The sequence below is a fragment of the Staurois parvus genome, unplaced genomic scaffold (assembly GCF_062004578.1).
Source record: "Staurois parvus isolate SC_StPar_1 unplaced genomic scaffold, SC_StPar_1.0 ptg000347l, whole genome shotgun sequence".
In the NCBI taxonomy this organism is placed as follows: Eukaryota; Metazoa; Chordata; class Amphibia; order Anura; family Ranidae; genus Staurois; species Staurois parvus.
The window spans coordinates 7,383,828-7,444,104 of record NW_028318143.1 but is presented as its reverse complement, the minus strand read 5'-3'; the positions used below and the strand labels follow the sequence as shown (position 1 = coordinate 7,444,104).

Genomic DNA, 60,277 nt, shown 5'->3' with positions numbered 1-60,277 from the left:
AAAATTCACCATATCTCTTACTAAATATTGAACTGTCTACTTTCCAAAAAGGGATTATTTTGGGGGTATTTGTGCTGTCCTGGCATTTTAAGGCCTCATCAGGACTGATTCATTTTCAAATACATACAGTATATATACCTAGTTTGTAGACTCTATAATTTTGGCACATAAAAAATAATATACACACATGATTTGAGGGTTTTTTTTCCAAAATATATTTTTATTTAAAAAAGTCAAAACGATATAGAAATACATTACTATAGTGAATAACAGCAAATCCTTTATTTCAAGTAGAGTCTCTGTACCGGAACACATGGTAATGAAATATTCACAAAGAATCAATGATCAGATTTTAGTTATTTTTACCAAAGAAATGTAGCAGAATACATCTTATTTCACAAAGGATTTTTTGCATTTTTCAAAGAATTACAAGTTAACAATGAACAGAGAGTTAGGGCACGATAAAGAAGTAATAATTTAGGGTGAGGTGTACAATATAGAAGAATCAGCTTTATCATAGCACAGAACACTAGCAAAAATGAACTGCGCAGGGTAACAATGTAGCGGTAGTATGAATCATGTAACATCACGTGCAGTGCATTGGCCTACAGAGGAGGTTGCTCTGTGCTGGCTGTGATGGATGTTTCAAGGAATGGTGGAAGGGGAGAATCCAGTGGCACTCTTAGAAGTTCCACAAAATAACATGCAAAAAAGAGAAAGGAAAGATGTATAGAGAAGGCATAGAGAGAAGCAAGAGATGGTGAGATAAGTGGAGGAAAGCATGCCCAGGAGAGTCGAAAAGAAGGAGACAAGAGTGGGAGAAGGCAAGGGGAGAGTCCCCTGTGGTCCAGCCAGGAGTCTCGCTCTCCATATGGCTGGGGGTATTCAGAGTGCAGGGTGCAGTCTAGGGTCACCTGAGCAATATATGCAATTCAAAGATCCCAAATTTTTAGGAACTTGGCATGTGTCATCCAGAAAGGATGTGAGCTTCTCATGTCAGAATACATTTTGGCCTAAATTTATGAAGAAAGATTATTTATTTGCAAAATTTTACAACAGAAACTAAGGCTTTTTAAAATATAATTTTTGGTCTTTTTTCTTTATGTAGCAAAAAATAAAAAGCAGTAGTGATTAAATACCATCAAAAGAAAGCTCTGTCTCAAAAAAAAAAAGAGAAAAAGTGTGACAGCACTGAAAATTGAAAAATGGCCTGGGCAGGAAGGGGGTGAAAGTGCCTGGCCTTGAAGTGGTTAACTGTATGCAGCCTCAGCTCAATTTTGTTCAAGGAGTGGGACAGGAATTTCTCACCCCACTGCTGAAACCCAGGGCTGTATACTGTATACAGCTGAGGCTACACACAGTTAATATAGAGTGTCCAGCAAGCGTAGCTGTTAGCACAGTAACTAGTAAACAAAGTTTTAAATAACAGAACACAAGATACACCCACCCCATTACATACACAACATAAAAAAAAAAAAACACAGTAAAGGTTGTGAGAAAACTTTAAGCCGTGGCCCCTTAATGGGGTTAAATTATGAAGTAAATTTTAACCTTTATTATCAAACAGAACCACTGTTAATTATTAGACCAACATGCTTAGTCACCAAGACTCAAGCAGCAATATCTAACTCCAACCCAATAGCAGTTTACCAACCAATGCCCTCCCACAAAGTGGGCGACATTACCCCATAAAGACTGACCATGGCAGGGAAAAAACTGAGTAAAGGGAAGTCTGGGCAGTGTTAGTTGGTTAAAGGTTTCAAAGGGAAGGCTGAAAATAATCCAGAAGTGAGTCCAGATGACAGACCTGAAGTAGCTTCTGACACTTCCCAGTTACGGGGGGAATACACTGGTGAAAGTTTACATGCTGTGAATAAATGTCTAAGTGTCCGGTTAACTGAGACACTTAGTAATACACATAGAGGTAAGGAACTCCCTGTTCTCTGCTGTTTCTAGATGTATACAGCCATTCTTGCCCCACATAAATGTAATTTGAATTTCTAAAGGTCCTTGCCATCTATACAGATTAAGAGGGATATGAAATTACAGGTTATTTTTGGAAGAAGTCTAATTTTGAGTTAATTCCACTCTACCCACTCAGGCCAGGTTATAGGAAGACCACCTACCCATCTTCTCAGATCGCTTTTTGAATAAGGGAGAATAATTGGCCCAGTAGACTTCAGTTTTTGTCAGTGTGAATATAAAAGATGTTTATTTTTTAATTTTGTACTTTTTAACAACCTCAGCAATGAAACAATCACCATGCAGCACTACCCCCTTAAGATCTGCTGAGTATTTTTGGGTTCCCTGTCTGTTCTGAGCCTGCTTTGGAAACATACCACCATAAAACCTTGATCAAGGGAATCCGCTGGCCTCGTAACACAAAGTAATTACACAGTTAAAAGTAAACCAATATTTTGATTGTATTGAGAACAAGGAAATGGTGCAAACACAAAAGAAATAACAGTAGAAGAAGAAAAAGAATACAACTCTTCTGCACACTTGTCGGGGCCCTAGTTGGTACACATTAAGGTCAAGGTTCTTTTTGTTTGAGAGCAAGGTTTATTGAGGAAGTAGTAGTGGAAAAATTTCTCCTCTGACTGATGGCAACGTTAGAGAAAGGGTCCTTTAGTGGAAGTGGGTGAAGGCAAGGATCAGTAGAGATAAAGAAGGGTTAGGAATGGACTCCAATAGAATTTGTATTCCAGTAGATGGGGAACGGACTTGATTAGACAAGCACCTTTATGGCTATAATATGTTAGAGAGGAGGCATTAACAGTGCTGCTATCCTCCAAGACAAATGTACGGTAGAAGCAGTCCTGCATTCAGTGCAATGGGAGGGGTACAGAAACTGTAGGCCTTAATACTGAATTGGGCTAAGAGGTCTGTGTTGCGGGTGGTAAACTGTGATGTAAAGTGTGCTGCACTGATATAACTGAGAAAAGAACAGGATATCTAGCAGCTGATGACAGTTTGGGTCTTGGAACCCTCTCACCAAGTCTGCAATCTGGATGGAGTGAAAAATGGTCTCTTGGTTGAGTGGGACTCCTGGTCCCTCTGAGAACAGAACGATACCAGGCATGATTTCACAATTTGTAGGCCTACAGAGTCAACTCTCATGCTTGTAAGCAGTGCCAGCTATCTGTAATGCTTACGTCTGGCTCTCCAATAAAACCAGATCCAGTCTGGGTCCACCGAGCCCTGCACCAATGTCCAGCACATGTCCTTCTCACATAGTCTCTCTCCTACATTTAGGAAGTTCGTGGGCTTTAAGTTATAAAGGTTCCCACCCTCTTTGCCAGCTCCTCTGAAAAATGTAGTCTGCCTTGAGTATGTCCATGAATAACAGTCCTGTCTTCGGCATACAAGTTTAACAATACCTTGCTAAATTCAAGTCTGTGATAGCTAAACTGCTAAACACAGCCATCTTGTGGTTAATCAACTTCCTGCAAACAGTAACAATGCAGTGTGTTACAACCATGTTAAAATATTGCTTGAGTATTTTGCATTTTAACACACATTATGCAGGTTAGAAAGGAACAGTTTCATTGCCAAGAATGATACAAATATTTAACCACTTCCAGACCAGACACTTTTACCCCCTTCCTGACCAGGGCAATTTTCAGCTTTCAGCGCTATCACACTTTGAATGACAATTGCACAGTCATGCAACACTGTACCCAAATGAATTTTTTACCATTTTTTTGAGACAGATAAAGCTTTATTTTGGTGGTATTTATTCACCACTGGGATTTTTATTTTTTTGCTATGTAAATGAAAAAGTCCAAACATTTTTAAAAAAAGTGTTTTTTTATAAAATTTTGCAAATAAATAATATTTCATCATAACTCTTTGCCAAAATGTATTCCGTTATCTTTTTAGTAAAAAAAAAAAATCCAAATTAGTTTATAACCACAAATCATAATTTTTAAACATTTTTTTTTACATTTTTATTTTTTTTTTAATATTATTATTTTATTTTTTATTTTTTTTTTTTACATACTGTCACCCTAGCAGTACAGTGTCACCATGGTGACACTCTACTACTTGTGGGGGGTGATGAAGATTTTTTTTTTTTTTTACACTGATTGCTTTTACACCCATATAGGATGCAAAAGCAATCATTTCTCTTTCTCTCTGTCTGCATTCTTGCACTCATTGAGAAGTACTGAGTGAGCTGTGATTGGTCACAGCTTGTCACATGGTACAAGGCTGTTGTGAATAGCCTTGTACCATGTGACCTCTGTGATCATTCACAGATTTCACACGTAGTAAGCAATGATGTTACAAGTGACATCTTGCTTACTACTTTGCATGTGATCACTGATTGGCCAATCAGTGATCACATGATCGGAACCTCGTACAGAGGTCCCGTCCGACGATCGGTGTTTCACTGTGTCCGGAGGACACAGCAGGCACCGGATCGCGGTGCTGCACGCTCCCAGGGAGTGCGCACAAGCAGGGTGCGGGGAGGCCGTTTATAAACGGCCACCCGACCCTGCACTGCCACCGTCCTGCCGTTTATATGCAACGGCCGGTCGGGAAGTGGTTTTAAAGCAATGGATAAGTTCATTTAAATTGGCTAGTAATTGTGTTGGTGCAGCCATAACAGATTTGCTCAGATGCTCATCTAGGTCTATGTTTTTGGTGGTCATGGCTCATAGAGCACTGTGGCTGAAATCTTGGTTAGCAGACCCTCTGTCAAAAAGTAAACGGTGCATGATAACATGGGTCCTTTTTTTTGGCAGTAAACTGGATTCTGTGATCTTCCAAATGACAGAAGGAAATCAACACTGGTTTAACCATACTGTGGAAATACATTCTCTGGGCCTTTTCTAAATAAGAAGCAATCAAATAAGCATTTTGGGAAATCAGGATCTTATTGTCCTTGCTAGGAAATTCATAAGGAATGGAAAGGATAGCAATCTTCCTTTCTGAAGCTCACACATTTCAAAACAGCAGTTCTTTGAAGCTCTTATAAACCTTTATTGACAGTTTTCCTGCTCAATCTTGTAGCGTAGGAGGCAAACTTTGATACACTTTCTCTGGTATCACATTCTAAGCCTACATGTTTGCTCTATGGCCCTCACAAAATCCAGATTTGGATCATTATGTTCAATCATATCTGTTCCAGGGAGCCATTCTCCAAGTATTGCAAGGTTAGAAGGATAAAGAATTCTACTCCACAATTTTTCTAAAAGAAGTCAGTGGATTACCTGCCTGTCTTGGTTCTAAAAGGCATCAAGTACATTCAGGTTTCCTCTTTTCAGATAGAATCTCCTCATTCAATAATTCAGTTGGTAAATGCTAAAGTTCGGATGCTAGCAGTAGATTTATTGGAGGCATACTGTACCTTTAAATGCCTATACACTCAGCCTTTCACCAATTTCTGAGATTCTCAGAGGCAGACCACTATTATCAGTTTGTAGCCTTACTGTCCAGTGTAACAAACAGAACTAAGGATCTTTTTCAAAATTCTTTCACCATTGGTGGCACTTACTGTGTTTATCAGCAAGGTCTTAAGATTCTTTGTAATTTTCAATACTCTGACAACATTCTTTTGATATCTCATTTTTGAGACACATTGTTGATCCACAGAAAGACACTACTCTGATCTTTTTATTCTGGCACATTAAATTGAATAAACCTCCCAGAAAAAGATATTTCAACACAGTATAGAATTGAATGGAGCTACCTTTGGAAAAAATCAAAACCATTGAAGCAAAAAAATGTGATTTATAGCAGACATCTGACAGCATCTTAGTTACTAAATTAAAAGACACTTTGTCCACCACTATACTATTAGTGAAATGGGCTCACTGGAAAAATAGAGGTTTTCTGAGACAGTGAAGGTGGTGAAGTGTTCTGCAAAAAATCACAGTAGCATCTCAGATGAAGCAATCTTTGTGGTGGAATATGGCATGTTCAAATCTCCAGAACTATCATCAGTAACATTGTGGCTATTGGATCTTGATTATTTCACACCCATCAAGAAATTGTCCTGGCAATCTTGCAAAGTATGTCTCTGGAACTCTGGAAGCACATTCACTAGATGTAGGGAATGTTCTCCATTATTAGGCTGAAAAGTCTTTACATTTCAGGAAGTCAGTTTGTTTTTTTGGTTTTGTACCTGTCTCATCTATTTTACAGCTAGCTAGTTAGGATGCCAAAGTGGGGAAGGGGTTAAACTCTACTCCGTTCTGTATCGGGCATTCTTGAGCCCAAAGAACAATGTAGCCTACAGCAACTCACAGAACACCCCCACAGGGAACCTTATCTGGAATCAGGACTCTGCCTCTGAAGGACTCTTACCTGTTACGGTATGAACTGGACAACCATGTATAGTTAATTAGGAATGCTGCTGTATAGATTGTTAATCTCCAGGAAGGGCAGGAGGGCTGTTAACCGTTTTATGCCTGGTCTGAAGTTATTCAAAGGGGTCCAAGAAGATACATCTATGTATCCAGAAGAGCAGCCCTGTAAGTACACATGGGGATGAAGGGGAAGGAATGGAAAACCACTACAAGGGATTAACTGAGAAAAGGAGTTGGCGGGAAGTGTATAGCTGCTAAGGGGAACCATGAGCTGGTGTGAATGTAATAGCAGCCATACAGCAGAGAGTGGTACCAGGCATGGGTGGCGGGATCTCTGGTAGCAAGGGGTCAGTGCTCTGACTCCTTCCCTAGCGGTCAGTGCCCGAAAAGCAATTGGAACCAAACTTGTGGCACGGAGACCCGATGGACTTTGATGCAGGTACATGAAAGATGGAGGAGTTGGTGCACCCGCAAGGTCCACGCTTAGTACATGGTGGGACTCCATCCTGACACTGGGAGTGAGGTTACAGAGGAAAGCTTGACTGGTGGAGCAGGACAAAGGCTCAGCGGTGTCCCCCTCTAAATGTTAAAATGTGTGAGACAAGGCCTGCAGCAACATGGGACAGAGTGTTTCATGGTATAAATCCTCAAGTTTGTTACACAGCTGCATGAGCTGTACTCATGAAGCACCGCCTTAATGTTGAGTTCACATGAACACGGCCCTGCCTGGTCCCGGGTATTAGTGAGCGTGTACATGAGAAAGGTACCCTCACTTGTTGGGCGAGTTGGCCCCGCCCACAAGTTCATTCGTACTAACAGCAAGAGCAAGAAAAGGACAAGCTCCATAACTATCTTCTCATGGCTGGTGAAGATGATCCAGAAGGCATACGACCTAAGAGGTTTGTGGGTTCCAAATGCCATCATTGCACACTTTAAACAGCTATGGAATTGTCTTTGGCAGTATCTAGAGGGGTTTCTTTAGAAGAGATATACAAGGCAGTCACATGGCTGTTTAAAGGTGAACAAAGCCATTTATATGAAGATTTAAATCTGACAATGCTGACTGACCACTGTACTCACTTCAGAGATCAAAACTATCCTTGGATTTGGTAACAACCACAAATCCATTCATACAGGTAAGGCCCCTTTCTCATGAGGTAGACTCTGCAAGGATCAGCATGTTTGATCAGCATGGAATCTGGCTTTCTTCTATGGACGGTTGGATGTAAAGGGACTGCCTGTCCATTTACACCCTACTGCCATCCAATCTGCTAGACAAAGGGGGAACGAATCCCCATCTGTCTGTTTGTAGCAGATCAGGTTGGGTTGGATGTAGGCAGGTGTAAACGGGCATATGTCCATTTACACCTGCTGCGCCACATAGGAGAATGGGGGGGTCTGATCGGGTCCACCTGAAAAACAAACAGGCAGGCCGGATTGGACAACTAGTGTGAAGAGGGTCTTAAAGAATAAATTCACCTTTGGGAACATGTTACATGTTCCATCCATTTTGAGGGTGATGTAACATGTTTCCACGGCTTCAGCCACTGTCAGCTGTCCTCTTTCCAAGAAAAAAGGGATCAGTTCACATCAGTTTTCATCAGTATACATCAGTTTTCATCAGTATACATCAGTTTTCATCAGTTTTCATCAGTATACATCCGTTTACCATCCGTTTACCATCTTTTTTTTGTTTTTTTGGGGGTTTTTTTAGAGAAGAAACATAAGGGTTTCTTCTGTTCAAAAAAATGAATGTGAACATTAACAGATGTAAACAGATGATCATCTGTTTACATCCGCTAGTCCATAGAAATACATGGGTGTCCATTTTTCATCCGTAAATAGACAGATGAAAAACAGACATACGGAATACCCGTGTGAAAGGAGCCTTAGAAGGCTCTAAGGGTCCTTTCACATGGAGTGGAGCTGTTTAGTGGATCCGCTTGTGCAGCGGGGGATCTCTCCGCTGATCTCCACTGAGAAATCGGATGACAGCTCTGTGTCCGATCATGCTGGGTCTTTTCCCTGTCCTTGGATTAACTCTGTGTTTAGGATTTTTTTTTTGTGTTTTTGCTATAGATATGTCTTTCTGTAATCTATGTAAAACAAGGGAAAATTAAAAAGTATTTTCACTTGCTTTGATTTTTTTTTTTTTCATACCGTAACTGCAACGATTACCTATAAAAAAAAATTACAAATAATTAATTTAAATTAATTTGGCTATCGCTTTCCTGACAAATCATTTATTTGGGGCGATAAACGCCATAGTTGTCTCTCTCTCTCTTCTGTAACTCGCATACCTGTTGCACTCTAGACTGTGTCTGTGAATGATTGTTGGGAAGTCACACTTTCCTGCAGGACCTGTCCTCCTACTCTGTACATTGTCCTATCAATTGCATTTGTGAAGACGTGCCTTCTCCTGACCCTAGACTACATATGTGACGTAAAATACAGCATAGAGATCAGTGTGGTGTGCACAGCGCTGAGTACACTTCCAGCATGGTGTCCTCTATATTTGGATTGTCCTCTCTGAGTTTCTCAGATATTTTCCATTGGGTTGCCTGGCTGTGCGTCCTCTATCTCCTATATACAGCTTATTCATTGCATCTGAGGAGGAAGCAGCTGCTGAAAAATTTCCGTTCTTTTCCAGGTCCTGAGACGCACTGGCTGTATGGGAATACTCATGTGGTAAGGCACTTGTATTTCAATCAATCAATCACGTTAAATGAATCCTAGCACCAAATTCCACAAAGTATAAACCGTAAATTAGAATTGTTTAAAAAAAACAGGATGCTTAAGGTGTTCCAAAAGAAGCAATATCCATGTATTAAAATCTGATTATTTATTTATTTATTTATTATGTAACAGTATAGAAAACTTCATAAAGCAGCTTTATCAAGTATAAAATATATTTATATATTATATATCAATACAAAAAATATCTTGCATGGAAACTTTTCCTATATGGCTCTCCCATTACCAAGTACTGCTAGATATTTTTAACAAAATGTACATACAATTTTCTAGCATTATCCAGCATACTGATATGTGGTAGAAGTAGTGTTGCCGACCTCCTGCAGTGATTTTAATGCTCCATGCACACTAGTGTTTTTTTTAACTCCTAGAAGCTATTATGATCATTTTTTTCCTGCTCCTAGAAGCCAGTAGTGTTATCCTGTGTGTCCATGCACACTATTCTATGCTAGACGCGTGTTTCAAGCTACAGTGCTTGGAGCAGAAAAACATCTGTTTTGGAGAGCGTTTTCCCAGCAGAAAAAAACGCAGAGTGCTCCTAAACACTACTAAAATGCTTCTAACAGAGCATTTCAAAAACTGCAGATCTACTGGGATTTTTTCACACAACCATCTCTAGGGAAATCGAGACTCATCAAACCAGGCAATGCTTTTCCAATCTTCTGTTGTTCAAGTTTGTTGACCCTGTGCAAATTGTAGCCTCCGTTTCCTGTTCTTAGCTGACAGGAGTGGAACCTGGTGTGCTGTTCTGCTGCTGTAGCCCATCTGCTTCAAGGTTCGACATGTTGTGCATTCAGAGATGGTATTCTGCATACCTTGGTTGTAATGAGTGGTTATTTGAGTTACTGTTGCTTTTCTATCATCTTGAACCAGTCTGCCCATTCTCCTCTGATGTCCGACATCAGCAAGGCATTTCTGTCCACACAACTGCCGCTCACTGGATATTTTTTCTTTTTTTTCGGACCATTCTCTGTAAACCCTAGAGACAGTTGTGCATGAAAATCCCAGTAGATGAGCAGTTTTTTAAATACTCACACCAGCCCGTATGGCACTAACAACCATGCCACGTTCAAAGTCACTTAAATTCCTTTTCTTCCCCATTCTGATACTCAGTTTGAACTTCAGAAAGTTGTCTAGATACCTAAATGCATTGAGTTGCTGCCATGTGATTAGCTGATTAGCAATTTGTGTTACCAAGCAGTTGAACAGGTATACCTAATAAAGTGGCCGGGGAGTGTTTATAAAACATTATGAAAGGGCTGTGGTTGTGGGGGTCTGTGGCAGGGGACTTATCAGAATGTGGAAGCCCCTTTTAACAAGGGGGCCCTAGATCCCATTCCCCCCTCCCATGTGAATGAACTTGGAGGAGATTTGGACACTGTGAGGTTGATTTACTAAAACTAGACTTTATACCACTAAGGAAGTATTTGAAGAGGATCAACAACAGGCTAATATTAGAATAAATAGTGCTGTGCTAGAACTAACAGCTAATTCACTGCACATAGAAAATATATGAAGGACAACAACAATGAAGTGAAATAAATAAACACCCGACTGAACCCTACTCTATCCATGGATGATAACCAATCAGGGCATCAATAAATACCTTATCCTAAGGAAGAATAAAAGGTGTATAGTGACACACAAATGATAGTAACACAAAACAAATGTGTATAGTAAATACCCCACTGACACCCTGACATAGAGCAGAAAAACTACAAATAGAACACTAAACGTGGCAAAATAATGATAATACACCATAAAAGGTAAATGGTAATATAAGTACCAAAATAAATAGTGACTATAAAGTGAAATTGGCAACAAAAAAGTTAATAGAAAGTGATAGTCTGTAAACACGTTGAATCTACAATGTGTAATTTCGTGAATCTTCTCCTTTGGTGTACTGTGATATCCACCACCACCAGGCATACATGCTCACTTCCAAAAGTTGACACACATCACATAGGTCAAACAAGGCAACACTCCAAATCCTCTTCCCTCTGTGTGTCCTGACCACTGGAAGCTCCACATCACCGGAACCAGCAGGATATCATGTATAGGTACATAATAAGAGAAAGAGGCTCCTCACAGTGCAATAAAGTGAATTTATTTACAATTTAAAAAGCAAAGAGTGCATTCACATAAAGTATAAGGGCTATTCACCATCAAACAGCATGGATGAAGGTAAACAAAGATGGCAGCAATCGTCACCGTACTGGAAATTTCGTCCGACGCATTGGGGTTTATTTACTAAAGCTGGAGAATACAAAATCAGGCTCACTTCTGCAAAGTAACCAATCAGCTTCTAACCTCATCTTGTTCAATTAGGCTTTGGCAATAAAACATGGAAGCTGATTGGTTTCCATGCAGAAGTGAGCCTGATTTTGCACTCTCCAGCTTTAGTAAATAAACCCCATTGTGTCACGCATCACGTGATTCATCAGGGATCAAGGGGTTGATTTACTAAAACTGGATGGTGCAAAATCTGATGCAGCTCTGCATAGGAACCAATCAACGTCCAGTCTTTTTTGTGAAAGCTTAATGGAATAAGCTGAAGTCAGAAGCTGAATGGCTACCATGCACAGCTGCACCAGATTTTGCACTCTCCAGTTCTAGTATCATCCCCTTTATATCAGTTAATTGCAACTATAAATTCAATACTTTAGAGCCCTAATACTGTCATTGCCAAGTCTATGGGACTCCATTATAGTGAAACTGGGCTGCAGAAGGAATTTAGCGCAAACGTATGGCATATTTGATCTTAGGTTTGGTGTGTGAGTGGTCCGACGGTCCAAACATGGGGGGGGGTAGTGTTGGTGACAATGTTGCCATTGGTGGTGTGTTTGTGTAATCAAATTGACAAGCTGATTGTAAATATCCATATTGTTTCCATCCATTTCATATGAATATTCATATTGTGCAGGTGCTACCTCTCAAAGAGTAATTCAGGCACACATGAATGCTGTTAAACCCGTATGTACACAATATTAGCCTACACCTGATCCTCTTTAAATACTCCCTTTGTGGTATAAAGTCTATACGTGATTTCTTAGGTTACAGGATGGTGCTCAATAATTGTAAGCAAGACTGTTGTTCTTAAACTGTAGGAGATTCCCGGGTCTGTTTACTTTTATAACAATTAGTGATCTGAAATGGTGTAAACTATATATTTAAAGGTGAACATTTTCTTTACTTATGAATAAAGTGGGGAAGGTTTAGACCTTCTGTCATTGCAGTTTGTGTCCCCATTGGGGAGATTCATCCCTCTTTATATGCCAGTGACCATAGTCACTGAAGCCAAAAGTGATAGAAAATCCAAAAATGTTGAGTTGTCATCAGAACAAGAGCTGAGGACATATAGGGATACCTTTTCCTGAAACAGTTCTCTTTGGAGGGAATTCTGTTCACATTGGAGAAATTTCTTCTCATTTCCTTTTGAGTCTCTTGGAGAGGAAGTGAAGGGAAATCTCTCCTTCCCCTCAATTTCTGTCACCAGGAAGGGGAAATCTGCCTAGCAAGGACATTGACACAATAAAACCTGACAGAGCATCAAACCTTTCCCAACATTTTTGCCAAAGTTTCACTTTAGGATACAAAAAGAAGTTGTCTAATGACTGACTTCTTTAGAACAGGGATAGCCATGCATGGATTCAAAAATTGGCCGGTCCCTGCTGGACCAGCCAAATCTTGATCCATCTATGGTCAACTTTAGAGGTGCAAAAAGAAGTGAAGGAAGGAAGAAATCTCCCAAAGTGAGGGCTATTCCTGTATTAGACAGTTGTCTCCAGAAAGGTCATTCCAATTGGAAGATTTCTGTTATATATCTCTCTTGTTCTTGGGAAAACTCCACAATTTTGGGTTCCCAATTGAAAGAGGTGAATCTCCCAAAATGGGGACACAACAATAAAAATTTGCCAGAGGATATAGTCCTTCCCCTCATTAAACTTTAGGTTAACATGATCTATGGATAGAGTGATTCTCGCTAGTCAGCTTCCCCAGGAGTGGTGGTCGAAGGTCGACTCTTCGGTCAATTAACGACTGGGTGTGCAAGTAGAAAAACAGAACTTGTAAAGTCCAGATATAATTTTCTTCAGACTCTTATATCATACAAAAGACTCATGTCCTAAAAATCCAACACATTTCTGGGATCCAAAGGGTCCCCTTTATCGGGGCTTGTTTCTGTTGAACAAAGTAAGTAAAGGACTGATAAAATTAAAGGAATCCTTCATGTGACAGTACCGGGCCAATCACCCAATATGAGTACTATCACATGGGAAATATCTATTGTCTGATGTAAGTTATGACTTCAAAATTTGTAACTTACAGACAAAAAAAATTCTACTGCTTCAAGAAGAGCAGCAGGAAGGTGGGAAGAAAAGGTGATTATGTGTTGCCTTGGATGGATGAGAGAGTGCAATAGGAAGTCTAAATAAGGATAAATGTTGGGCACAGCAATACCTGCAGGGTATGGGTGGGTGCATTGAAATGTAAATGTTGCACACCCAGAGTATAAACTGAGGCATACTGCTGACACCAGAAAGGTGATCATGTTGCACATTTGGATAGTGGGTTAATATACAGATAGGAAAAATAGACCAGGAATGACAAAACCTACATAAATAACCTTTAGCTTTCATTCTATTAATGTAGCATGACTATGCAAGTGACAAAACTGGTGTTATAGCATGTAATCTCTGATGTGCAATCTAATGACATACTATTAAAGGGGTGTCACCTGTAACCCAAATTTCACAATTTGGTTAAATCAACAGCAGAGACCTCATGAACAAACGTAACTAAAATAAATACAGCTTGTAATGTATAACTTATATTTTACTTTACATTTCCAAATCTGAAATGACAAAATTACAGCTGCACACTCACTGGTTACTATGCAACAACATGGACTGTCCCTATTTCAGAAATCACTAAAAGAAAGACTCTAGGTAACATTTCTTAAAGCAGAACTAAACTCATCCTAACAACTTTTTTTATCCATCGCCCTTCCCTCCTTTAGAAAAGCTAATAATGTTTTTCTATTTTTTTACTTTTTTAGCAGCACTTCTGGGTTTCTGGCCTAGGCCAGGTCCTGCTACTTCCTGAGATACTGTAGTTGTGACGTAGTGTGCTACTAAACTGCCATTGTGAGGTATATGTGTGCATGCTCAGCAGATTTGTGTGTTTATGCGCAGAGACAGCTTTGGGTGGTATCGTGGCTGTCTTGACAGAAGTTGGCGGTGTTGTGCAATGCATAGAAATGCCCCCCATGCATGCATATATGCACCACCAGTCTCTACCAGGTCCCAGATACCTGGAAGACACCAATGTCACATATGTGTATGCACCATAGCTTTAAAAAGATGGTACAGAAGTGGGGGAGCCAATTCGTTCTGGGATCTAGTTCCGCTTTAAAGCGGAGTTCCAGTCATTTTTTTTAAAGCACCTCTGTGACAGTCGTAGCTTATGCCATGCAAATTGGCATAAGCTGCATATGTAATCGTTTGTCGTCTTTGTTCTTTGAAAGATACTCACTGACCCAGGGGCGGACTAACCATTTGGAAACTCGGGCGCTCAGTAGGGGGCCCCATGAGATGCCCCTGGTACCTTTTTCATAGGCTTTTTTGAGTTTGGGCAAGGACACAGGGGCCCCATGATCCCCTATTGCCCGAGGCGCCATGAGTTGTCAGTCCGCCCCTGCACTGACCCCTTACACCCCGGTCACATCAGGTGCGACTTGGCATGCGATTTGCATGCCATGCGTTTTGCAAATCGTATGTCAAGTCGCACCCTATTGTCTGCAATTAGAGAGGTCAAATCGGTATGGTTCCGACTTGGTTGGAGCAGCACCGATTTTTTATTATTATTTCTAAAGTAGTACATGCACTACTTTTGGTGCTATTTGCACAGACATCTGTATCAGATGTCTTGCAAGTCGCACCTGAAATTGGCATCTCACCCGTCTTAGAAATCGTGCGACTTCACTGTAAGTCGCACAATTTCAAAGTCGGGCTTGATGTGACCGGGAGCTTACCATCCTGTATTCTTCCATCTTGACTGTGGGCACCTGAAGCCCGGCCTCTGGGATATGGTGCAGCTGGATACTCAGGATGCACCTCCCAATCACGTGCCTGTGCACCGTGAAGAAAGCGCAGCATAATCGTTGCAGAGTGGAGAATGCCCATTGACTTCTAGTATTGATGACTCATATATTCCAGGAACCAACAGGTGGGAGGATGTGATGTACTTCGCCACAGAGAGGTACATTGGAAGTGCAGTGCTTCAGGCAGCCTAAAGTTATGAAAACTTTTGTGGGGGAAAAAAAAAAGTGCCAAACATTGATGGGACAGCAGGAAGCAATACATGGGGCCAAACTTTAAAAATCAGGTGGAACTCCACTTTAAGCTTATACAGTATGAAGACCCCAGGAAAATAAGAATTTGCAGTATAATATAAACTATCAAAAGCATCAAAGATTTAACAAACGCCTCCAAAGCAGTTAACCACATGTTTGATTTAAAAAAAAGCAAAAAACTATTATCCTGGAGGCAAGCGTCATATATTTATTTATTTATTATATATGGCTAATATATAATTTTTTGGCCCATCTCTTTTATTTTTTAATAACTACCAACTGCTGCTTAAACCTAATGCCAACCATTTTTCTTTCTTTTTTCTTTTCTATGGGGTGGGGAGAGATAAACAGTCTGTCAGGTTTTCATTTGTCTGTGACCCGCTTGGGAGTTTTTTCCTCACTTCCTATCCTAAGACAAGTAAAGAGACTGCAGTCACCACTGGGATGGGAAGGCACTGGAAGCAATCCAGCAATCTGCACTGTGCAGCCTTTGCAAAAAAAGATGTTGCTGGGGTTTTTTTTCTTTTTTTTACTGCACATGTTCCATTCATACCTGTACATGGGCCTTGGTAGAAGGCCACCATGATTGCCACTCACCCATAGTCATGAATAGGTCCATGGAGCATGTGGTCAGTAAGGAGAGGACTTGGTAGGGCTTTTCACTGGGCACTGTGCCGGGCTGCCCAGTGAATATCGCTAAAAACTGTTTTAGCATTTTACATTGTGGTTTTCATATTTAGGCTTTATTCATTTATTATATCTAGTACCACAAAAATTACTTTATCTTTTAATACAGTAAATATGAAATATTACATATTTATATTCCTATTTACCACATGCAGTCACTAGGTGGTGAGCTACCAAAAAAAGCACCCACTTTCTAGGTCTGTTTCTTCAGATTTGGATAGTAGGGGAGATCAGATTAAAAATCAGATGAATGGTTCCAAAAAGAGGGACACATATTTTCACACTCACTTCATCCTAATAAAGACAAGACCATCAGTCATACACAGGCTGCTAATGTACAGGCAGGTAATGCTGGGCTCTCTTGGTGTGTAGATTCAGAGTTATTCATACACCCTGCATAAACACAGACTGTATACAAATAACTAAACAAATATATAAAACATTTTTTAAATATGTAAACGAAAAAAAAATAGTAAAATTGATAATCATACTTTTTCCTTTTAAATGCTTTTAATATGCTTTGTGGCATAAATGGCTTCTATTGTAACCTAACTATACTAATCCTGTACATAACATATCAAAACATAATAGAACTCCCAGTAACTCAATAACTTGCAATACAAGTTCCAGTTCCAGAGGTCTTGTTCAGCTAATACGTTTAGCGGGCTCGGTGCCATGTGACAGTGAAGTCAATAGACTGGTTGTCATGAAACTCTTATCAGTTTATGGGTAGAAACAAAGTCAGTAGGTTAAAACTGAACCCAGATTTTGCTTTGAGATCTCATCTACTGGATGAAAGGTGCATGTAAATAATGCTGGACAGTTTGTAATTGAATTAGGAAGCTCTGCTAACATTAAATCCGTATTAAACCCAAAAACAAAAAGTTAATATGTTGCATCTTACCTATCCTTAGATGTGGTGGCTGCTACCTATCCTTAGATGTGGTGGCTGCTACCTATCCTTAGATGTGGTGGCTGCTACCTATCCTTAGATGTGGTGGCTGCTACCTATCCTTAGATGTGGTGGCTGCTACCTATCCTTAGATGTGGTGGCTGCTACCTATCCTTTGATGTGGTGGCTGCATTAGTTCACTTTTTTAGCCTTTTTTCCTTTATAACACCTGGTGCCCTGGCCAGTAACACACTTCCTGGCTTAGGATGTCTCCACTCTGGATGGAGGAGCAACAGAGACACCTTTTGGATAGCAGCATTGTCAATCTGGAGAGAGGGTTGTGTTGGATGCACTAGCAGATTTATTTGAACTTAACTAACAAAGTGTAAATTCCCCTTTTCACAAAAGTGAAAAGCTGAACTAAAACCCTAAGCTCCCCTCTGCCCCTCTGGTCCCTGCTGTACTTACCCCCATCAATAAATAACTGTCACTGCCCACGCTTCATTTTGAGTCTCTAGGACAGAAAGGATGGGGAAATCTCTCCAATGGACAAAGACAGCAAGAAATAACCTGACAAGGTTTTTAACCCTTCCAAATGAAAAAAAAAAGTTTTGACCATACACACATTTTAAAGGATAAACACGTTTAGTACAGTTATCCTTTAAATGTTCCTATTCAACCCCAACACCATCCCTGAGCCTTGGGACCATGTAAGAGATCCAACTTTCCTTGACCATCTCCATTTTCCTATGGGGTTGCATCCAGACCACAGATATCTTGCTCACTAGAATGCAAAATTCTGCAGCATTTTGGACCAGCAAAGGAGAAACTTTATAGATAAAATGTGTAGCCCTCTTTTGGGGGGAGGGGTTATGACAAATGACCCTCCCCAAACAGGATATTGTGCTAAACCTGTAGGTAAATAAGAGAACCAGAGAGGGTTTTTCTAATAAAGTTGGCAATGCCTCCACCCAGGACAGGACCTCTGTGAGAAGAGGGGATTCCCTTCCTGGGAAATTAACCAGTAATCTAAACAAAGTAATTGGGAGAAGAGGAACTACTGCTTATAACATTAACTATAGGTATATAGATTCACACCAGTATGGAAATAATACAAACTTAATATAAGAAGAGATTAACAACAGTACATACATCCAATGTACAAACAAGTATTATCAGCAAAGAGCCTAATAGGAATCCTGGTGGAATTGTGCACATATATCCAGGTATAAGATACCTCCAAATGAATGTTGCAAGAACGTTCAATTGCAGGTGCCCCTGGGGATGATCACAATGGATTATCTGTGTTTGAATTGGAGACAGGATCAGCAGTGATGGGGAGCTCCTCCAGCTGTTGTCCAACCAGTTTGGAATGCATCTTCTCACCAACAGAAACCATGGCGTGGCACTGGAGCTCAGTTAGCCTTTACCAGGCACTTTAGAGTCAGCCTACTCTGCACTTTAATCCTTCCCTAGTAGATTATATTCTGACCTTCAACTTGACCTCTAACTACCAGAAGTGGCCATCAGATGCCTAACTTGGCTCTAGCCCATTCTGGTTATCGAGTCCTAAGCTAAAACTAGCAATAGAATCCCAGACCATAAATGACAGAGTTAACAAAAAATACCAGAAAGTTCTCTAAAAGACAAAATTACCCAGCTCCTGTTAAGTTTGGTTTGCCCCTCTGGGTGTACTTTCATTATAGTCAGCTAAACCATGCAATTCAGTCCCGGTTTCCTGAACTACATACTCTGGAGACTGATCCAAATGAGGACCTGCTCTCATAGGAGTCCCTTTCTAAGCCACTTTTGGCACTCTACTCAGCTCTGCACAGGGTGGGGTCTCCCAAGATGGATAAACTCTGGGAACAATGGAGGACAGATTTCCCGGCCCTGGACAGGAAGTCCTGGGAGGAGAGCCTTGAAGATAGATCTAAGCTGGTTATCTCCTTGAGGGACAAGTTAATTCACACCAAGTTCCTGCATAGGGTGTACTATACGCCTCAGAGGTAGCACAGAATTTACCCACAGAGATTCCCAGACTGCACCAGGTGTCGTACATCTGTAGGTACCGTCTTTCACTTGTTTTGGTCCTGTCCTAGGGTGGCACAGTTCTGGATGGAGGTGTTTGACCTTCTCAATACTCGGCTACAACTGTCCTTACCATGATCACCTCATTTAGCTGTCCTGGGGATACAGGATGATGAACAAAGACCCAGGTATACAAAGCTGCTGGTTTTATATTTATTGTTTTATGTCAAGATGGAAATACTTTTGCTGAACTTTCCCCTCAACTGGCATCATGGCAATCTGAGATTAATGCATTAATGCTGCCCATGAATAAACTGAATTATATTATTAATTATATTAATAGGAATTGTCCTAAGCAATATGATAGCATCTGGCCATGGGTGGCACAATGAGCATTTTTCTTTTTTCTTCATAGTGCCTTTATGTGTTGTGCTATTGTTGCCTGATTTTGTCTGGTTACCATCCTACTATACTCAAGGAACCAATTTGGAGGTTATTGCTCTATACTCAAGTATGCTTGACACTTGTATTTTTTGGCCCTATATGTCTTGACATGCTGCTGCTTTGTTTTGAATTGAATCTGCCGTAGTTGTACTATTATGTTCAATAAAGAGCAAATCTGGTTGTTAAAAAAAAAAAAAAAAAAAAAAGCTGTAATTAAACTCTATTGCAATAAATAGGTTCACCTATTAATGTACTGGAAGGTGAAACTGTATACATACAGTAGCACAAACCTAGCTATCTGGAACTGTGCATGTGAGATAAAAACAATAGGTCAGAGACTCGTCTGTCACTAGGATTGAAGTAATGAAGCTCCTGTATGTGAACATGTGGTGTCAGATACTCTTCATATTTTAATTCAGAGGAAAGCCAAAGGAATAACCCCAGATAAATATAGGAGAAAAACATGCTAAACAAATCAATAACATAACATTTCACCTACCTCCTCACCATCAAAATACAAAAATGTTCCACAATATATAGCCCTCTGTCTCCAGCCACAGAACCCCTGAATCTGGCAAAGGAACATTTACATTGCTGAAGTTCAAAATGTGCATTCTGTTGAACAAAGATGGTACCTAGTACACTGGAAGTGGATGCTCTTATTTATTTCAGCTCTACCCTGGGCAACAATGCTGACTGCCCTACAGTAAAATCACTGCAGCATTGTTAGCCTGTGCATCTATCAGGACTGCATGATTGTGTACATCAAGGAGGTGGGTTATCAGCACTGTAACAGCAGATAACCATTCTTCTGGATGCTAGCCAGTGCAGGACATGCCCAGCTCCACCCAGGTGCTGTAATTAACACCATAGCTATCAATCACAGAGATACTACATGAATGTATGGGATTAAAGAGTTTGCAGGCCTAGCAAGGAAGATTTTTGACAAGCACCCCAGTAATTTATTCAACTATAGGGAAGAATATAAGACTGTGAAGAGGTGAGGAATGCAGTTATATTTAAATAATTCAAAGCAGACAATCCATGTTTATCTTCTTATCTTGAGCAGGAATCCGAAAAATAAAATCTCTTGGATGACTATCATGCTTTATTTACTCCACTGACATGCATTTTTTGTTTGACTACAGTTAAAACAAGATGGCACTGATCTGGACATTTTGGCTGGTTATGGGAGAAAATTTGAATATGCATTTCCCATGTGGTTTGGAAGATACTTGGCTTCTCTCAATATCTATCATCCAGACTATGCAAGGACAATTTTGTCAAGACAAGGTAAGAAGGTTGTTTGTTTGTTTGTTTTGTTAAAGAATTTCAAATGATAAAATGATACCATGTTCTGCTAAAGATCTGAATAGGGTAATGTTTTACCTAATGAAAGTGTTCTTGAAAATGCTATCGCCAATGACTTTAATAGTTTACTGGTCCAGAGCGAGTATGCAGCAAGAGAAGTTGGAACTCTACATTTGCATAATTGTTTCTGAGCAGTGACTCGGAAAGTGTTGAAAGCATTAGCTCGAAATGATGGGCAGACCTCAGAGGTCAACAATGACAGTCTAGTTACCTTTGTCACCACAGGTTACCTTTAGAGGGAATCCACAAGGCTGCCATTGATGAATTTCTATGAAGATTCAGAGTTTTATTTTTATTGCCAAAAGTGCTTTATTCATCAGACATCAATACAAATAGTAAATTAAAATCTAAAATTGTTGTCACCAGAGTGGGGGGGGGATTTCACAATGGGGACAATTATTGCAAACACAACTGTCAAAGGTGAGATCAACCCTTACCATCTTCCTTCTTGTTGGGTCTCTGACAGGATATGAATAGAGAAATTTTCAGGTAAATTCACAGGTATTAGTAAGAACCTGACAAAGGGTCCTATCGCTTCCCCTTTTCTCCCTTTCTTCTCCTCTTTCAATTAGCTACAAACTAGGGTTCCCAGCTTGCTTCATGGCTTCCAGCCTTATAATGACACAAATCAGATAAGCAGTCCTCCTTGTGGCCTTTGTGAGCCTTCAGGAACAAGGGGTTATCATCCCAGTTCCTATATCAGAAAGGAGTCAAGGATTTTATTACAACCATTGCACAGTTCCAAGGCCAAGACCAAAATGAGGCATCTGTTTCATCTTGGAACTCAAGGCCCTTAATGTAATAATTTAACTCCAAAGTCCTGTATGGAATTCTACAGATCTGTTGTAGCCTTCCCTCATCAAGGATACTTTCTACCTCTTTAGACATCATGAATGTGTATTTGCATGTGTCTAGTTTTAACAGCACATCAGCTATTTCTTCAATTTAATGTAGGTTCTCAGCATTTTCAGTTTGTGGGCCTATCTTTGTCTGTTATCTGCCCCCCCATGTTTTCACCAGGATTCTAGCCTTTGTGCTTGCCTTGATATGCTCTAAGGGTATCCCCACTGTGGGATATCTGGACAATCAGCACAGATCCTGACCAACAAATTCAGACCTTGAGCAGGTTAAATTGGATCCTTAAACTCCAGAAGTCTGCACTGAATCTGATTCATCTCTTAGAGTATTTGGGCTTAATCTTGGACACAGCTTAAACCAGAGTTTTTCTTCCACAAAGAAAAGTGCATACTCTTGGCAATACTAGGATCAGTAGGAACGGTCTATACATCTGGAAGTGTTCGAGAACCTGTGTCACAGGTAGGCGATGTTGAGTTTGGACCTTCTGGCCTTCAGATTCAACAACAAACTGGACAGAAACTGGCAGTGATCATATGGCAGAATGCTCTGGTGACTGTGTGGTTAAGTACACCTTGTTTTAGTATTTCCTCCCCGAAAGCTTCTTCTTTGTCTTGGGGGGGATTCTGGTGATACGCATCTCTTTGGAGTGGCCCAGGTGGATATGGTTCTCTGACCTGATGTTTATCCTAACCTGACCTGCCTCCTCACAAGCTCTCTGTAGGCTCTTCCAGATTGACCAGGTATTCTGTTCCAAGGACCATTTTATCATTCTGCTTCATGACCACTGGCTTTAACAGCTTGGATGATGAAGCCCAAGTCTCAATGGACAGGGGCCTCTCTGGCTCAGCAATCCCCACAAGTTCTACCTTGGCAAATTGAAAGCTTACTTTGTTGGTGCAAGGAAAGAAACTTTCATTCCAGAAAATACTCTGTGGGATGAATCCTGGACCTTTTTCCAATCAGGCCTGAATCGGCAATTGGCCCTGAGTACTATCAAGGGTCACATCAACTGTTTCTCAGGTTTGGAAGGCTGCCACCTGGTCTTCTGGTAACTCATTCTCTAAGTTTTACCAGGTGGATCTTCAGGCTTCATCTAATGTCAACTTTGGGCATAAAGTTCTATAGGAAGTTATTTGAGCTGCTTGTTGTCCCCCATTTTTTTTAAGGTTGGGCTTGTTGGTGTTTTATTTAGACTGTTGCCCTCCTTTCAGTTGTACTGCTTTTGAACATCCCAAATTTCTGTGAATCCTATGTCTCTCAATAAATGAGAAAAAAAACAGGATTTACATATTCATGACCAAAATACTTTTCTTGCAGCTTGTTGAGGGACACAGTTCCCATCCATCTGTGTTGATGACCGTTTTAAAAAATTGAGGCGTACTAAGAGAGCAAGGGATTATATTAGGCTGGTTAATATTTTTTTGTTTGCCAGCACCCAAATCCTCCTGTAGGCAGCAGTATAAATCGAATGTCTTTAAATCCCATGTCCCTCAAATAACTCTAAGAAAAGGATTTTGCAGGGAGTGCCAAAAATGTGTTAATTTTCACATTGTGATAGTATACTTTCTACTCATTCACTACAATCCTTGTACCTTGACATTCTGAAATACAAATAAAGTTATATTAATAGAAATGACTTGCAACTCTTTTTATCATAGACCTGGAAAGGCAAAAAATATACAAATTCAGTTTCTATTAGCCTTATTTTAGGATTTAACATCTTGTACCGCAAATGGGGTGCCTGAAAATTGTCAGTGCTCTGTAAGACATGTAAACAGGACTATCATGCTCTTCTTTTATTTTTTTTTTCCTTACAGATCCAAAGGATAATTTTGCCTATCACTTCCTCACCCCATGGATTGGTAGGTAACAACTTTCTTATCATTGATTAACATTAGTTTTGCATTTGCATACCTATAGTTATCATTTTGCTCTTCCTATCACTTCCCCATCTGTAGACTCTTGTTCACAGCATATTGGCAGGTGACACTTAAATGAGTCCTCCTATCCAAAATTGATCTTTTGTTTTGGAATATGTACCCCCATCACCCCAAATTCTTATATTTCTCAAAGTCATTCTTTTTGTATAACTTTTATGTTGCATGCAACTATACAGTATGAGATTCAATGGCATAAAAGGAGGCATTCTGAATAAATCAAATCTAATATATTCCTCCATCCAAGCTATTCAGCACGGATTGATGAATCTCCTGCTATGGCTCTTAGAATACCAGAACAGCAGCTATATCTTATTAAATGCAATTGCTATTTGGCCCAAAAAATGTCATCTCTTTCAACTTTTCAATGGAAGGCTGTCAGGTGGGAGGATGGTTCCACCCATGAAGCAACGTTTGGCTGGTTCTTCAGGAACTGGCTGGAATTCATTAAGTGTCCAGCTTTAGAGTTAAATTGGGCCAGGTTTCCAGTAGAAGAGCCTGTACGGTTACAAGCCTTGATGCCCTAAGTGCTAGGACCATCTCTTTTACATGCAAACCACCAAAAACTATATCTAGTTTTTCCTATCCCAACCTATCTTCAAATGTTGTGACAGTGTCTTAATAAGCCAGAGAAAACTATATTTATTTTTACTTATCATGGGACAGAAATGTGCTGTACAAAAAATATCTCTCCTTTTGCCACTATGCCTAAAGGTAAATTTGGCTCTGCAAATAATGCATCAAGGAGATTTTGACAGTCGTTCTGAGATATCTCTAAAAATCTAGTGGGTTATTCATTTGAATGGAGTCTGAAATGTCAGTTTGATGTGTTCTAACCATCTACATGTAAATCTAGTTAGTATGCCTCATTTTCTATGATTTTTCTACTGTGCTTTTCTTATGCAGGAAAAGGATTATTAGTATTATCTGGTGCAAAGTGGCACCAGCACCGCAAGCTGCTGACCCCGGGTTTCCATTATGATGTGTTGAAGCCATATGTGAGACTGATGTCAGACTGCGCTAATGTGATGCTGGTAAGGAGGAATCAGTGCTGCAATACAGATGTTCCTTGTAAAGCAAGAGCAAGTCAGGAGCTGTCCAGTTTTCACAACTGGTGAAACTGACATCTAATAATCAATCACATGTTAACTTGCATTGCTGCCCCCTCCTTCTGGAAATGCTAGTGCCCTGGCTGTCATGCTGATCTAATAGTTTCAATACTTTGAGTTGCTGATCCAGAGCAATTAAGCAGCAAGTTAAAGCTGAACTTCAGGCAGATATAAAAAAACACAAATTAATGCAACTCTGTAATCATCATTAAAGCTGTGGCATTTATTTATATATATATATATATATATATGTATGAAATATATATATATATATATATATGTATGAAATATATATATATATATATATATGTATGAAATATATATATATATATATATATATATATATATATATATATATATATATGTGAAATGTAGATATCTGAATTTGACTTGGCATTGATATCTTCTGATCCCTGTACAGCAGAGGTGTCAGGGCTCCCAGGTGTGACCAGAGGTGTGTGACTCTGGGAAATGCAGGCTTCAGATATGTGATAAACAATATAATTTATTAACACTAACAATACAAACATAAACGCAGTGCAATACTAAACATAATACAGTGCAAACAAACCAAACCAACCACCCACAGATAACAGTACATACAAGCAAGCGTCGTCAGGCAGGCCGGGTCAATATCAATTGGGCAGGTAGGTACAGGGGGAGCAAGCAGAGATTGGTAGGGGTCACAGGCCAGGTTCAGCAGGTAGCAAGCAGCGTAGTACAGAGGGTCAGGCAGAGGGATGGTCAGGGTCACAAGCCAGGGATCAGAACAGGTAGCAAGCAGCGTAGTACAGAGGGTCAGGCAGAGGGATGGTCAGGGTCACAAGCCAGGGATCAGAACAGGTAGCAAGCAGCGTAGTACAGAGGGTCAGGCAGAGGATCAGACAGGAACAGAGAGCAGGAACAGGATACAGTGCCCAAGAGAAACACAACACCAAGGCAGAGTCTGCAAGTCTGGCCATCCCTTAAATACCCCAGCATAATCAGTTCCAGGTGTTAGCTGGCTGCAAAGTTGAGTCTCTGATTGCTGGGAGCACCCGCTGGCCAGCCCTGGTACTGCAGATCAAAAGGCAGGTGAGTCCCACCATTGCTGGCTAGTCCATTCCTGACAGTACCCCCCCCTCAAGGAGCGGCCTCAGGACGCTCCAAACAGTCCTAGCTGGGCAAAATGTTCCACGGCCCGGGTCTGGTAACTGGCGGGATATCAAAGACTGGCACACCGGGCAGGACTCCGGGCAGCGGCACACCGGGCAGGACTCCGGGCAGCGGCACACCGGGCAGGGGCACACCGTGCAGAGGCACATTGGGCAAAGGCACACCGGGCAGAGGCACATCGGGTAGGACTCCGGGCAGAGGCACATCGGGCAGGACTCCGGACAGAGGCACATCGGGCAGGACTCCGGGCAGAGGCACATCGGGCCGGACTCCGGGCAGAGGCACATCGGATTACCAGGCGAAGCAGCAGGCAGCGGGCCACCAGGCGGAGCAGCAGGCACCGGGCCCCCGGGCGGAGCAGCAGGCACCGGGCCCCCGGGCGGGGCGACAGGCATCGGGCCCCCGGGCGGGGCGACAGGCATCAGGTCCCCGGGCGGGGCGGGCGCCGGGCCCCCAGGCAGAGCGGCAGGCGCCCAGGAGGGGCGACAGGCGTCGGGCCCCCAGGAGGGGCGACAGGCGTCGGGCCCCCAGGCGGGGCGACAGGCGTCGGGCCCCCAGGCGGGGCGACAGGCGTCGGGCCCCCAGGCGGGGCGACAGGCATCGGGCCCCCAGGCGGGGCGACAGGCATCGGGCCCCCTGGCGGGGCGACAGGCATCAGGCCCCCAGGCGGGGCGACAGGCATCGGGCCGCCAGGCGGAGCGACAGGTCTCGGGCCCTCAGGCGGAGCGGCGGGCGCCGGACCCCCAGATGGAGCGACAGGTCTCGGGCCCTCAGGCGGAGCGGCGGGCGCCAGACCCCCAGGTGGAGCGACAGGTCTCGGGCCCCCAGGCGGAGCGACAGGTCTCGGGCCCTCAGGCGGAGCGGCGGGCGCCGGACCCCCAGGTGGAGCGACAGGTCTCGGGCCCCCAGGCGAAGCGGCGGGCACCGAGTCACCAGGCACGACAGTGGGCTCCGAGTCAACTGGCATGACCGCTGGCACTGGGTCAGACATTGGATCGTCTGGCTGGACAGCGGGCATCGGGTCACCAGGCATCAGGTCATTTGGCTCGACAGCGGGCACCGCGTCATCTGGCAAGGCAGTGGGCTCCGAGTCAACTGGTATGACCGCGAGCACTGGGTCAGACATTGGATCGTCTGACTGGACAGCGGGCATCGGGTCACCAGGCATCAAGTCATTTGGCTCGACAGCGGGCACCGCGTCATCTGGCAAGGCAGTGGGCTCCGAGTCAACAGGCACGACAGTGGGCTCTGAGTCAATTGGCACGACAGCGGGCACCGGGTCATCAGGTATTGGATCGTCTGGCTCGACAGCGGGCATCGGGTCGCCAGGTATGACAGCGGGCACTGGGTCACCAGGCATCAGGTCATTTGGCTCGCCAGCGGGCACCGCGTCATCTGGCAAGGCAGTGGGCACCGAGTCACCAGGTACGACAGCGGGCTCTGAGTCAATTGGCACGACAGCGGGCACCGGGTCATCAGGTACCGGATTGTCTGGCTCGACCGCGGGTATCGGGTCACCAGGTATGACAGCGGGCACCAGGTCATCAGGTACCGGATTGTCTGGCTCGGCAGCGGGCATCAGGTCACCAGGCCTAATAGGATCGTCAGGCTGGATAAGTTCATCATGCTGGGTAGAGGCATCAGGCTGAATGCAGGCATCAGGCTGAGTAGAGGCCTCAGGCTGAGTAGAGGCCTCAGGCTGAGTACAGGCTTCAGGCTGAGTACAGGCTTCAGGCTGAGTACAGGCTTCAGGCTGAGTAGAGGCTTCAGGCTGAGTACAGGCATCAGGCCGAGTAGAGGCTTCAGGCCGAGTAGAGGCATCAGGCTGAACCACGGAAGGCAGGTTCACGGGTTTGGATACTGGCAGGATGGTACTGGTTGGAAAGAATTTTCGCATTTTTCTGGTTTTAACTACTGGAGCACTGCAAGTAAACGCAGGTCTGCAAATGAATGGAGCAGCTGGAGACAGAGAAGAGCTGGAGGATGGAACAGAGGAAGGAACAGTCGCTACAGAGGGCTTTTTTACAGGGTTAAAGGCAGGATAGGTGCAGCGAGTGGGAACAGGGTACTGACATGTGGTAGATAGCAGGGCAGGTGGAGCTGTTGGGAATGCAGGAATAGAGCTTTGAGGAAATAGATTAGAAGCAGGACTGGGTCTTTGTAAGCTGACTGAGGCTGGGTGCAACAAGTCTGTCCATGTCTGCAGTATGAGTTGAACAAAGCTGAGCTTACACAAAGCCTGTCTGGTCAATGACTGCACTGCGTTTATACAATCTCTTAGTGTCTGTGGTGAACATGTGGAATAACGCTCCATAAAGTAACCCACATCATCCTCTAATAACCACACCAGGGACTCTACCTGGTCTGCACTAAATGGTGGCAAAAATTCATCCCTGCATTCGGGGGAACCAGATGAAACCAACTCAGCACAAACCTCAATCAATGGCTGCACCTCAGAGAACTCTGTGCCCTGATCTACTAGAACATGAGCGAGCCGTATACATTCTAGCAGTTCATCCCGGGTATACTCCTTCAGAGTTTGATAAGCATACTCCCTGTCATCAAACACTAGCAGATATAAATACGCAACCTCATCCAGATCCATCCTTCCCATCAACAAACCAAGATGGCTCCCCTGTGCAGCAACTTCTGGTCAGGATTGGCCTTGGTGTAATGTCAGGGCTCCCAGGTGTGACCAGAGGTGTGTGACTGACGCAGGGAAACGCAGACTTCAGATATGTGATAAACAATATAATTTATTAACACTAACAATACAAACATAACGCAGTGCAATACTAAACATAATACAGTGCAAACAAACCAAACCAACCACCCACAGATAACAGTACATACAAGCAAGCGTCGTCAGGCAGGCCGGGTCAATATCAATTGGGCAGGTAGGTACAGGGGGAGCAAGCGGAGATTGGTCGGGGTCACAGGCCAGGTTCAGCAGGTAGCAAGCAGCGTAGTACAGAGGGTCAGGCAGAGGGATGGTCAGGGTCACAAGCCAGGGATCAGAACAGGTAGCAAGCAGCGTAGTACAGAGGGTCAGGCAGAGGATCAGACAGGAACAGAGAGCAGGAACAGGATACAGGGCCCAAGAGAAACACAACACCAAGGCAGAGTCTGCAAGTCTGGCCATCCCTTAAATACCCCAGCATAATCAGTTCCAGGTGTTAGCTGGCTGCAAAGTTGAGTCTCTGATTGCTGGGAGCACCCGCTGGCCAGCCCTGGTACTGCAGATCAAAAGGCAGGTGAGTCCCACCATTGCTGGCTAGTCCATTCCTGACAAGAGGTCAGATTGCGGGAGGGCTAAACAGCACAAGGAGCAAGTAAATGTTCCTGCAGTGCTTATGCGCTAATTAGAAGCATGCTTATAAGAGGATAGATCAGAGTAGCAGAGAGATGAGCTCATCAGCCTGCTGCTTCTCCTTTCACTGTCCAGAATGGGGTTAGAACAAGACCGATGGTGGGTCCTGTATTTCTTATGAATGGTTTACTTGAACCCTTTTTCTGTCACAGTCATATATTCATGTGCTCTCCCGCTATGTTTCCTAGGTTCTGTGCGCCCATTGGCGAACTACAAAAATATGTGTAAGAGGGGAAAAGTCCCCCCCTAAAAAAAGAGGTTACTGTTAAGAACTAAATTGGCATACACCCTAGTAAAATTAATTCATTTAAAGGGGGGGGAGAAAAAAGGGGGGGGGGGACTAGCCTTCCCCCCCCCTCCCCCCCCCCCTTTTTTCTGCCCCTCCCCTTTTTTTTACCGCTAATTGATTTTTATGGTTATACCCCATGTATCACATATCATTCATGGCCATGCGTTGAGTTACTATGTGTTTATCATTTATTATTTCTGTTGTTTCACCTGTTGTTTGATTTCACATTTTTTAATTTGTTTTAATTATCATTTATTTGTTTTAATGTCTATTATGTATAATATTGTACCCTATGGACACATATATATACACACACGTAAGAAATTTAACGTACTAGATCTCATCTTATTCCTCTTCTATGTATACAATTTGTTTCTATATAATGTCCTTTTTTATACATATATACTATATATATTTTTTTTTATAATATATATTTTTTAGAATAAAATTATTTTTTCAGCTTAATTTATTTTTCTTTTCTATTATCATCATCATTTTTTTATATTTCCTCCTTATTTTTCCATCACCATGCCATTACTCAATTCTCTGAGATGTGTGTCTATATATGCCCACCGATTCCACACGCACAATGAAATTCAGTATATGTATATGTAAGTTCTGTACTCTGCTTAAACACTGCATCATATATTTGTTTCCACATTCATCCTCCCCCCGTGCTCCTCATGTTCCTCATATTACAGCATTCCACAATTAGTAATAGTACTGTTTACATACATCACTCTGTATTGTCCCAATATGAACTCCCAGAACGCCAGAACATGGGTACGTGACCTTACCCATACTGGCTGGAGAGGCCAGGCACACCTGCCTAGAGATCCGATTCCTTCCTGCACCGCGACTCCTTGGACATCCATCTGCCCTCCTCGCTCCTCCCTTGGGACCCGTTAAGGAGCACCCGCTATCACGGTAGCCTTGGCCCCTGGAACCTCAGCCATCCGCTCCAGTGATCCCGCCCAGATGACGTCCTCTTATTCACTATTTGATGTTTGATATACACCTACCTCTTGTGAGTTTTTATACTTGTGTGCAATAAACTATGACCTTCTTACTACACTTAGTCTGGCGCACCTCTCTCTCCTCTATTTTAACGTATAAAACATCACTTCCAGGTCCTGGTGTCACTGTCCCCAGCCAGTATTGCTGGGGAAGACGGTAATAATATGCAATCTGCATTCTGTTTATTTGGAGGACAAGTGAGACATCAAGAGTCTTTTAGACCCCTGATGTTTCATTAAAGAGAACCTGGCACCAAAAGTGCATCACATAAGGGAATTTTTATCCCTTATGTGATGGGGGAAAAAAGTTTTCGTGAGTAAAAAGATTTTAAGTAGTGTAAAAAATTTCATTTACACCCAAGCCTATGCATGAAAACATTGATTGCACTACACATGTTACATGAGTGAGAACAAAAATTCTAGGCCCATTATCACTGTTAAAGAGGAGCTCTACCAAAAAGGGGAAGTTCCGCTGTAAGCCTTTGTCCCCTGCTCCCCATTAGGGATTGGCACCTTTGGGAAGCGGGTACCCGATTGCCGTTGTGATCGGAAGTGGAGGTTGTCCTCCCCCCCCCCCTCCCCGTAGTCTTCTGGTTGAGACAGGTGACAGGTCCCAGAAGACTACGGGGCCATTCACAAAGTGCAGCTTTTCTCGCACATGCCCAGTGGGCACCCGGCTATGAAGCCACAAGCTGTCACAGCCGAGTGCCCACACTGAAGATGCCGGCGCCAAGGAGAGAAGATGGCCGGTGAAACCAGCGGTGGTGAGGACACCGCTGGACCGAGGGACAGGTAAGTGGCTGTATTTTAAAAGTCAGCAGCTACAGTTTTTGTAGGTGCTGACTTTTTTTTTTTTTTCAGGTGGAACTCCGCTTTAACTCTAAAATGATGACCTGTAGGGGCTTTTAAAGTGTTGCCAATGGAAAATATAGGTTGCTGAAGTTTGTTGCCATTTCATGGGTTCACACAATTTGTATCTTTTTAATCAGCACAACCTCATCTTTTATGTTTTACCAAATTAATGGGTAATTTATTGCATGTGTATGCTCTACAATTACCTTTAGTGTATTTTTTACTATCACTACTTTTATTCTCTAGCGTGTCTGCTTTCAGAAAATATTTAATGTTTTGATGATTTTATATAATCTTCAGGCCTAAAATGATTTTTAAACGCGTATCCAAAAAAGCACAAACACAGCCAAAGTAGAACTCCTGCATATTTTATAATTTTATTTTTTCCCTGTCTGAGATTTTACTTTGCCCTTACTGAGGAGATTTCCCTTCACATGCTGTCAGAATAGAACAAAACAATAGTAGAGTGGAAAAGGAATAGAATTGAAAATATTTTTAGTGCTGTCTGTACCCTCGGTTCCATTGACAACAGGGAAAGAAAGTAGGAGAAAATCTCATCAGTGTGGTCAAAGGCAGTCCTAAAAACTGGACAGAAGTTTTTTCTATTTATACCACCTATAATCCAATCATTACTTACACCTATGGTACTTAAATATACAATTAACATAAATTAATTTATAAATGTGAATAAAAAATTATATGTGATTATAACAAATATTAATAAAAAATTAATGAAAAATTGGAATGTCAATTATATGTGAATAAAATTAATAAAAAATTAATAAAACATTAATAAAAATGGGAATGTCAATTATTTTCTTTGAATTTGAGATGGTGTTGTTATTCAATTTAGTTAATGTGATGAGTCTGTGTTCGCAGCTTGAACCTCTCCCTCCTGTCTCCTCTCCTCTCTCCTCAGCACAGCCTTCTCAATTGTGCTTTCTTCACTGGCTGCTTTGTTTATTCCTCCATATACGGAACATGCAGAGAAGGGAAAAGAAACATAGTGTCTTATCCGGGATATAAGAGATTTATTGCTCTTTGATCTCCCACTCACATTGTGTAAATGTAAAAAGCGCTTTGCATACAATGTATCCAGATCGTGCTTTAGACAGCCTGGCTGGTGTGTTTGCTTTCAGTAAATATACTCGCCTTTCCTCTGTGGATGCGTGATAACGTCACCGCCCCTCCCCTACGCGTTACGCTACAGGGACTCCTAGCTTCCTCTGGGGGATGTGGATTTGCATTCCATCATTCACAGAGGCTATTTATATCCTGCCGGCTCCATTTTTGCTGTGATTTATTAACTATTCGTTACTTCTCCATTACTTTGGAGTCCAGACTATATCTCAATATTATTCATTGTATATATACAAAGTACGCATCATCATCCTTCGGCTGTATACTTAATGCTTACATCCACACCCCTCACAATCTGGATTACAATCTTATATCTGATCTAGAGATGAGCGAATCGAACTTGGCGAAGTGGAATTCGTTTCGAATATTAGGAAAAATTCGATTCGCACCGAATCCGAATTTTAGCAAACTTCGGGTGCACGAATCTAATTTTCCCCGATCAGCCAGCAAAAAGTGTCACTGCAGAGAGCTCCGCTATTTCTGACAGTTCTCTGACAGTTCTGACAGTTCATTTACAGCGGTTGAAACATTGTATCTATTTGTTTCCATTTAGGATACAGATGTTTTTATTCGGAAATAAATAGATACAATGTTTCAACCGCTGTAAATGTGAAGGAACTGTCAGAGAACTGTCAGAAATAGCGGAGCTCTCTGCAGATACACTTTTTGCTGTACTGGAATTCTTCTTCTTTTCATTCTTCTTCTTTTCATTCTTCTTTTCATTCTTCTTCTTTTCATTCTTCTTCTTCTTCTTTTCATTCTTCTTTTCATTCCTCTTCTTCTTCTTTTCATTCTTCTTCTTCTTCTTCTTCTTCTTCTTCTTTTCATTCTTTTCATTCTTCTTTTCATTCTTTTCATTCTTCTTCTCATTCTTCTTTTCATTCTTCTTCTCATTCTTCTTTTCATTCTTCTTCTTTTCATTCTTCTTCTTCTTTTCATTCTTCTTTTCATTCTTCTTCTTCTTCTTTTCATTCTTCTTCTTCTTCTTTTCATTCTTCTTTTCATTCTTCTTCTTTTCATTCTTCTTCTTCTTCTTTTCATTCTTCTTCTTTTCATTCTTCTTTTCATTCTTCTTCTTCTTTTCATTCTTCTTCTTCTTCTTTTCATTCTTCTTCTTTTCATTTTTCTTTTCATTCTTCTTCTTTTCATTCTTCTTCTTCTTCTTTTCATTCTTCTTTTCATTCTTCTCATTCTTCTTTTCATTCTTCTTCTTCTTCTTCTTTTCATTCTTCTTCTTTTCATTCTTCTTTTCATTCTTCTTCTTCTTCTTTTCATTCTTCTTTTCATTCTTCTTCTTTTCATTCTTCTTATTCTTCTTCTTTTCATTCTTCTTTTCATTCTTTTCATTCTTCTCATTCTTCTTTTCATTCTTCTTTTCATTCTTCTTCTCATTCTTCTTCTTCTTCTTTTCATTCTTCTTCTTTTCATTCTTCTTCTTCTTCTTTTCATTCTTCTTTTCATTCTTCTTCTTCTTCTTTTCATTCTTCTTCTTCTTCTTTTCATTCTTCTTTTCATTCTTCTTCTTCTTCTTTTCATTCTTCTTCTTCTTCTTTTCATTCTTCTTCTTCTTCTTTTTATTCTTCTTCTTCTTCTTTTCATTCTTCTTTTCATTCTTCTTCTTCTTCTTTTCATTCTTCTTCTTCTTCTTTTCATTCTTCTTTTCATTCTTCTTCTTCTTCTTCTTCTTCTTCGTCGTGCCCCGTGACTGCCCAAATGAGTGAAGTGTGCGGTGATTCTAAGATCGACGGCACTCATCTGCATGTCATACTGACTGACAGTATTATTTCTCTTCCCCAGCAGACTCCAAGGGCATTTAAATTAAAGGTACAGTGTTCTGCACTAATATAAAGGCTCTCTGAAGCCTAGAAACCCTTTTAATAAGTTAAATTCGCATCGAATCGAATTTCTCCCGCAAATTCGGCGAATCAGCCGAATCGAATTTTTGAATAATTCGCTCATCTCTAATCTGATCATCTTTCCACAATGTTTTTTAATATCTAAAATTTAACTTAAATTTATTATTTACCATACTTTATTATTTCAAACTTTTAATTCTTAAAAATATAAATATACCCTACACTCAATTTAAATTTAATATGAAATGAATTTAAATAAATAAAATTACATATATCTGTATAAAAAATCAATAATAATGGAGAGTATAAAATTTATTGAAAATTTACTTATAATTCAAAATAAACAAAATTAAAATAGAAAAATAAAATAAAAAATAAAAAATAATAAAAAATAAAAAATAATAAAAATAAATATTTTAATGAAATAATGCAAAAAAAAAAAAATTAATTAAAATAAAAATAAAAATAAATAAATTTATATTTATTTTTATTTTTATTTTAATTTTTTTTTTTTTTGCATTATTTCATTAAAATATTTATTTTTATTATTTTTTATTTTTTATTATTTTTTATTTTATTTTTCTATTTTAATTTTGTTTATTTTGAATTATAAGTAAATTTTCAATAAATTTTATACTCTCCATTATTATTGATTTTTTATACAGATATATGTAATTTTATTTATTTAAATTCATTTCATATTAAATTTAAATTGAGTGTAGGGTATATTTATATTTTTAAGAATTAAAAGTTTGAATTAATAAAGTATGGTAAATAATAAATTTAAGTTAAATTTTAGATATTAAAAAACATTGTGGAAAGATGATCAGATATAAGATTGTAATCCAGATTGTGAGGGGTGTGGATGTAAGCATTAAGTATACAGCCGAAGGATGATGATGCGTACTTTGTATATATACAATGAATAATATTGAGATATAGTCTGGACTCCAAAGTAATGGAGAAGTAACGAATAGTTAATAAATCACAGCAAAAATGGAGCCGGCAGGATATAAATAGCCTCTGTGAATGATGGAATGCAAATCCACATCCCCCAGAGGAAGCTAGGAGTCCCTGTAGCGTAACGCGTAGGGGAGGGGCGGTGACGTTATCACGCATCCACAGAGGAAAGGCGAGTATATTTACTGAAAGCAAACACACCAGCCAGGCTGTCTGAAGCACAATCTGGATACATTGTATGCAAAGCGCTATTTACATTTACACAATGTGAGTGGGAGATCAAAGAGCAATAAATCTCTTATATCCCGGATAAGACACTATGTTTCTTTTCCCTTCTCTGCATGTTCCGTATATGGAGGAATAAACAAAGCAGCCAGTGAAGAAAGCACAATTGAGAAGGCTGTGCTGAGGAGAGAGGAGAGGAGACAGGAGGGAGAGGTTCAAGCTGCGAACACAGACTCATCACATTAACTAAATTGAATAACAACACCATCTCAAATTCAAAGAAAATAATTGACATTCCCATTTTTATTAATGTTTTATTAATTTTTTATTAATTTTATTCACATATAATTGACATTCCAATTTTTCATTAATTTTTTATTAATATTTGTTATAATCACATATAATTTTTTATTCACATTTATAAATTAATTTATGTTAATTGTATATTTAAGTACCATAGGTGTAAGTAATGATTGGATTATAGGTGGTATATTAAGAAATTCACACAATCAAAAAAGGTCAATCACAAAAGGTTGATAATATTGGAGCGCGGTACAGTATAAGAATCCATAGTTTATATTTATACACCTAGAGAGGGTGTAATTAGTGCCTAGCGATCTAATATTTAATAAATATTCACTTAAGCACACAATTAACACTAATAATAGAGTAAGTTAACTCCTGGTGGCTCACAAAAAACTATTCTATTAGAAGTTTTTTCTATTTGTTTCTACTCTATCCATAACAAACAAAAATATTGAACTTTGCTAGGACAAATGGGAGCATCTTGTCTCAGAGAAGGAGTCTGTAGAGCTGTTCCATCATGTCAGCCTCATGACGTTGGACACCATCATGAAATGTGCCTTCAGTTACCAAAGCAACTGCCAGAATGACAGGTCAGTATCTTCTGAACATCACTAAAACATTTTAACTTTCTTGACTTGTTGCTATTAGGGCAGACGGTGGCTGAAAGGGATTACTGCATGTCATAGACTGATCCCGCATTTGTCCCCTTACAGTGAGAGTGAATACATCAAGGCTGTCTATGAGCTGTCCTATCTGGTGAATTATCGATTCCGCTGTTTTCCATACCATAGTGATCTCATCTTCAACCTGAGCCCCCATGGATACCGCTTCCGGAGGGCACTTAGAACAGCTCATAAACACACAGGTAAGTGTCAACACTATGAATGCTACAGGACAGCTGTAAAAAAAAATGAGGACTGACATCAATGACCTGCTTAAGAAAATGGCATTAGTCTGCCTCTGGCCTCAGTACAGTATTCAGTATTGGTCACTGATCTGGAATAAGTATGCAGAACTCACCATCTGAGTACTGGTTACTGACTTAGAAAAATCCTGCAGTTAGATTAACAACATGACAGCAAAGCAACATCACTCCAGAAGGATGTAGGGCAACAGTGGAATTCCATGGCTGGGTCATCTTTGGACATTGCCTTGGATAGATTTCTTTGACATAATTGGGTATAGGGTCTGCCTCCTCCCACATCTACACAAAAATTACTTTACAGAATGATCATGCCACTATCATATTTTCCAAGCACCATCTTCTCCTAGACTTCTGTAGGTACATTTACAGTTAAGAACTCATAGACAAATTTTACAAATTTTATGATTCCCGATTAGTAAAGTGGATAAGATGTCATTTGGGGTTAGCCAAAGGTACAGTAAGGAACCCTTCTGATTTATCCAATAGGTAAATTGAATAACACAGATTTATTTTCTCTCTACGATTGCATCGGAAAGTCTGTGCGATATATTAGGCAGCATGTAAACATGTTGTCCCTGAAGCTGTGTTGAAAGCAGAAAAAACAGGCAAGCATAAGGATTTGAGCTTCTTTTACAAGGGCCAGACAACTGGGTTTGAGTATCTCCAAAACTGCAGCTCTTCTAGGACATTCCCAGTCTGCAGAGGTCAGAACCAACCAAAAGTGGTCAAAGGAAGGAAAACCAACAAGCCGGGCCGGATATAGTCTCTCTGATTTGGAGTAAAAAAATTAAAGGGGCATAATATCAATGTATTTTTTCCTCTCATAGTTCCCTATATCTCTGTGTGTCTGCAATGGTCCAGGGGGTTGCCACTGAAATCTGGGGGGGGGGGGGGCAAAGCCCACTTCAGTACCTCCCTATATCCGGCCCTTCCTGAAAACTAGGGACAGTGTCATGGGTGGGCAAGACTCGATGCACATGTGGAGCAAAGGATAGCCTGTGTAGTTTGATCCAACTGAAGAGCTACAGTATCTCAAATTGCTACAAAATGTAATGCAGGTTCTGATTAAAAGGTGTCAGAACACACAATGCATTGCAGTTTGAAGTGTAAGGCGTTGTATAGCCAAATGCCAGTCAGGATGTCCATGATGACCCATGTCCACAGTCAAAAAACTTACAATGAGCACATGAGCATCAGAACTGGACCATGGAGCAATAGAAGCCCTAGCCTGATGAATTCAAGAATGGCTTGAGGATCACAACAATGAGATTGAGGTGTTGACTTGGCTTCCAAATTCTCCAGATCTCAATCCAATTGAGCACCTGTGGGGTGTGCTGGAAAAACAAGTCCTATCCATGGAGGCCCCACCTTGAAAAGCACAGAACTTAAATGATCTGCTGCTGATGGCTTGGTGCCAGATACCACAGCATACCTTCTGAGGTCTAGTGGAGTCAATGCCTTGACAGGTTATGGTGGGTGGCCATAATGTTTTGGGTGATTGATATACAGTATATATACTATATACACTCACCAGCTTCTTTATTAGGTACACCTGTTCAATTGCTCAATGCATTTAGGCATCTAGATGTGGTGAAGATGACTTACTGAAGTTCAAACTTGAACATCAAAATGGGAAGAAAGGGGATTTAGGTGACTTTGAATGTGTCATGGTTGTTGGTGCCAGACAGGCTGGTCTGAGTATTTCAAAAACTGCTGATCTGCTGGGATTTTCAAGCACAACCATCTCTAGGGTTTACATAGAATGGTCCGAAAAAGAGAAAATCTCCAGTGAGCAGCAGTTGTGTGGACAAAAACACCTTGTTGATGTCAGACATCAGAGGAGAATAGGCAGACTGGTTTGAGATGATAGAAAGGCAACAGTACCTCAAATAACCACTTGTACCAACCAAGGTATGCAGAATGCAATCTCTAAATGCACATGTCGAGCCTTGAAGCAGATGGGCTACAGCGGCAGAAGACAACATTGGGTGCCACTCCTGTCACCTACGAACAGGAAACGGAGGTTATAATTCGCACCTGTTCACCAAACTTGGACAATAGAAGATTGGAAAAACGCTGCCTGGTCTGATGAGTCTCCATTTCAGCTGTGACATTCAGATGGTAGTGTTAGAATTTGGCGTAAACAACATGAAAACATGGATCAATCCTGCCTTGTATCAATGATTCAGGCTGGTGGTGGTGTAATGGTGTGGAGGATATTTTTTTTTTGGCACACTTTGGGCCTCTAAGTACCAAGGCTGCATCGTTTAAACGCCACAGCCTACATGAGTATTGTTGCGCTGCTGTCCATGCCCATCCCTTTATGTCTACAATGTACCCATCTTCTGATTGCTCCTTCCAGCAGGATAATGCACCATGTTACAATGCTCAAATCATCTCAAACTGGTTTCTTGAACATGACTGTTCACTGTACTCCATTGGCTTCCATAAGTCACCAGATCTAAATCCAATAGGGCACCTTTGGGATGTGGTGGAACAGGAGATCCACATCATGGATGTGCAGCTGACAGATCTTTGAGGGCAGAGACATAGAAGCTGCTACTGCTTACTTGTAAAAGATGCAGGCTTCAAGGGCTGAAGCTTGAGTAAAGAACCGTTTTACCCAAATACAGGCATGAGCTTGAGTTCATTAATCAACTTGCGTTCATAAATTGTAGCTCCACTTAAACTTCTACACTAATAATTCCCTCTCAATGCAACTTTTTGTTTTTCCAAAGGGTATGATATATTCAAATTTTAAGAATTCTGTAAATTGACTGTAACAACATATACATTATAACATCATGATGTTACATTAATTAAAAAAAGTCTAACATATTTTTAAAATACAGATAATGTGATCAAGCGGCGGAAAGAATCTCTTAAACAGGACACTGAGCTGGAGAAGGTCAAGCAGAAGAGACATCTGGACTTTCTTGACATTCTTCTGTATGCCAAGGTACCAAATCTAATTGAAAAGGGCCATGTAACATAAATGAATGTAGCTCTACCCTTGTAGGAGCCGCTTGAAAGATGCCCTGAGTTCTTTTCCCAGTAGTTGCCCTGCAGCCAGGCACACAGTCACAGTCACTCTTTGGATCAATGTACAGTCCCGTGGTATTCTTTTTTTGGGGGATTTATTTTTGTGTAACTTGGATAGGGATGGGGAATTGAGTGGGATACTCCAAAGCTATGTACAAATAGGGAGATACTTTCTCTTCTGTAGATGTGTAAAATTTACTTGTGAGCCACTGAAGGATACATATATATGTGTATATATAAACAATATAATATGTCGCAGGCTTCCTTGCTCTTCTTCACGTGATGTGCGTCAACAAAATAACAACAAATAGATTGGGCGCTGCGCTCTATTATTTGTTTAAAATTATAATATATCAAACATATATTGATCTATCTAACTTTTCACCATGAATGTGCATGAATGCACCTTGTGCCAATAATTTTATAAAATAAATGAATCTAGATATAATTACAAATAAAAAAGGTGAAATAATCCAGTAATGACCTTTAGCTGTATATAAAAGGTCCCATGTGCACTGAGATAATATCAAATTCCATATAAGTTCAACAAATGATTGGATTCAGTATACTCTCCTCTGTAACAGCCTGTGCTGTATAGCTGAAATGGTATACAATAGGAGCTGCACTGTGAGTCACTGTAATTAAGGAGATCTCTCCTTCCTCAACTCACTCCTTAGTCCAGTTCTCCTCGTCTGGATCATAAGGGAAAGAAGATACATAGGGGTTTATTTACTAAAGCTGGAGAGTCCAAAATCAGACTCCCTTCTGCATAGAAACCAATCAGCTTCCAGGTTTCATTGCCAAAGCTTCATTGAACAAGCTGAGGTTAGAAGCTGATTGGTTTCTATGCAGAAGGGAGTATGATTTTGGACTCTCCAGCTTTAGTAAATAAACCCCACAGTGTCTTATCCGGGGTAAAGGACTTTATTGTGCGCTAGTAATGCACTCACATGTTGTTAAAACAAGATACTCTTGTCATATATATACAACCGCAGATAGCGGTGGGATCAGCCTTGTCGCTGTGCCTTCGCACACTGTCAATACTCGCCGTGTCTGGGTACGGATGCGTGGTGACATCACAGAAGGGCACCTAGAGAACAATTGATTGTGTTGTGCCCTTGCAGAACGTGTGCAGAAAAACTGCCGTCTTTGCACCATGGTTTGAACGAGCCCTAAGGATTTTTTTAAATACAGCTGATTACTTGTTTTATCACAGTACATTGATTTGGAGAATTTGCCATTCACGCAGAGTGGGGATTTAATAACTTCCCCCTACAGATCACCCCAGAACCCCTCAACCTGCATAGGAGAGAATCCCTGAGTAATCCACAGTGCTTCTTTTCATCTCCCTTAAAGGGACCACAACCCAAACCCATCAAGGACATATCCCTGGCATCCTGTACAATATTTAAAATTTTAGAAGATTGCCAAAGTTTAGTTTTTTTTTTTCCCAAGAAAACATTTCCTGAGAGAAATGTGGGCTGCCATTGTTGACTTGTTATTCGGCAGACACCAGTTTCCTGGTTATATTGCTGACCCCCTTGATTCAAACCTTTTGAGTAACAGCCAGACTTGGAACAAGTTTGCAGAGAAGGGCACCGGATGTTGCTGATCTGTATTTTTGTTCTGGGGACAATGTTTCAGTATATACAGTAGCTCACAGAAGTGAGTACACCCCTCACATTTTTTAAATATTTTATTCTATCTTTTCATGTGACCACACTGAAGAAATGACACTTTGCTACAATGTGACGTAGTGAGTGTACAGCTTGTATAACAGTATAAATTTGCTGTCCCCTCAAAATAACTCAACACACAGCCATTAAGGTGTAAACCTCTGGCAACAAAAGTGAGTACAACCCTAAGTGAAAATTTCCAAATTGGGCCCAAAGTGTCAATATTTAGTCTGTCCACCATTATTTTCCAGCACTGCCTTAACCCTCTTGGGCATGGAGTTCACCAGAGCTTCACAGGTTGCCACTGGAGTCTTCTTCCACTCCTCCATGATGACATCATGGAACTGGTGAATGTTAGAGACCTTGCGCTCTTCCACCTTCCATTTGAGGATGCCACACAGATCTTCAATAGGGTTTAGGTCTGGAGACATGCTTGGCCAGTCCATCACCTTTACCCTCAGCTTCGTTAGCAAGGCAGTGGTCATCTTGGAGGTGTGTTTGGGGTCGTTATTATGTTGGAATACTGCCCTGCAGCCTAGTCTCCAAAGGGAGGGGATGATGCTCTGCTTCAGTATTTCACAGTACATGTTGGCATTCATGGTTCCCTCAATGAACCGTAGCTCCTCAGTGCCGGCAGCACTCATGCAGCTCCAGACCATGACACTCTCACCACCATGCTTGACTGTAGGCAAGACACACTTGTCTTTGTACTCCTCACCTGGTTGCCACCACACACGCTTGACACCATCTGAACCAAATCAGTTTATTTTGGTCTCATCAGACCACAGGCCATGGTTCCAGTAATCCATGTCCTTAGTCTGCTTGTCTTCAGCAAACTGTTTGCAGGCTTTCTTGAGCATCATCTTTAGAAGAGGCTTCCTTCTGGGATGACAGCCATGCAGACCAATTTGATGCACTGTACGGCGTATGGTCTGAGCACTGACAGGCTGACCCCCCCACCAGTTCAATCTCTACAGCAATGATGGCAGCACTCATATGTCTATTTCCCAAAGACAACCTCTGGATATGATGGTGAGCACATGCACTCAACTTCTTTGGTCGAATATGGCGAGGCCGGTTCTGAGTGGAACCTGTCCTGTTAAACCGCTGTATGGTCTTGGCCACCGTGCTGCAGCTCAGTTTCAGGGTCTTGGCAATCTTCTTATAGCCTAGGCCATCTTTATGTAGAGCAACAATTTTTTTTTTCAGATCCTCAGAGTTCTTTGCCATGAGGTGCCATGTTGAACTTCCAGTGACCAGTATGAGAGAGTGAGAGCGATAACACCAAATTTAACACATCTGCTCCACATTCACACCTGAGACCTTGTAACACTAACAAGTCACATGACACCGGGGAGGGAAAATGGCTAATTGGGCCCAATTTGGACATTTTCACTTAGGGGTGTACTCACTTTTGTTGCCAGCAGTTTAAACATTAATGGCTGCGTGTTGAGTTATTTTGAGGGGGCACAAAATTTACAAGGTGTACACTCACTACGTCACATCGTAGCAAAGTGTCATTTCTTCAGTGTTGTCACATGAAAAGATAAAATATTTACAAAAATGTGAGAGGTGTACTCACTCATGAATGCTGTTGTGAATGCAGCTTCTCCTGAACACTCTGCATTTACTCCTTAGTGTCGGCTGTCTATCGCCCCCTGCAGGCTGGAGGAGGAAGAAAGCCTAATCCCCCCTCTAGCAAATGTTGGTAGCTGCTCCTTGTGACATTGTAGCAAAGTGTAATTTCTTCAGTGTTGTCACATGAAAAGATAAAATATTTACAAAAATGTGAGGGGTGTACTCACTTCTGTGAGATACTGTATGGAAGCCGGAGGTCAATATACCTGCAAGGTAGCATTTTCAGAAAAAGATAAACAGGGGCAGCAAGGCATCCTCTTTCTTCCGGGAATAGCCGCAATCCAATCAATCTAATATCTGTCCCCGTGCTCCCAAAAACCACCCTCCCTTTTTCATGTGCACTCTGGAATGCCCGCTCTGTCTGTAATAAGCTCACCTCCGTCCATGACCTTTTTGTCTCCCCCTCCCTTAACCTACTAGCAATTACAGAAACCCGGCTTCAAGCAGCAGATTATGCCTCCCCCGCAGCACTTTCCTATGGAGCCTCATCTGGACCCACTCACCCAGACCCAGTGGTCGGAAAGGTAGTGGGGTTGGTTTGCTTCTATCGCCACTGAACACCTTCCAAGTCCTCCCTAACCCTCCCTCTCTATCCTTCTCTTCTTTCGAGACTCACTGCATCTGGCTGTTCTCTCCAATTTCTCTGAGAATTACAGCGATCTATCGGCCTCCTGGTCCCGTGTCCCGCTTTCTTGATGACTTCTCCGTCTGGCTACCCTACTTTCTCTCCTCTGAACTAACCACTATCATCCTTGGAGACTTTAACATCCCTACTAATGTCAATACCCCGGCTACATCCCAACTCTTAACCTCATCTTTTGCACTAGAACAGTGTATACAGTCCTCCACTCATTCTAATGGGAATACTTTAGACCAGGGGCAGACTGACCATTTGGAAACTCGGGCACTGCCCGAGGGCCCGGCATCAGTAGGGGGCCCCATGAGATGCCCCTGGTACCTTTTTCATAGGCTTTTTTTGAGTTTGAGCAAGGACACAGGGGCCCCATGATCCCCTATTGCCCGGGGGCCCCATGAGTTGTCAGTCCGCCCCTGCTTTAGACCTTATCTTCTCTCATCTTTGTACTCCCTACAACCTCAAAAACACCCCCTTTCCTCTCTCTGTTCACAATCTTATCACCTTCACACTCTCCTTGTCCTCAGCGGCAGAAACCTCCGGAATTTGAACCATGCTACCTTCTACTCTGCAACTGACCAATTCTATGACAGAATCTCTCCCCTGTCCTGCCCTGACCTGGTCACTGCTATCTACAATAGTTCGCTTTCATCCGCATTGGACTCGCTTGCTCCCCTAACAACACAAAGCATCAGGCCCCAACCGTTATAACCTTGGCAGACTGACCACACCAGAAATCTTAAATGACATAGTCATGCACTGGAGCGATTGTGGTGTAGAACCAAATCCCACCAATCATTCACCCGTTACAAATCTGCTTTCTCAACGTACACTTCCTCCCTTCATGCTCCCAAACAAGCCTACTTTGTCACTCTTCTTAATACCTTCTCTTCCAGTCCTCGTCATCTCTTCTCTACTTTTAACTCTCTACTTTTTCCACCCAGCACCTCACTCACTGCTCACGAGATTGCAAATCACTTCAAAAACAAGATTGACGCAATTCGTAGGGACATCGCCACTGCACAGACATCCACCCCACTTAGCATTCCTTATACAAAACCTTCCTCAACACTTTCCTCTTTTGACCTCACTACTACCAAAGAGGTCACCAAGGTTTTCTCAGAAGCCCGCCCCACTACCTGCCCCCTGGATCCTGTCCCCTCACAACTACTACGGTCACCCTCCTCTTCCATCCTTTGCTCCCTCACTCACTTCTTCAATCTTTCCCTCTCTATTGGTGCCTTCCCCTCCCCTCTAAAGCATGCGCACATCACTCCCATACTTAAAAAGCCCTCCCTGGACCCCACCAACCTGAACAACTTAAGACCCATCTCCCTGCTGCCATTTACCTCTAAACTCCTAGAACGCTTAGTCTACAATCGCCTGAGCTCCCACCTCACAGACAACAACCTTCTTGACCCTTTACAGTCTGGCTTTCGCTCTCTGCACTCCACGGAAACTGCCCTACTAAAACTCACAAACAATCTACTAACTGCTAAAACCAATGGCCACTACTCTGTACTCTTACTACTCGACCTCTCTGTGGCTTTTGATACAGTTGACCATCCCCTCCTCCTCAAACAACTCCACTCTCTTGGCCTCAGAGACTCTGCTCTCTCCTGGTTCTCCTCCTACCTATCGCAGCGCTCCTTCAGTGTTACCTATAACGCTGCCACCTCCTCTTCACTCCCTCTCTCCGTAGGGGTCCCTCAAGGTTCTGTCCTTGGACCCCTTCTCTTCTCCAGCTACACTTCCTCCCTTGGTCAACTGATAAACTCCCATGGCTTCAAGTACCATCTCTATGCTGATGACACACAAATCTATCTTTCTACCCCTCACCTCACCCCTTCAGTCTCCACTCACATTACTAACCTACTAAGTGACATATCGCCATGGATGTCACTCCACTTCCTCAAGCTCAATCTTTCCAAATCGGAGCTCTTAGTATTCCCCCCAGCCCGTGCCCCCTCTGCTGACTTCTCCATCAAGATCGATAACACAATCATCAGTCCCTCCCCTCATGCCAGGATACTAGGTGTAATCCTAGATTCGCATCTGTCCTTTCAGCCCCAGATCCAATCACTGACAAAATCGTGTAGACTTCACCTCCGCAACATCTCCAAGATACGACCGTTCCTAACCACGGAAACCACTAAGCAACTTATTCACTCCCTTGTTATATCTCGCCTTGACTACTGTAACTCCCTCCTCATTGGCCTACCTCATCGCAGGCTATCCCCTATCCTGCCCTCAGCTAATACTGGAATCCTCTACTCTTCCAACCACTCCATCCCCCACAGTTACTACCTTTTGAACCACTAACCCCTCCCTCCTAGATTGTAAGCTCCAAGGAGTAGGGCTCTCCTATCCCTCTTGTATTGAACTGTATTGTTGCTGTATTGTCTCCCGCTATAATGTAAAGCGCTGAGCAAACTGTTGGCGAGATATAAATCCTGTATAATAATAATAATTGCATCAGGTGTCCCCATCACATCAGTTGTAACCCCCCCTCCTCCCACTCATGGATCCTCTTGTGAATGCAGCTTCTCCTGAACACTCTGCATTTACTCCTTAGTTTCGGCTGTCTATTGCCCCCTGCAGGCTGGAGGGGGAAGAAAGCCTAATCCTTCCTGCAGAAAATGTTAGTAGCTGCTCCTTGTGACAGGAGTGAAATTGTGATCACTCCGGTCACTGAGGAGCAGCACCAGCAGTGCGCCCCCCCATCGACACAGCACTCGGGGTAGGTTGGTGGAGGTTCCACTCACAAAATGCAAGTGGAAATTTTGAGCCCTAGGGCTTTTGACATGTCCTGATTTTAATGTGATATGTTATTTATTTATTTCAAGTATTTATATAGCGCTGTCAATTTACGCAGCGCTTTACATATATATTGTACATTCACATCAGTCCCTAACCCTCAAGGAGTGTACAATCTAAGGTCCCTAACTTACATTTATACATACACATACTAGGTCCAATTTGGACAGGAATCAAATTCACCTACCAGCATGTCTTTGGACTGTGGGAGGAAACCGGAGTACCCGGAGGAAACCCACACAAGCACAGGGAGAACATGCAAACTCCATGCAGGAGGTGCCATGGTCAGGAACCAAACCCATGACCCATTTACTGCAAGGCAGACATGCTCACCATTAAGCCACTGTGCCACCCATATGTTGGAAGGTTTGCTAATATGTTATTTTTTTTAAACTATCAGGATGAAAATGGTCAGGTTCTGTCAGATGAGGACTTGCGTGCAGAGGTGGACACATTCATGTTTGAGGGACATGATACAACAGCGAGTGGGGTCTCCTGGACACTATACTGTATGGCTATATACCCTGAACACCAGGACAAATGTCGGGAAGAGATCAGAGCGCTTCTGGGAGGTCGGAACACCTTGGAATGGTAAGAACATGTTATCTCAATGTCTGGGATACACCTTATAATTAGTGAAGGCCAAACGCCCCCCTGTTCAGTTCGCAGTGGAACATTTGAACTTACTAAAAGTTTGACTGCAAACTTCGAACAAGGACAATTTACTGAGAGGTATCTTACCAAGTAAGTGCACCGAGTGCTGCATTAGTTATATTATTAAGTTATGTGGTATTTTAGTAGCAAAACATTCTTTAATGTTTCAGCTGTCAGCAGGGTTCCCTGCACAGATGAATGTCAAAAGAATTGTCGGCATTGCTTGTTAATTAAAAACTTTTTTTCAAAAACGGCATGGGGTCCCCCCTCCTTCGGGTCTTTGGTTTTTGGATATCTTTTTATTTCCTTTTCCATCTTTTTAAAGTTCCGTTACCTTGTTACACAGGTCTTTTGACAGTTCTTTTCTGCTCAGTATCTAGCCTGGTCAGTGCATCCACGTGAGAGCTAACAAACTCACTATTTTATACACAAACACTAATTGCAATTTAAAAAGCCACAGATGTGGGGAATTAACCTTTAATTGCCATTTTAACTTGTGTGTGTCACCTTGTGCATCTGTACCATGGCCAAACATTCCAGGGTATGTAAACTTTTCATCGGGGCCATTTGGGTGATTTCTGTTATAATTATGATTTCAAAAGGAGCCAAATAACTATGTGATAATACATTTCATATGATCACCAATACCTAAATAAAAGACAGCTGTTTGACACGATCAGCCATATTTTTAATATCAATGCCCAAATGTCACAATTTCTACCAGGGTATCCAAATGTTTGAGCACAACTGTATCTCTTGTGGAAAAGAACTTCCCAGAGAAATTCCCACTCTTGTGTTTTTTGACTCACCACAGGGAATGCAGCAGAAAGAATGTGATTGTGTTCCTTTTGTGATGGGAGACTTACAACTAGTATTTCATAAGGAGTCCATGCACAATATTAATATCAGCTTTAGATGGACTGTGCTACTGTGCCTCTAGTAATATAAATTGTCAGTCAATAGGATTACCAGGATTCCCTTCCTGGGAAATTAACCACTAAACTAATCAAAGTAATTGGGAGCAAAAGAACTACTCCAACCAGCATATAGCATTAGCCATACCCATGTCAGTATGGAAATAATCCAAGCTTTAAAGTGTTACTAAACCCACAACAGTAAAATCAGTCTCTATATGCAGTAAAACATGCTTGTTATACTCACTGTGGAACCTATGAGGTTAATCCTCTGCATTGTGTATAAAGGCTGTTTGATCCTGTCTTCTCTGATCCATCCCCTCTTCTGCTGTCCCTAATCCATCTCCTGATAGAACAGAGCCTTGGGGGCAAGTTGCACATAGTCACTATGGTGTGTATAGCGAGAGAGTTTTTTTGTTTTTCTTGGGAGAGTGCATGTGTCCAGACAGAGGGTTAGGAGTCCTGAAGCCTCATTGGACAGTCAGAGGAGAATGAAAACTCCTCCTACAACCTTTAACCAGTTCTCTGCTGGACACTGATAGAAGTCACAAGACTGCTCTAACTGCTGATGAGAAAAGGTATTTAGCAGTTTATATTTACTAAAATAATTGCATTTCCATGTTCTGTGTACTGTGGGAGAGCAGATATAGTGAATGCAGGGTCCGGGGAGACCGGATATAGTGAATGCAGGGTCCAGGGAGACCGGATATAGTGAATGCAGGGTCCTGGGTTTAGTAACACTTTAAGAAAAGATAAGATTAAGTACATACATCCAATGTACAAACGGGTATCATCAGCAAGGGGGGCAATGAGTTCAGGTGGACTTGTGCACATATACCCAAACATGTATAGTTATAATTAGAGATACCGCCTTCCTGTGCTTCAGTCCCTCTCTAGTAGTTTCTAATCTGGCATGCAACCAGGCTTCTAACTGCTAGAAGTGGCCGTTGGATGCCCAACTTGGCTAAAACTAGCTATAGAATTCCAGACCAGAAGAGACAGGGCTAACTAAAATGACAGGAGCTGCACAAATTGCAATAAACAGGTTCACCTACACTGGATGGTGACCACAACACACATACAGTAGCACAGACCTAGCTATCTGGCACTGTACATGTGAGATAAAAACAATAGGACCGAGATAAGTCAAAAAGCTATGGGCAACTGCATCTACTAGAACTTAGAATAGTTGTCTAATAGTCTCTGCTTCTGGTATGGGTGAAAATATAGTAGCAGTGGCAGCTCCTGTGGTCATGTGGCTCAGTTCTCCATCTCCATTTCCTCCTTCTGTGGTTTCTGACCCAGACACACATAGACAGGACATAATGTACATAAATAATCTCTGTGAACAGTAAGCAGAAGAGCCACCTACATACCTTACAGGGCAGCAGATCCCTACATACAATTGTGAAGATCAGTTCTAAGGAACTCCAAATTGGATTAAGAAACACAATACAACATTTTTTGTTTGGAAATTTGCAAACCCAAGCAGTGATATTTTTGAAAACCTTTTTTTTTCTTTACCTTCCTCCATCCCAGGTCACAGTTAGTGTAAACCTTCCATTGTACTTCAAATTACTTTTTACATTACCTTTTAAGGCTTTCAGCAGGAACCTATAGTCATTATTAGCACTTAGAAAGAACACTGAAACCCAAAAATTTGTTCGTATCATTTCAGTAAATTGGCATCTTTGACACAGTCTAGGCACAGGTAATTAAATCCACCAGCAGAGGCTTTATGGCACGTTGTAAAATAGTTTAGGTGGCAGTTATTATTCCATTTATTTTGCTGTTGCTATTACTGTTCATTTTGGAATATCTTTTTCTGTAAATACTTTGCTTGTACCATGCTTCCTTCAATTTCATTAAACTATATTTTAAAATCTTTCAGCTTTATCTCTAATGCACTTTACTGGAACTAATAGAATTCTTGTTTTTTGAACAATTATTGTATTTTTAAACTCTGTTAACCCTGTCTGGAGTGGCAGTCAGTGTTGAAAACCTGTCTTAAAGGGCAACATTTTTACAGTTGATACTGTGAGCATGTGCTTTATGGTCTGATCTAGGGGAGTGCTGGGGTGGGCTATGCCCCCCTCCTCAAAGCTTCCAACCCATGAGTCACAATCCCCCTCCACACCTGACGCTGTGCTCAATCGTCCCTTACATCCTCTATCCTTCAAGTGGTGACCCCTGTCCTCGCTCCTGTGATTGGTGAACTCTGCCCTCTCTCCTTCCAGGGTGACCCATACCCTCTCTCCTTCCAGCGGTGACCCCTGTCCTCTACGTGCTGCAATATTTACTAATACGTGCATCAGTACTCATAGTTTTTGCTTAGCCCCCCCTGTAAAGTCTCACAAATGTCTGTTTCTGCTAGTAAAGTGCACCTACTGCAGCTTACTTTGATGTTGGGGCAATGATGCTGCACTTCTCTCATGTTGCAGGGGGTGGGGGTATAAGCATTTCCTGTAGCTTGTCAGTCAGCACCTTACCACACCTAGTCCTGCCAGCTGGTTTGACAGCATTGCCTCTCTTGCTGATACCCTTCCACTGTGACCTGCAGGACCTGGAAGGAGGGAGATGTGAGACATAGATGAAGGAAGGTTTGGATCGGTTAGTGAAGGTAAATCAAGTTTTCTGTTTGTTTTTTTTCTTACTTTGAGGCTTGTGGATCACATAATAACTAGACTTAGTAATTGTTTAGACTATCCCAAAGGAGCCTTTAGTTTGTAAATGGGTACGGCATCATCAAACAGTTCCAAAATGCTTGGGCTATAAACAACAAAAACACAGCTCTGGGTTCCCTCCAATCACAACCCCCAGGCATTTTTTGCTTCTTCTGGGTTTTTTACTTTATAGTTATATTACCTAATTCTTCAGGCCAGTCCCGTGACATGCAGGGTCCCCTAAGACAGCCCATACATTATTCATTTTTTTTTTTCATTCCACCAGTGGGTTGAATAGAAAAAACGTCCCGATTCCCCCATCCGGACATTTCAATGTGGATGGGGGCATCCTTCCCATTGAAATATTGTATTCCAACAGTGGGGAGACTTCCCCACCTGCAGAATACACTGACCAGTGCAGCTGGCACTGATCAAGCGGGAATAAACCAAACAGAGTTTGTCCATATAAGGAACGAAATTCAGACAGTCCCTGCTGAGCCAAATTTTGATCCATGTATGGCCAGCTTTGTGGATCTTCTCCAGTGAAGGGCAATCCTCAATAATTCAGGGTTTTCATGTCAGTGCTGCTCTCAGCATCACATTATATGAATGACGTGGTGATGCCTTCTCAGTGGATGGGTCCACAAAGGCTTGCACTTATGAGATGACTTTACTCTTTTGGATGTCATTTGGATGTCATTCAACCCGGAATACTGAGCACAAGTTGCAATAAGAGATTACTGCAGGGAACAACACTGGCCTTTTTTTTTTTTTAAACCCCAAGACATTTTTTTTAATGCTCAGATCTTGGCTTTCATTATATTTCACTTTTGTGTGTGATTAGGGAGGATCTGGGTAAGATGCCATACACCACCATGTGTATTAAGGAGAGCATGCGCCTGTATCCACCAGTGCCAGGAGTAGCCCGTCAGCTAACCTCATCCGTTACCTTCCCTGATGGACGGAGCCTGCCTAAAGGTCAGTCATCACAAAAGCTTCATATATTGAGATTGTACGTTTTTGTATATTTTAAACTTAGTATTTAATTTTTTATTTTAAACTTTACTGAAACTGTGCTTACAGTTTAACATTGCCATTTGCAGTATGTGACGGGAGTGACTTTTGGGGGTGGGGGGACCTCTGTATCATCTCCCCAAATCATTATGTTTAACCCACCCTGTGCCTGTTTAAGGGGTACAGGGTGTGTATGTGAATGTCTGAGTCTTGTGTATAGTGTGTGTTCCTTTGTCTAGGCCACCGGTACACAGTATTTCTCTGAATACGTAATTATGGTCTCGGCACATGTACAGGTTTTTTACCCATGGTGCATTTTAAAAATGTGCTTGGCACAAAGTTATGATGTCATCATGCCAGTGAACACACCAAATTGTTCTAGTGTTATTTGACACTATGTTATACTCCGCTGACACTCCTGGCTTTGTGTACCTGTTCCTCCCACCTTGCGCTGTAGTTCCTCCTATCACTACAGGACATATGAGTTGTAATAGTAAAAAGACACAGAATGATGGGAATTTAAATACCCCTCCAATGGTCAAATATGCACATGATACACTTGTCAAAAAAGTTTTACAAAACTTTATTCCAATCATTTAAATCCTAGTTTCCATTTAAGACATTTATTCATTCTGTCGCTTGTCTCCCACTTACAATGACAGAGGGACTGTAGCACTGTGGTCCTTTAGAGATCTAACAATGTAGGCCAACGTGTTTTGCGGGTTGCCTCATTTCCTCAGGACCTTAGATCTCAAAAATATTGATACATGGAGCAACACAGCAGACATTTCAACACTCAGGTCATTGGAAAGCTAAGCATAGTTTGGGGTTATTTCACTTTAGACCCTTTAGTGACAGGATTACTTTAAATATAAGCCAAGTTGCATTTTGTGTGAACATGGCTCATAAAATCTTGGACACTTACCTAAGATGTACAGATAATGTATCATGGTTCTTTTTTTATCTGGCAGATTCTATTGTTTTTATGAGTATATATATCATGAACAGATGCCCCAGTATCTGGGATGATCCAGAGGTAAGCTTGTTCTTTTTGAAACATTACTGTGTATAATATTAATTTATTTATTTCAGGTACTTATACAGCGCCGTCAATTTACGCAGCACTTTACATATATATTGTACATTCACATCAGTCCCTAACCCTCAAGGGGCATACAGTCTAAGGTCCCTAACTTACATTCATACATATACATACTAGGGCCAATTTAGACAGGGGCCATTTGACCTACCAGCATGTCTTTGGAGTGTTGGAGAAAACCGGAGTACCATGTCATTAACTGTTCTATCCCTTTATTGTTAATTATTTTGCCCAGTGATATGTACATTCATTTAGCAAAAGCTCTGCGCAAAATCATATTTGAGTAATTCATGTCTTCAGTCAATGAAGCACACCAATCTTTACATTGTATGCTGTGTACAGCCATGGTGCTCTCTTATGCCAGCCATAGATGGTTTGAATGTCGGCCAATTTGAACCATGTATGGGCAGGCTGAATGTACCCAAGTTGATTGATAGCCACTAGCAGTAATCACTGTCTTCTCCCAGTGGGGACAGCTTCCCCCACCGGGAGAACACAATGGCTCAACAGGAGGGATTCCCCCTGTCAACGCGGGCTATGGTTGCAGGAAAGAAATTTGCTTTGTGTATGACCTGTCTTACTAAAGCCTGATTACATACAAGACTTGTCAGGATATCGCACACTGGCTCTGTACCCTATTTACGAAACACATTTCTTTACAATGAGGTGCATCGGTCAGCTGTTTCAAACTTTTAAAATCTAAGATATGTTCCCTCTTAGCATCTCTTTTCTTTCTCTGTTTTCCCTGAATATTCTGATATACATCATCACTTACAGTGTTTCTAGCAAACTATTGCATTAAAAGAGGAATTCATTGTTCGCATACATTGCAATACATGTTCATTCTGGCCAACTGCCCTAAAGTGAACTGTCTCTGGCCACTCCTTACTCTACAGTGCAAAGTGACAAATACTTAATTATTCAATGCATGTTTTAATAAACATATAGAACCAATATGAGGCAGACAGACACAGTTGGGGGAGAGCTAGAAACCCTATTGTATGAGTATGTGTATATACTGTATATTTTTATTTATATATGTAACTCCCTGCTACAAGTGGATGCAGGATTTTAAATCAAACACAAGATGGCAGTGTCCTGCAGAACAGTGGCATTCACACTCTGTAAAACAGCCCAATGGAACTTGTATTCTGAATTGCAGGACTTTGCTAAGGAACAGTGTAGTAAAGAACTACATTTCCAAGAGGAGTGTGGTGTGTGGGCGGAGGCGTATATATATGAAATCCTATGAGATGAGACAGGAAGTGACAGGGGAGAGATCTGGAGAGGAGTGCACTGACTGTGGGAGGATCAGACCAGGCCATGGGAAGAGAAAAAGAGAGGAGTTAAGGAGAGTCTGCTGATCGCTAACCTTGCCGCATCACAGAGAAAGTTAATCTGCTAGCAGGTGACCGGGCAGAACACTGCAGGTGGGAACGGAGACTATGGAGGCCTTATCGAAGGAGAGAGACAGACCGCCCGAATTCGCCAGATGACATCCCTTGGGTGAGAGAGTCCCAAGCATTATCAAGGACCAGGAACCCTGACATCTGCTCCACCTTTGCTATTTTCCTGCACATAGTTACAGACATTGCACATAATTATTAGCAGTTGCAACCTAATTCCTTTAGCCGCTATTGTCTGACTACACTTAACACAGCCTTATCATCAGAACTGATAGCAGGATAGTCAGTCCACAGGCCAAACCACCGCTGTATCACCATCATCATAAATTCACTCTGCTGAGGAGGCCTTTTCCCTATTGTGCCAAAGTCTGGAGTGGCCCAGTCAGAGTCCTGACCTCAACCCGATTGAAATGCTGTGGCATGACCTTAAGAGAGCGATTCACACCAGACATCCCAAGAATATTGCTACACTGAAACAGTTTTGTGAAGAGGAGTGGTCCAAAATTACTCCAGATTGTTGTGCAGGTCTGATCTGCAACTACAGGAAACGTTTGGTTGAGGTTATTGCTGCCAAAGGAGGGTCAACCAGTTATTAAGTCCAAAGGTTCACATACTTTTTCCTCCCTGCACTGTGAATGTTTACATGTCATGTGCAATTAAACCATGGCAACATCTAATGTTTGTGTAGTATTATGTTCAGCAGACTGTGTTCTTCTATTGTTGTGACTTAGATATATTATGTTTATGGAAATAAATGTATATTGACACACATTTTCTGCTTTCAGGTTTTTGATCCCTTGAGATTTTCCCCAGAGAATTCCTCTGGCCGAAGTTCTCACGCCTTTATTCCTTTCTCAGCTGGATCAAGGTATAAGTCTTAATATTACAGTGTGGGAAATTCTACATCTATTTTGGTAAATTTTATATGTCTTTTTATGTCAACATCTCTTTTAGGGTAAGTGATCGTTTAAGAAGCAATGAGCTGCTCATAGTATGTTCCTGATGGCTATTTGTCATAATTTCACAATCAATAGAGGGTCTATTTATAAATGTTTTAAAACAAGATTCATACAGATTTAATAGAGGATTTATACATTTTTCAATTTGAATTAAATTAGAAAAATCTGAATCTTGGGTGAAAGCTGTGTGAATCTAGTGTGACAATATTTATAAATAGACCCCTAAACTAAAACAATTTGTTATAAATATTTGCCATATTAAGAGACATAGGAATGAATGAGATCAATGAATATTCGCCAGCCAATATAAATGCAGTGACCTATACAGAAAATCTGAATTTTCCTTCTGTAGGCAGTATCATCATGAATTTGACCTGGCCAATTATGTGTTCTAATCATTTTACAAATTTTTTTTTTTTTCCTACATATGTTGTATCACAAAAACCAGTGGTGGATGTAGACTCTTTCTCCTTCTCTTAGTAGATTGATGCACATTGGTTAACAATGAGATAATATGAACAATATGCTTTTGGAATATCACATAGTTTATCTGCTTTTGAATTAAAGCGGATCTTAACAGCATCTGAGCACCACAAACCAAAAACTCTATTTTAATTAATCTTTAATATTCAAAGCAAACTCCCCCAACCATCCATGTCTCCATGCTTTATTTTGCTGAGAAATCGCTTTTAAAAACATCCCCAAGTATTTCTGGCTGTATAAACTAATGTGTAGTGTTACGCTGCTCCAAAAACATAACATGTCATACATAAAGTCCAAAACACGTGAAAAACTTCAACATAAAAGTCCAAATGGAAGAAAAAGAAGAAAAAAAACTCTTCAGCAAATATAGGTGGAAAAAAGTTGTATTTCTACTGAAGAGTGCGCTTGCAATCCCGGTGCTGTAAATCTTTAAATGGTGTATATCACCACTGTGACCATATAGAATAGGTGTATCCTCACCTTCATTTATGGACCCGTATAAGAAACAGGTCAACCAGGCATCCCCCCCGCGGATGGGGGTGAACAAACGGCCTCTCCTCTAAGGATAACCCTCCCTTCATATATGGCCATTGTATACTCCAAGTGAACCCTATAATGGTATAGCTGGCTCTGTGGGTAGAAGCCGGTTTCCCACAGAGCAGAGCGTGTTCTGTCTGTGTCCACTCTGCATAAAGTGAGCGGACACTGACCTGTCATACGCCTGATCTGCTGTGCTCTGGCCATCGGTGGATTAGCAGACAGATCCACTGCTAATCAAAACGAAGTCTGCCCTATGTGAAAGGGGACAAAAAGTAGGGGTCCTCACCATGCTACCATTTGGCAGTGCTGGGTGTCTGAGCAGCCAATAACCAAGTACCAGTGCTGTCACTTAGGGCTCATGTACAAGAGCAGCTGCTAAACTCGAGTTTAGGAGCTTTTGGCATTTTTATTTTTTTGCCAAAGTTCCTAAACTCAACTCCATAAAAGCCTATGTGTCCATGTACACATAGGCTTTGTCCATGTACACATAGGCTTTGTCCATGTACACATAGGCTTTGTCCATGTACACATAGGCTTTTAGCAGGGTTTAGGAGCTGCCACGTTTAGGTGAAGTTAAACCTCCCTCTCCTGAACACAGAAGAATCGCGTTCAGGATAGGAATGGTTTGACCGCCGGCCACGGGGAAATGCAAACTGCTGCAAAATTGCGGTACCACGGTTGCTGCGTTTTGCGGGTTCCCATGGCCGGCAGTCAGGGTAGGCTCATGTACATGGAGGTTTAGGAGGAAGGGGAGCAGGTCATATGCTCCTCTATACATAGAAGTGCAGATATTTCTCTTTGCTCCCTGGTGGTCAGTGAAAGGCATTCTGAAGTAAATACATACAGGTGTAGTGGAAGTGGTGGAGTTGCTAGCTACTCCTGAGTATTTCCCTGGCTACTCCCTGTTAGTGAGGTTTTCTCCTTACTTTTGTGTCTGATGACAATGATTTTATTAGACAGAAAGTGAAGAAAAATCTGAAATGGGTAAACAGCATTAAAACGATGACAGGGACTCAAGTTTTTCCCTACCAGGGGCGGACTGACCATTTGGAAACTCGGACACTGCCCGAGGGCCCAGGGTCAGTAGGGGGCCCCATGAGATGCCCCTGGTACCTTTTTCATAGGCTTTTTTGAGTTTGGGCAAGGACACAGGGGCCCCATGATCCCCTATTGCCCAGGGGCCTCATGAGTTGTCAGTCCGCCCCTGTTCCCTACTATACTATGGAAAACATTTTTATTTCTATCCAAAGTTTGGGGTTGACGAACACTTTAAGAGAGGTGGGGGCAGCAGATTGTTGCTTTATTAATTTATCACTAATCTTCTTTTATGTAAGCCAAAGAGTGACATACACAGTGGCTAAGTTGCTAGCACTTCTGCCTAGCAGCACTAGGGTCATTGGTTTGAATCCATGACACTACCTGCATGGAGTTTGCATGTTCTCCCTGTGACTGTGTGGGTTTCCTCTGGGTACTCCGGCTCCCACACTCCAAAGACATGCTGGTAGGTTGATTGGCTCCTGTCTAAGTTGTCCCTAATATGTGTATGAATGTGAGTTAGGGACCTTAGATTGTAAGCTCCTTGAAGGTTAGGGACTGATGTGAATGTACAATATATGTAAATTGATGGTGCTATATAAGTACCTATAATATAAAAATACATTTGTATAGAGAATACACTTATTTATATTATATGAGATATATAGGAATATGTACCCACAATACTCTGTGAACATGGAGAGATATAAAAAAAAAAACGTGAATACCTAAAGAGACACTGTCACCCTGTCCTTGTGATGCCTCATCACTCCTGCCAACATGGCAGTCTCCCTCTGGGTATGGGGGAGCATGTAACCTGTTCCCCGGTAATAATGATCGATCACTGTCACTTGGCTGAGGGTGTGTCATCACTAGTTTCTTACTGTGATGTAGGAGAGGCAAGGGAGGGAAGACGAAGTGAGCATAAGCTGCTTGGGGGTTGGGCCCTTTCCAGAGACACACCCACTATGCCCTGCATGGGCAAGGAGACAGTGTCTCTTTATGGCCACATTTACACTTGCGTTGCTCTCTGAAGAGTGTTGCATGTTCGGATAGCTCTTCAGAGAGTATTAACAGGTAGTTAGGAGTTGTTGTATTGCCGCCTCCATGCTTAATGTTATCCCCTAAATGACTGACTGCCATGCCGCAATTGCGTGCATTGGGCTGTGGGGTGGCTCCATTCACTTGAAAGCGGCGGCAAGTATAATTCTTGCTGTGATCACAAAGCAAAGCATTGCAGCCACATGTGTACACTCCCGGCCTCTGTCTTTCTAGTTAAAATGGCTGAGGGGAAGTTAAAACGTGGCTCAATCACATGGTTTTATGCTTCAATCACCCTCAACTACTAGTGTAAATGACCTGAAATCTGATCATTTGTCTGCACTGTGTGCACACGGCTTCTTTTGTTGTCTGAAACTGTTGATGTCAAATGGGGCTACCCACGGGCTGCATCAAAGTATTGGCTGATATGACAGAATGGCCACCACTATATGGAGGTGTTCTCTAATATGTTAATTGTTGCACTCTCCTCTCCAGAAACTGCATCGGACAGAACTTTGCCATGAATGAGATGAAAGTCGCCCTCGCATTGACGTTACAGAGATTTGAACTGAGCCCAGACCCCGAGAAGGTGCCAAAGAAAATTCCTCAGCTCGTTCTACGATCTGTAAATGGTGTCCACGTATATCTGAAGAAAGTACCACAGACAAAATAGGACACAGAAAACTAAAGAACATAATTTGTGTGATGCCACTATACTTTATATGTAATATACAAATATACTGATATGTGTAATTTTTTACAATATTGTTTTGCTGAAGGCAAGTTGACTCACCCTGTCATGATAACAAAAAAAAGAAAAATTGCTCCCAAACCCGAAAAAAAAAAACACATTCTCAAAGATATGCAGCGACCCCCATGGCAAGGAAAACCCCTAGTGCCTTGGGTAGGCTTGACATTATCCCAGGTTGGATCCATGGCTATAGAGGAAGAAAGAAATAACATTGGACACCAGTCACTTTTTGTCTTTTCCAGATGTTTTGTTTGCTCCAGGCTTACAGGGAGAGCGGGTTAGGGCTTCAGATACCTTCAGCAACATATTTTCCAGACTCCCACCACACTCCTGCTGTCACTCACTGCATATAGAGAACATGGGTCATGGTGTATTGCAAAAACAAGCTCCACATCCAGGCAGTTGGTATCTTCTTGCATCCTCTCCAAGGGAGTACCAGGATCCTGTGAGACATATTCCCCATTCAGCAGGACTTCTTCTCTTGGCTCTCCACCTTGGTTGCTGTACCAGGCAGGACAGTTTGGGGATTCTGTGCTAAGGACTGAGTGCTATATATACCCCAAAAGGATACTTGACCTTTATACTATAAGATCCTAGAATTAAGGTGAAAGCACAACCTGGGTGAAGTGTGACATGGAGTGAAAGAAGAGGAAGAGTGGTTTGAAGGTTCAGGCATGGATATAGAAGAGTGAACCAAGCACCAACTGTATTAATGTTCAAATAATAATGGCATTTTTATAGGACATAATTATTAAAGCAAACACTGTGCATTATTATACAGTTTTTGTTTCACTCATATAGGTTTTAGGAAGCACAGCTGATCTTAAGGAAACAGTATTTGTCATAGGTATATTAGCAAGAAATTGTGTATACGTGATTATGTTGTAGAGCTGCAGGATTGTATGTTTTTGTTACAGGATTATCGGTGATCTGAATGCAAGGTATGACAAAGATGCAGCCTGCAGTATCTGTATTTAAAGAGGAGACAGAAAATGCATGTTGCTCACTTGCATTCTGCATTTAATGTGAAATGGATTACAATATAAAGATAAGTACAGTTCGATGAAA

At 41.7% G+C, this 60,277-nt stretch overlaps 1 protein-coding gene across 1 annotated transcript; it reads left to right on the top strand.

Annotated features, from left to right (window-relative positions):
* The first annotated feature begins 8,681 nt into the window (after window positions 1-8,681).
* Window positions 8,682-59,982, top strand: LOC149456824 (cytochrome P450 4B1-like). The gene is made up of 12 exons (XM_089684429.1): window positions 8,682-9,002; window positions 20,623-20,767; window positions 23,521-23,565; window positions 24,547-24,674; window positions 36,384-36,508; window positions 36,632-36,783; window positions 39,696-39,802; window positions 47,051-47,241; window positions 51,726-51,859; window positions 52,867-52,931; window positions 55,186-55,268; window positions 58,954-59,982. The coding sequence occupies exons 1-12, from the start codon at window positions 8,814-8,816 to the stop codon at window positions 59,129-59,131; spliced, it is 1,542 nt and encodes a 513-aa protein (XP_089540555.1). The 5' UTR covers window positions 8,682-8,813; the 3' UTR covers window positions 59,132-59,982.
* Window positions 59,983-60,277: the final 295 nt, after the last annotated feature.

Coding starts and splice junctions, on each gene's coding strand:
- LOC149456824 (XM_089684429.1), top strand. CDS start 8,814: ATGGTGTCCTCTATATTTGGATTGTCCTCTCTGAGTTTCTCAGATATT. Junction 51,860..52,866: donor TGGACGGAGCCTGCCTAAAG/GTCAGTCATCAC, acceptor TTTATCTGGCAG/ATTCTATTGTTTTTATGAGT. Junction 52,932..55,185: donor GTATCTGGGATGATCCAGAG/GTAAGCTTGTTC, acceptor TTCTGCTTTCAG/GTTTTTGATCCCTTGAGATT.